This window comes from Camellia sinensis, chromosome 2 (assembly GCF_055761805.1).
Source record: "Camellia sinensis isolate YWXY chromosome 2, ASM5576180v1, whole genome shotgun sequence".
Taxonomy (NCBI): domain Eukaryota; kingdom Viridiplantae; phylum Streptophyta; class Magnoliopsida; order Ericales; family Theaceae; genus Camellia; species Camellia sinensis.
Genome location: NC_138962.1, coordinates 191,823,473 through 191,895,561, shown reverse-complemented (window position 1 = coordinate 191,895,561; position 72,089 = coordinate 191,823,473). Strand labels below are relative to the sequence as shown.

At 35.0% G+C, this 72,089-nt stretch overlaps 3 protein-coding genes, 1 long non-coding RNA gene and 2 pseudogenes across 8 annotated transcripts; 4 read left to right on the top strand and 2 right to left on the bottom strand.

The window, feature by feature from the left end:
* The first annotated feature begins 7,826 nt into the window (after positions 1 to 7,826).
* Positions 7,827 to 8,821, top strand: LOC145819770 (uncharacterized). The gene is made up of 3 exons (XR_014360541.1): positions 7,827 to 7,981; positions 8,061 to 8,267; positions 8,355 to 8,821. It is a non-coding gene; the product is annotated as an uncharacterized LOC145819770 (long non-coding RNA).
* A 14,146-nt stretch (positions 8,822 to 22,967) lies between these two features.
* LOC114310556 (non-specific lipid-transfer protein 1-like) lies at positions 22,968 to 23,974 on the top strand (annotated as a pseudogene).
* A 2,061-nt stretch (positions 23,975 to 26,035) lies between these two features.
* On the bottom strand, positions 26,036 to 26,521 carry LOC114310555 (non-specific lipid-transfer protein 1 pseudogene; annotated as a pseudogene).
* A 6,279-nt stretch (positions 26,522 to 32,800) lies between these two features.
* Positions 32,801 to 33,250, top strand: LOC114311726 (non-specific lipid-transfer protein A-like). The gene is made up of 2 exons (XM_028257894.2): positions 32,801 to 33,138; positions 33,241 to 33,250. Exons 1-2 carry the CDS (start codon positions 32,801 to 32,803, stop codon positions 33,248 to 33,250), a joined length of 348 nt encoding a protein of 115 aa, XP_028113695.2.
* Positions 33,251 to 33,940: 690 nt separating this feature from the next.
* Positions 33,941 to 50,843, bottom strand: FUS5 (Proteasome component (PCI) domain protein). Of its 3 annotated transcripts, none has more exons than XM_082916441.1 (9): positions 50,402 to 50,843; positions 46,129 to 46,204; positions 44,165 to 44,253; positions 43,092 to 43,181; positions 40,352 to 40,396; positions 40,172 to 40,242; positions 38,321 to 38,459; positions 34,650 to 34,738; positions 33,941 to 34,312 (listed from the first exon to the last, which is right to left on the bottom strand). In XM_082916441.1, the coding sequence occupies exons 1-9, from the start codon at positions 50,558 to 50,560 to the stop codon at positions 34,291 to 34,293; spliced, it is 780 nt and encodes a 259-aa protein (XP_082772567.1). In that variant the 5' UTR covers positions 50,561 to 50,843; the 3' UTR covers positions 33,941 to 34,290. The 3 variants fall into 3 exon arrangements, with proteins under 3 accessions (XP_082772567.1, XP_082772568.1, XP_082772569.1); XM_082916442.1 differs by having other exon boundaries at positions 34,650 to 34,758; positions 50,402 to 50,832; XM_082916443.1 differs by having other exon boundaries at positions 34,650 to 34,755; positions 50,402 to 50,832.
* A 4,071-nt stretch (positions 50,844 to 54,914) lies between these two features.
* Positions 54,915 to 68,994, top strand: SBI1 (Leucine carboxyl methyltransferase). 3 transcript variants are annotated; one of them, XM_028236821.2, is made up of 13 exons: positions 54,915 to 55,071; positions 58,523 to 58,611; positions 58,710 to 58,852; positions 59,206 to 59,253; positions 59,546 to 59,627; positions 61,830 to 61,932; positions 62,310 to 62,430; positions 62,604 to 62,651; positions 63,872 to 63,955; positions 64,437 to 64,501; positions 66,985 to 67,036; positions 68,292 to 68,330; positions 68,438 to 68,994. In XM_028236821.2, exons 1-13 carry the CDS (start codon positions 54,992 to 54,994, stop codon positions 68,507 to 68,509), a joined length of 1,026 nt encoding a protein of 341 aa, XP_028092622.2. In that variant the 5' UTR covers positions 54,915 to 54,991; the 3' UTR covers positions 68,510 to 68,994. The 3 variants fall into 3 exon arrangements, with proteins under 3 accessions (XP_028092622.2, XP_028092621.2, XP_082772566.1); XM_028236820.2 differs by lacking the exon at positions 66,985 to 67,036; XM_082916440.1 differs by lacking the exons at positions 66,985 to 67,036; positions 68,292 to 68,330; positions 68,438 to 68,994 and adding an exon at positions 64,726 to 65,166 and having other exon boundaries at positions 64,437 to 64,551.
* The last annotated feature ends 3,095 nt before the right edge of the window (positions 68,995 to 72,089 follow it).

Sequence of the window (72,089 nt, the reverse complement as noted above, 5' to 3'; positions counted from 1 at the left end):
TGAGAATTGAGAATTGAAATTTGGAATGATGAAATTCGTAAATCATCAATTCATATAATTAATAATTGCTAATGTCATATTATGAAATTCATATAATTGAGAATTGAGAATTGAGAATTGAAATTTGGAATGATGAAATTCGTAAATCATCAATTCATATAATTGATAATTGTTAATGTCATATTATGAAATTCATATAATTGAGAATTGAGAATTGAGAATTGAAATGACGAAATGTTTATATTTTAAAATTTGAAATCAGGAATTAGAATTTTGAAATTATGCTTGTGAATCAAAATGTCTATATTTTGAATATTGAATAAACCAACGTACATTTGTTGAATTGGAAATTGTTTTTTTTTTTGCTTGTGAAGAGGAATTAAAAGGAAATTAGGGTTTTAAAAGTAATTTTTTTTAATTAAGAATTGTGATTAAAAAATCCGAAATTCATATAATTGATAATTGTTAATGTCATATTATGAAATTCATGTATTTGAGAATTGTTGATTTGAAATTATGAAATGTGTATATTTTGAAATTTCAAATTTGAAATCAGAAAATGGAATTTTGAAATGATGCTTGTGAGTTTTTTTTTTTTTTTTGCTTGTTAACAGGAATTAAAAGGAAATTAGGGTTTCAAATTATGGTTTTAAAAGTAATTTTGTTTAATTAAGAATAAAAATAGTAAAAATTGTAATTCATATAATTCGTAATTGTTAATGTCATATTACGAAATTCATGTAATTGAGAATTGTTGAATTGGAATTATGAAATGTCTATATTTTGAAATTTGAAATCAGAAATTGAAATTTTGAAATTATGCTTGTGAATCAAAATGTCTACATTTGTTGAATGAAATTATGGTTCAGAAATTGTTAATGTCTAATTTCTACAAAATATAATTATTAAACAAAAAAATATTTAATTTTGAATGTATCATGTATTAAAAAAATATTTAATGTTCTCTCCATGAAAAGATCATGTTCTCTCAAATAAAAGATCATGTTCTCTGAAATATTTAATTTTGACTCTATTTGATTAAAAAGAAATATTTTTATTGGTTTCTCAAAATATTTAATTTTGACTCTATTTTATTAAAAAGAAATATTTTTATTGGTTTATCAAAATATTTAATTTTGACTCTATTTTATTGAAAAGAAATATTTTTATTGGTTTCTCAAAATATTTAAATTTGACTCTATTTGATTTTTAAAAAAAAAATTTGGTTTAATTTCGTTTGGTTTATTTCACTATATTTGGGGTCAGGCAGCCAAAATATGATTAAAACATTTAATGAGCTGAATTTGTAATACATATAATAGTATTCTAGTACAAATTAAAATTTTCTGAGAAAACTGAAGAAAATTTGAAAAAGTTTTTGAAATGGGTATTGAACGAACTGACTTATCGCCTTTTTCACTTTGTGATTGTCCACTACCATTGAAAAGGAAAATCTAAACATTATGTTTTAATAATGTTTATTCATGTTTGTATAATATATGCATGAAAAGAGTAATAAATTATTTTAATTAATAGTCCATAGCAATTTCGTACGTAAGAAGGAAAAAAAAAAAAAATTGGCACTTTGATGGGTAAGCATGTGTTTTGTAATACCAAATAATTGGTACGGATGGCCCGATAGATTCACATGGATAACTATCCAAAATGTAGTCCATACATTTAACCACCAACTTCAATTTAATTATCTCTAATTTTTGGCCATTATAAATTATCTCTGTAATTATTTTTTTGTTTTTGTATGTGTAAGAAAAAAAAGGAGTAAATAAATTTAATTTTTTTCTTACTTTTCAGAACGATCCAAAATGATCCAAAATCAGGTTTTCTTACTTTTCAGAACGATCCAAAATGATCCAACATGGAAACACTTCAAATAATTTTTCAGTTTCTAGCATCAAAGGATTCAATCACATCATCACTTCTTGTTCTCTCCATTTGCTATAGGTAAATAGAGCATTAATAAACATAGGCAAATAGCTCGTTTATAGTTTTCACAATGCTCAATTTCATTTCATGTCTAATTGTTTCAGATATGTCGTATAATTTCATATACACTAGCACATGCTGATGTAATGCCCCTAATTCTTTCTAGGACATCTTGTAGCTTATATGGACTCATGTGTACGGTATAACTCGTGCTCTGATACCACTCTATCACGACCCAAACCCGCTACTATAGGTATGACCGGCCAGTAATCCTAAGATTACCGAAGGCCACTTAAATAGATTTACAAAATTAGGGGTTGGCGGAAGCAAATATCATAATTATTCTGTCCATAAAGGTGTGCAGACATATATGCATGAAAAGAGTAATAAATTATTTTAATTAATAGTCCATAGCAATTTCGTACGTAAGAAGGGAAAAAAAAAAAATTGGCACTTTGATGGGTAAGCATGTGTTTTGTAATACCAAATAATTGGTACGGATGGCCCGATAGATTCACATGGATAACTATCCAAAATGTAGTCCATACATTTAACCACCAACTTCAATTTAATTATCTCTAATTTTTGGCCATTATAAATTATCTCCGTAATTATTTTTTTGTTTTTGTATGTGTAAGAAAAAAAAGGAGTAAATAAATTTATTTTTTTTCTTACTTTTCAGAACAATCCAAAATGATCCAAAATCAGTTTGTTGTTTTAATTTTATAAGAAAGCCTCTATGCCCTCTACAAAATGGACGAGGGTTACTAGTTCACATAGGAAATAACTTTGTCATTAAGGTCCGTAATGGCACAAGTTGGAGCAAATCAAATTAACTTATATTTTCCATAAATCTGAACAATTACATCACCAGGTTAAAAAAATCTCTCTCAATGTTTGCACCCTGTATTTTATATTGTCCAAATCAATCGCGTCACCCTCTACTAAATATCTCTCAACCTATTTTATTTTTCGCCACTAATTCGAAAGAATTAAGACAACAAGTATACTTCTTGTTATGTGTTTTTTAGATTAAGACAATAGAGCAATGACAACAAAGAACATTCACATTGAAAAGATAAGAGTCTTCGCATAGGAAGTAAATGAGACACAATCTATAACTCCACGTATAGATGAAATCTCAGCTGTTCTGTTATACGAATAAAAATAAGTGAAAAAAATGAGAAAATAAACAGTAATAATCAAGTTGAGACACAAATATATAGTCGACAAAATACAAATTGAATTAATGTTTCACCTCTACAGTTCCTTCAACCCTGGAAAATATAAATTGATAAAAAATTAGAGGATTGCTTTTATTTGTGGCTTCTGCAAATTTTAATGTTTATTTTACAAGTACAATTCGATATATGTATATTGTTGATATTTTAATATTTATTGTTTCATTGAAGCAAGTATATGGCAACTGTTCCAATTATCTATTACTGGGGGGGAAACATAATTCGGGATCTCGATGAAGGTGTGTCATATGATGCTGAGCCGAAAGGGATATATATGGTGCAACTTGGCACCACACTTGGCAATTTGGAGGAGATGTTTATGTCCAAGGTCGCAAGTTACGGGGAAACAGTCCGATTGATTTTCAAATGTAGATATCCTTATCGCCAGTGGCAAGCAACCAGCAAATACAAAATATTACCGATAAATGACGATGAGGCGTTGAACACCGTTTTAAGTATCGGTGGAAATTTCGAACCACCAAATTGTTTGGAAGTGTACATTCAGAAAGAGGTTGTACAGAATCTTCCGAATATAACACAGATGGATTTGCATCCGTTCACTACATTGCTGACACATGGGGTTGACACGACAGCATTTCAGTCTCCTATGTATGAATCAAATGAATGTTATGCAGCTGGCTACACACAACAGACATTTCATGGCCATGGTGGAGAATCAAGTTCACATGGTGGATACGAGACTGAATTTCACAATAACACCCAAGATGTGCCCACCTATAGCCATCATACGACTCCAGTTGAAGTTGCTGGTAATATGGCTGAAACGGTTAATTTTGTGCAGTTTGCTGACAGTGACATGTACGGTCCTGATGTCGCCCTAGACAATGATGAGAATGAAATGTATGATGAAGAAAATTTATTGGGCGGATCAGATGATGATGATAATGAAGAAGATGATGCCGACGCTCCCGTTGATATTCAGAATGCCCCCATTCCACCTAGACCTGAAATCCCTTTCTTTGAAAACATTCACATGGGTGGTGATTTTGACATTAGCAACCGCGATGTCGTTCCCCGTAACCGAATCTGGAATGCTGAAAATCCAGAGTTGGACAAAGGGATGGTTTTCGTTGATAAGAAGCAACTCGTACATGCTGTGAAATTGTACCATGCAACAAATAATCGAGAGTACAAAGTCGTAACCTCCAAGCGAGTCGTTTGGGTGTGTGCTTGCAAGCACGACTGTAGATGGTGGTTGCGTGCATCTCTTAGTAAGAGACATGGGCTTTTTGAAATAAAGCAGTATAGGGGTCCTCACCATTGTTTATACCCACGAACGAACAGGGACCACACAAATATTAGCTCCAGTTACATTGCTTCTCATCTTTTGGGACAAGTTGCGGTGAGTATACAAAATAAATGTTTACATTTATATACACATTGTTTATTTAAAGTGTTCACACCAAAATTGTGTCTTTAAAGTGTTCACACCAAAATAATCTGACTCATAGGTATTGTTGTATGCAGAACGAACCTGATATGCCCATTAAGAATGTCATCGAAGACATAAAAAAGTCCATGAACTATACTATACATTACAAGAAGGCGTGGCATGCAAGGGCAAAGGCAATTAGAATGGTATTCGGAGATTGGGATGAATCATATATGATGTTGCCTAAATTCATGTATGCATTACAAGCATCTAATCTTGGCACCATCGTGCAATGGAAGCATAGATATACCGGAAATACAACCATTATGCCCGTCTTCCACTTTGTTTTTTGGTCTTTCAAACCCGTCATCGATGGATTCTGACATTGTAGGCCTGTTATAACCATAGATGGTACATTCTTATACGGGAAATACACTGGTGTGTTGCTTGTAGCAACGATTGTCACCGCCAATGGCAAAGTACTACCGCTTGCATTTGCTGTTGTCGACAAGGAGAGTTTGGAGTCTTGGTCGTTCTTCATTTCAAATATCAAGGAACATATTGTCATGGACCGACAGGGAGTGACTTTGATATCCGATCGAGCTGAGAGTATTTTAGCTGCTGTGAGGCGGCATTGGTTGAATCCCTCGCTCCAATTTGTTGGATATCATCGGCACTGCCTTCGACATGTTTGTAGTAACTTTAACACTACGTTCAGAAATAAGGAGCTGAAACAACTTCTATGGAAAGCAGGAAGTGCTCATCAACGACGAAAGTGTAATGGTTACTTACAACAAATACAGGCTATTGACCAAGAAGCCATCACTTGGGTTTACAAGATGAATCCTGAGGAGTGGGCTCTTTCGTATGACGGTGGACATCGCTGGGGGGTATTGACTAGCAATGATGCAGAGTGCTTCAATAGCGTCTTGAAAGGTGCAAGGAACTTACCTATCTCAGCTATGGTTGAATTTACATTTCGGCGGCTTGTAAAATATTTTGACGAGATGGGAGCCCAAGCTGAACTAGATGTACGAAATGAGTTCCAATACCCTAGACAGATGCAAAAAACTATTGAGGATGGCATCGCAAGGGCAAATACTTTCAAGTTGATATCATATGACAGGTTAGTTTGTAATATAAATTAAATTATTGTTATTATGTTGTCAATTTAACTACACCTAAAAACATGAACTTCATTAGTTTCTATTACGATTTTTTTATAGGCCACGCCGCGTGTTTGAGGTGCAAACATCTTTTCGCCATGGACGAGGTCGCAATACACAAATTGTGCGGATGAATCAACCCACGTGCAATTGTGGGAAATATGAGATACGACACTATCCATGTTCTCATATGCTCGCTGTAATGTCTGAATGCGGTGACAATCCATTCGAGTACGTTGATCTAGTATATAGGCTTCCTGTATACATGAGGGTTTGGGAAACTAAATTCAATCCAATACCGCATCAAGATTATTGGGCTGATCCGCAGTGGACTTTAATGCCTAATGTACTGCGTCTGCGACAAGTGAAACGGGGTCGTGCATCTATGTCTCGTATTCCGAATGAGATGGACATATCAGATAGGCGTTTGACCGCTCGTTGCAGTGAGTGCCAGCAGACAGGTCATGACAGGCGAACATGTCCGGCGCGACTTGGTCGATGAAGACTATGTAATACTTACATATTGTAATAGATCTTTTTGTAATTCTTTATTTGTAATAGATCATTTTCTTTTCTTTTGTAATTCATTATTTGTAAACGGGGTCATACATTTAATAGAACATTTTTTATTTGTAATAGATCATTTCTGTTGTTTAATTCTTTATATATTGTAATTGTTTTATTTGCTTGACAAAATTTACAACTATCATAGTTTTTATTCTCTACTTCATTCAAAATGTTTATTACAGAATTTTATTTAAAATCACATAGTTCTTCTTTCATTTTAAGATTTTAATATTTCGACTGATTCAAGCATTTTGTACATTTAGAATTTATGAATTACATGTACGTAATTTACAAATTTTTTACTTTATTACAAAACAAAAATTACAAAATCAATAATGAAGTTGTCGAATATGCCATAAATGTAACAAATTTTGTCAAATATGTCAAAATCAATAATGAGGTTATGTCAAATATGCCAAAATCAATAATGAAGTTTTGAAAAAAAAATGATCATTCCATTTTGTTTGTAAATATTGACATACAAAAACTATCCACATGTTATTGGTCATTATTAAGCTTATGTAACTGAGATCGTAAAATGACTTTGTAAAAGATTTTTATATTAGTCCGAAGCATAGATAACGATAGGTTATGTTGAATTGCTTATCATATTTAATGGCACATAATATGCAAAATTTTGATTTTAGTTAATTGCTTCCATGTTAATGGCACACAAATTTATACTTTTAAAATAATCGACCACATTTATTTTCCAAGTCGTCATGTACATAATAATTTGAGCTTAATTGATATAGTTAAATTACATGCTCACCAATACAGTTTTTCAAAATATATTTGTTTTTCAACTGTACAGGCTTCATGGCACATCTACCTGATGAGGTCCCCCTTTTGAGTCATCCACATTGGGCTGACAGTATATGGGAGGACCCGGTATGCAATAACGTTTGTTGGACTTTACGCGTACAATGAAAATACACTGCATTTTGTTTTTCATTTCCTTGATAATGCTATAATTTAAAATACTCATTCTGTTATGCAGGACCAGTCACGCACCGTGGTGGCATGCCGACGGGGAGATTCCGGCCTGTGGGATCGTCCATTGGACCATAGAGTCTTGCAGTGTCTACTACGCGCGGGATTCTATGGTGTATATCGTATAGGCCATATCAGACTGGACCACCCACTCATTACTGCTCTCGTCGAGAGATGGCGCACAGAGACTCATACATTTCATTTCCCGACCAGTGAGGCCACCGTCACATTGCAGGACGTATCTGTCCTATACGGTCTACGGATTGATGGGCGAGCAGTTACTGGACTTGACCCATCATTGACGACGGAGCAGTGGATAGCGCTATGTGCTGAGCTATTGGGAGTAGCACCTACACCTGCAGACTTACAGGCAGGTAGGTAGAGTGAGGGTGAGGTGGCTGTCGGAGCATTTTCAGGGCGATTTTCCAGATGATGCTGCAAATGAGTTAGTGCAGCAGCATGCGCGAGCATATATTCTGTGGCTTATTGGGGGGGTACTTCTCCCTGATAAGTCACAGAACCTGTTCAAGCTGATGTATTTGCCACTGTTGAGAGACATTGACGTCATCGGCCAGTACAGCTGGGGCGCCGCGGCTTTGGCATGCTTGTATAGGATGTTATGTTGAGCCACTCAGGTGGGTGTGACTCAGATCGGAGGACCCCTTGTCTTGCTACAGGTTAGTAAGAATTTTATTACATGTCAATTCATATTGTATGGCATATATCAGTATTGTAATTGCGTTCAAACTATTGCAGATTTGGGCGTGGGAGAGATTGATTCGCATTGCCCCGTCTAGGCGGCAACTAGTTGCTCCTGGTGAGGTTCCCATCGGGCAGGGAGACATGCAGATGCCGGCCGGACCTCGAGGTAGCCGGTGGAGGGTTGACATGAGCCACGAGGTCGTATCGACCCACGTAGTGGTCGTGTATAGAGACCAGCTTGACCGGATGATAGACGGCGAGGTATCAAATTTAAATACCTAAATTTTAATTGTCATATGGACTGTATATGTTTATGAGCGATTTTTAATAGACTTGTCGTTATTGTAGTTTATCTGGCAGCCTTATGCTGATGTCCTCCACACGCTCCCAGACTACTGCCGCCTAGGTGAGGATATATGGATGGCGAGAGTACCACTCATTTGTTTTGACGTGGTTGAGTGGCATCTCCCTGATCGTGTCCTCCGACAGTTTGGTCGGGTCCAGGCCGTGCCGGATCGGTGTGACACCGAGTGGCGGTTGCATGCGACGGATAGACGTGGCCGAGCCAGCACTGACTGGAGTCAGCATCATATGCGATACATACAGTTGTGGGATGCCCGTCGCGACACTATTGTACAGGCTGACTGGAGCGATGGGGTCCTCCCCTCTCCCGACCCTTACATGTTGTGGTATCGGCGACATACACACCTACTTGTCGGTAATCCGAGCCACCTGTCCGAGGCCGGATATCAGGGAGTTGGGCCTTCTCTCGAGTCATTGGTGAGTAGCGTACTATATCTCCGATAATTGTTAATATCATAATTGATTATTTTCAGTCAACTATAGCCTAATATATCTTATTTTTTTTACAGGTGGTTCGAGCTGGGAGGTCATATCACTTGGCTGAGGACGCCATTTTCAGACGTGATGGACAGCTTGGTCTGTAGGCCCTTGTAGAGATCAGAGAGTTATTGTACGAGGGGATCCAGCATGCCCATCGGGTAGATCGTCTGCATTTTGGGGACTACGGTGTACACACTGCAGCAGCTGCTCCAGACACATCAGTCTCGTCCACGTCAGTGCCTTCCAGTTCAGCGCCAGCCACAGCAGGTCCTTCGACTTCAGTCACCCCACCACATGATACCCCATACATTTCTCCATATTCCCCACACGTACATTTTACCCAGCATGCTGACCCTGACCCTGATTGGTCACCGCCCCGCTTCATGCATGATGTTATTACCCCACCCACCCAGTTACATCCTACTTTTCTGGAGAGTACTTCGACCGCGCCCCGGTTCATGCATGATGTTGCTACCTCACCCACCCAGTTACCACCTTCTTTTATGGGGACTACTTCGACCGCGCCCAGGAGTACACATGATGCAGTTCTCACTGACATCTCACACATTGATGATGAGGGCCATATTGAGCCCCCCCCCCAGAGCGCGAGGGAGAGGTTATGGTCGTGGGGGATGTCGCGGCCGAGGTCGGGGTGCGGGCAGAGGCAGAGGTCGGGGTCCAGCTGCAGATCGTGATACAGTTGCACCAGACGAGGGAGTGGGAGTTTCACAGCTCACAGCAGTATCTGATCTACAGGCACAGGCAGGATCAGGGGCATCAGATGCAGGAGAGGGGGGGTCACACTCACACTCACAGGCTCCACAGGCAGTCAGTGGAGGGCCGCATGCAGGGGAGAGAGTGCCAGATATTCAGAGAGTCTACCGTAGGAGACCGAGGAGGGAGATCCACGGTCGGGGTTGTGGGACTGGGGGCAGGTTAGGGCATTAGCGGTTACGATATGGACTATATAGGTTTTTTTTTTCTTTTTTTTGTTTGTATGTGTCAAACTTGTACAGCTGATGTAAGTGTCATACTTATTTATTCGCAATTATAATTTCACAATTTTTTATTCTTATTTATATTGATGAATCACACAAATCTGTTTCACATCTCTACCCCTCTGTCATTATCCGTAATTTAGGAGAACATAAATTACAAACGCGTTTGGTTTGAACAAAACGTGTAAAGAAGCTATAAAAAATATGTTTGTTCAAGGCTAAAAATAATTGAAATATCTCGCTTCATTGATAAGTCATGGATAAGCATTACAAATTGCATGCATTACAGAAATGCCCTGGGCGTTCATCCAAACAATTTCATTCATTATCATCATCATCTGACATCTCAATATCAGATTCATACATAACATCCATGCTCCAGGCGTAGTACTGGTGTGCATCATCCATTAACCCATCTTCGGCACGCTCATTTGCGGTCTTCATTAGTCCGGACCTCTGCAAACGTTGGGTCATGCGATTAACCTCGTCGCGGATACGATGCAATGCCCTTTGCAACAACTGTGGAGTGTCAGTTGGCATACGCATGGCTAACCGGCGAGGAAATTTAAGATTAACTTCACGGCATAGCTCAACGAGAACGTTTGCTCGAGTTTTGCGAAATTCCCACTCAGCTCTCATGGTATTGACGGTGGCACGTGAGTAACGCAAATTTGGATTTAATGGGTATTGAAATTCATCTCCATCTGCAACCCAATAGCGACCCATTGCTGAATATAGATCAACCACCGTATATGTCATGATGATATCGGTAGAAATAGCTGTAAAACTTTTGTTGTGGTATGCTACGATATTTATACCATATATACACATGGTAGCTGTATGTATGCAATTTCCTGTTCGATCACATGCATGCCACTGACCTTATCCAGTGCATACGGCTGTCAGGACTCGACTTTGTGCAGTCATGAACGAATCAACGGCCTGTAGCATCGGCTATTGTGCCGCAGATGCAGTGATGCCTGTGACTTTGTGCATAATTGCAATGGGCACAGTACGTAGGAGGTATGTGACTTTGTGCAGCGATGCAGGGACGCATCTGACTTTGTGCAGTGATACAGTGATGCGTGTGACTTTGTGCATCACTACATCACTGCATGTGACTTTGTGCAGTGATGCAATGCTACATGTCACTTTATGCAGTGATGCAGTAATGCATGTAACTTTCTTACTTTGCCATGCTTGTATACGTTGTGACTTTTTTCTTGACATTACGTGATGCATGTGACTTCTGCAGTGCAACTTACATGCTTTGTTTTTTCCGCACATTTCAGAATTCATCTAAGTCACATTATTACGACTGTGAAAAGAAGCAGAAAATGCTATTATGTTGGTAAAAAAATATGATGGACGGTTGTGTAATGACAATAAAAATCGGATGACTGTGAAGTTCATTAACTGAAAATAAGATAAAATATAGGCACCAAAGTTCCAATCGTGTTTACCTAGCAGGTGACCATTTTATTATGTTGGTGAGAAAAACAATGATAGTTTATGAACAATATTACTTTAATACAAAGAAAATTTCATTTTTCGATTTCATTTATAATTTCTCGAAAACACTTATACGTACTGAAATCGTCAATTCCAAGTGAGTACTTATTGTATTACAAAAGTAAGCATGAAAAAATAGTTTCATGTGCCGATGTGACAACTCACTGCATTTTGTTTTATTTGATAGTGCACTGCTCGAATTTGAAGGGATTGCATTGTGATTCTATGGCCTACAATTATTATTTTATCTTACAACCACGTCTGTGACTACATCACAGGTACACAAAGTCACGGGTAATCAAAATTACATGAAATGAATAACATCAAATAATATCACGTGTATCACTTATTCCATAGTGCCCTAGCACCACTATGATGTCTATAAATACCCCAGTATGATGTTTGTTGAAGTCATAACAATAGTAATAGATATACAATTACTATTATTATTATTTTTTTTAATTTTATTAACAATGTCTTCAAGAGGTGCAGGAAGTTCACGCCGGCAAAGAAATCCGAAAGTGTGGCTGCTACCTCCATTTATGTATGACTACAAGAGCGAAAAGTACTCAAGTCCGAAGGATTATTATGCTGGTATCCGAGCAGAATGGGCGTTCAGGGTAACGGAGCAAGAAGGATTGTATAATGATCTACGTAACTTTGGGGCACCGGTACCTCATCGTCGTTCATTGACCATGGCTAGGCGAAATGTGAGTGACTATGAAAAAGCAGTTAGCAAAATTAAGAAGGAGAACAACAGGATGTTGATGCGGAGATGTCGACATTTCATGCTTCAGCTAGCCACTGAAATGGCAGAAGCAAGCAACAGAGATTTGACAATGGTTGAGCGAAATAATGTCTTCAACAATGAAAAATATCTCTCTAACTACTACATGTCAGATGACGAATAAGAAATCAAACACCGTTATCTTTCATATGTTCGTTCCTGGAGTGTAAGACAATGTTGTTGTTGGTGTAACGTACGGATGTATTTCAAGTATTTTTGTTATGAACCTGAAGTTTATGAAATAACTACATTTATAAGTACACATTTATGAGTTTATGACTTTCTTTATTGAATTGCAATTTGTTAATGAATGTTCTGGATTAATGAATGGATTAATGTATGTTCAATTATGTGAATACTTAAAACACATAAAATAGATCAGGCAACTCGGAGAAAAGGTTCCCTTAACTGGGGCTGCTGAAATAGGGATGAAATTACAACGAATTTCAATCTCCATCAAGAAAGAAGAAAGAGTCACCTTCCAATTCTTGAAAGTCAAGTAAAAATTATGACTCCGGTAATGAATGAGGGGTTGACAAAAAACTAAACTCGGTGAATCGAACTACCGCCTTCAACAACACATAAAACATAACAGGTAGGTCGGTGAATAGCTTCCCAAATGACAAGAACAATTCAAATAGTCATACTTTTCAATGAAATACAAATAGCGGGTCGTAAGCTTCATAAGCTTCATTTTTTCACACATTGAGTAGTCAAATCGTGGAGAGACTTGTCAGTATATGCAAATAGATTGTGAAGTCATGTGACCTGGTGCACAGTCTTCGGTTTTATTGATTTGTTTATTACAGTGACAACTCATCTCTTATTTACATATGTGGGATTCTCAACTCAGAAAGTCACATGGCAACAGTGAATTCAGTGATTTACCTTACTGTCAGCATGCCTTTATTTTGTCTGTATATGCAGATGGATTGTGAAGTCATGTGACTTGGTGCAGAGGCTTTGGTTTTCTCGATTTTTTGCTCGATTTTTTTTATTACAGTGACAACTCATCTGTTATTGATATATGTGGGATTCTTAACTTAGAAAGTCGCATGGCAACAGTGAATTCACTGATTTACCTTACAGTCAGCATGCCTTTATTTTGTCCTTATATGCAGATGGATTGTCAAGTCATGTGACTTGGTGCACATGCTTTGGTTTTCTCGATTTTTTGCTCGATTTTTTGTATTACAATGACGACTCATCTGTTATTGATATATGTGGGATTCTCAACTCAGAAAGTCACATGGCAACAGTGAATTCACTGATTTACCTTACAAACAGCATGCCTTTATTTTGTCCTTATATGCAGATGGATGGTCAAGTCATGTGAATTGGTGCACAGGCTTTGGTTTCCTCGATTTGTTGCTCGATTTTTTTATTACAGTGACAACTCATCTGTTATTGATATATGTGGGATTCTCAACTTAGAAAGTCACATGGCAACAGTGAATTCACTGAATTACCTTACAGTCAGCATGCCCTTATTTTGTTCGTATATGCAGATGGATTGTGAAGTCATGTGACTTGGTGCACATGCTTTGGTTTTCTCCATTTTTTGCTCGACTTTTTTGTTACAGTGACAACTCATCTCGTATTGATATATGTGGGATTCTCAATTCAGAAAGTCATATGGCAACAGTGAATCTACTGATTTACCTTACAGTCAGCATGCATTTACCTTACAGTCAGCATGCATATATGTGGGATTCTCATTTATCCGTTCATAATCAACTATATAAACGAGTAAAGGTGAAGACACAACCTTACAACTCATTTCGCCCTACGAAATTATTATTCATTTGTTTTAAAAAATTAGCATGGCTACATGGTTCATAGGAGGGAGTGGGGGTCGCAGAGGTGGTAGGAACTTGCAAAGGGGTGAAAGTTCACGACGAGGAGGGGGAAGGGGAAGTGGCAATGCTGAAGATGAAACACCATTTCCTTTCTTGGATGCCTCTTGTGCTTATCATGATAGGTTTGGAAAGCGACATTTTGTCATGCCCAAGTACTATCGAGATCCATGTGGTTTGGTGGAGGATCCATTAGAAAATCAAACAGGATATGGTTATGCAAAGGCTAGACTTCTTAAGTGGCCCGCACTATTTATAGAGCGAGTGCAAAACGAAAGATTATGTCGGGAAAGAGGACTGAAGGTGCCAAAAGCACGTTCTGTTGAGATCCAAAAGGAAGATCCTGATAATGTTGATCGACTATGTCAAACACTAGAACGTGAGATTTCTCAAATGGGTCGTAGATTGGCCCGCGATATGCAGCTACTCATACTTAAGAAGGATGCCCAGAAGAACAAAACAAAACCAAATGTTGCGGCTATCATGGAGGATCTTGAACTTGTCTCTGACGCTGAGCTTTCGGATTGTTCAGACTCTGAGCCACCTGCCGATTTAAGCGCGAATTAGGTGTTAATGTCTACACTTCGGCAATATAACAACTTGCATTAATATGTAATGTCTGTTTTAGAGTAAGTATAACTGTTATGTTATGTTATGTTTATGTTTAAGTTTATGTTTATGTATTATGTCTGTCAAATGTTACGGCTATTAATATGCAATATTAGGTCATGAATTAGGTGTTTGTCTATCTAACTGTTATGTTTATGTATTGTGTGTTCAGTTAAGAGTGTCCAGGATGTATGTAATGTGTGTTCAGTTCATGGTGTCCATAATGTATTTTTGTGGGAGAATTATGTCTGTACTACCTACGTAACTGAAAACTATTACATTTGCAACTTCAGTTATGTTGTTTCATACCCGTATGAGTATTTTGTAAAGTACTGACTTCGTATATTATGTATTAAGTATTATTACAAAAATGTTGAGAAAATTTATTTTAGGAGCTCTCGCTGTGGCCTTTGTCTTCTTGGCCTACTCCGCGGTGGTCTTTGCGTCTCACCCTTCGTCGTTGCTCGTCGAGTTGCACAGTGTGTGGGTGTGCTTCGAACTGTACAGCATGCATATCACATTCTAACCCATAACAAAGACGATACAAAAAAATAAATTTTATAAATGAAAACGGGTACAAAACGGTTTTACTAAACTGGTTTACTAAACTGATTTTCTGAATTACATTCTCACCTTCTAACCCAAAACAAAAGAATAAATATATATTTATGTTTAAATGAAAACGGCTTTCGTAAAGCCAAAATAATTTTCTAAATAACACCTTCCAACCCAAAACAAAGACAAAAGAAAAAAAAAAAATTACATGAAAACGACTTTAGTAAAGCGAAAAAAAAAAAAAATTAATTACACAAAACAATAAGCAAAAAAAATATTTACATGAAAACAACTTTAGTGAAGACGAAAAAAAAATTTTAATTACATTTTCTAAATCAAAACAAAGAAAAAATGAAAAATGTAACATGACAACGGCTTCAGTAAAGCCAAATACATGAACATGATTGGCTTAATAATATCTACATGAATATGATTTTGAAATTATATATATGAAAAATAGTATGTAAAATTAATATATGAAAAGAGGTTTTTTTTCATATTATGTAAAATTTATGAATTACACATTCTAAACAAAAACAAAAACAAAAGAAAAAAAAAACATATTTTAACATGATAATTGCTTTAGTAAAGCCAAGTACTAAAATATACAGTGTAAATATATTTTTTAAAATATGTTTTATGTTTTTTTCTTTTGTTTTATCTTGAAAATAGCGTTTTATTCCAACAAAGTTTATGTTAAAAACGCTGGGGAAAAAAAAATTCTGTTAAAATCGCTATTAGCAATAGTGTTTTTTTGGCAACAAAATTTGAACTGAAATCGCTATTAGAAATAGCGTTTTTTCTGGAAATTTTTTTTTGTTAAAATCGCTATTAGCAATAGCGTTTTTTTGGCAACAAAATTTTGTGTAAAAAGCGCTGTTTAGAACAGCGTTTTTACTGGGAAAAAAACTAACGCTATAAGCGCTATTCGTAACAGCGACTTCTTAATCAAAGTCGCTATTTGTAATAGCGATTTTCCTGTTCATCTACTTTCGCGCTCCTAACAGTAAAAGCGCGAATAGTAATGGCGCTTTAGCTTAGTTTTGGAATTCCGTCAGAAGTTGGCTTAGTTTTGGAAATACAATGTAAAAAAGGCTTATATTGGGAAAAGACCCGTGTTTGTGTTTTGGGGATGGTAAGCCGATGCTTGATGGGTTCACGGATTCTGAAATAGCCGGTGATGTTGATTCTAAGAAATCTACTTCAGGGTATTTGATGATTTTTGCAGAGGAAGCTGTGGCATGGCAATCTAAATTACAAAAATGTGTTGCTCTCTCAACTACCGAAGCTGAATTTATTGCCATTATAGAAGCTTGCAAAGAAGAGTTATGGTTGAAGAAATTTTTGCAAGAGTTGGGTTTGAAGCAAGAAAAGTATGTATTTTATTGTGATAGTCAAAGTGCTATTCACTTGAGTAAAAATTCTACTTTTCATTTGAGATCGAAACACATTGATGTGAGATACCATTGGATTCGTGATGTGTTAGATTCGAAATTGTTACAATTCGAAAAGGTTCACACAGACAATAATATTTCGGATATGTTGACAAAGACTTTATCGAGGGACAAACATTTGAAGTGTCGAACTTTGGCGGGTATGGTTAATCTCTCCACCTAAGTCGGTAGGGGGAGAATTGTTGGATATCCCTCCTTATTGGAGTATGGGACCTAATTGGTTTATTAAAAGAGTTTAATTTGGTTTGGTTTAGATATAATATATTTTTATATATTATATCTAATTTGTAAAAACCCAATTCAATTTGGATACAACTAAAGTTTTGATTAATAGTGCAAAAATCAACAATATATATAAATATATATTGTCTTTGTTTTTGGTTCGGTGGAACTGTGTGGCTGCCAAGTCATATTTGTTGAGATAGTTCTTGGTGCACTTGTGGGTTTGTTATTCAAGCTTGCCGTGTGAGTCTTAGATCAAATTCAGTGGATCTTCGGTTTCGGCTTCATAGTTGGATGATTTTGGTTAATTATTTTGGGTCTTCTATAATTCTGGTTCTGAAGATTTTGGTTTATCTATTTGGTGAGATCTTTCCTCTTGTTTATTTGTAATTATTTGGAATTCACCTAAGGGTGGTTTTGTGAGACCATTCGTGTCTTGTTTGTAATCGTTTGGAAACTATTTAGTTGATAATAGAATCGGATTTCGATCCCGTGGACGTACTTCACATTGAGGGAACCACGTAAAAATTATTGTGTTGGTTTTGATTTAATTTGTTTACATTAATTTTTTATTCTCATTGATTGATTTACTTGTGAGAAATCATCGATTTTCCCTAACAGAAACTCCACTGGTTTATTTGTGATATGATCCCCTTCACCTTAGTTGATGCTGTCAAAAAAACATAATAAATAAATATCAAGGCCTTTTAAGGTTAAAAAAATAATGTCAATGAAAGAATAATAATACATGTGCATATGCACGTTTCTGTGTTTTTTTCTATGCATGCAGCATTATTGTAAAGAAAAGCATACTCGTCACAATTGATGGTTCGGGAGACTGGGATATCCATTTGAACGCCGCACTCAGTAGTGAGAGATTGGGCTGCATCATTTCAAGTTTGAGTAGCTATTGGCTGCCTGCTTAACGCAGTTACACGCTGCTTGCTTCTCAGCTGTGGTTGAGGCCATGCCTTTGATGTTTTTGACCCAATCACAGCATGCAGGTGCTGGACTTCCACTTCCTCCAATGAGGTAGGGCACGCACGGGGCCAAATAACCATCAACCTGGCCGCAAGAGATGGCCCGGCCTGGCTGCACCATGAGTTGAATCATGGCTAGCACAACCACAGCTATGACTACTCCCTTCATCTTTCCTTGTATATGACACTCGAAAAAAACAAATATTGAGTTGAAAGTTTGGGATTTTGATTGTAAATTTGTATTCTTGTATGTGTTTGATAGAAGAGAAGGTTAGATAGGGGCATATATAGGTCTTGGGTGATCATGTGAAAACAGGTTAGGGGATGAAGGCTGAACTATTATCTGTTACATTGTTTTGGCTTTTTCTCTGCTTTGATATGTCAGCTTTTATTGTTCATAGCAAAAAGGATGAGCATTTCAAACACTTTGGTGTTTCTTCTTTTGACAGTTTTGGCAGTTCATTCAGTTGCTTGGTGTGACATGTCCACCATTCATTTTCTGTTGGTTGGACAACAAATCCTATCTCATCGACTTTGCTTTCAGAAAATTACCACATCTCAAATTCACAACAATTGAGCATAAAAAAGAAGTATGATACCTGTACCGGCATTTTGTTTGACATTCCCTTTCACCTATTGTTGATTAGTACATCATTAATATATGCCATTTAAGCAAGAATTGTATTTAATTTTGTGTGAAAACTTGTATATCACCATAATTGTCCCTGCTTGGTTGCGTTTTCATTTTCTTCATCTTTGTGTTTTTGGAAACAAAAAAACTATAAAAAGTTAAAAAATGGACATCATTTTCATTTTTTGTGTGAGAAGTTTCTGAAAATTCAAAAATAATTTTTCAGTCTGTTTCCTAAAAACTGGGTTGTCTTCAGGAAACAAAAAATTTTGAAAACAATTTTTGGAAACAGTTCGCCAGACATGTTTACCAGAGTTTGTTGCTCACAAGTTAAAGTGATAATAAATTAAATCGTCTAATTAAGATGGGAACAGTATGCACTAAGGATTCATGCAGTCAACACAAACACTTAGTCATGGCATCAAATTTTCTTGACAAATCAACATTAAGAACAATCTGAGCAACTGAAATCGCTAACCGTGACAGTAATTTTGTTCCACCTCCCTCTCTCTCTCACTCACTGTTTTCGATCCTTTTTGGCTCATGAGGTAGGACTAATCTACCTAGTTTGCCAACTGTTTTTATTGACTCTTTTTTTGCATTAATTTATTTATTTTTTAATTTTAATATTTTTAAATTTTTAGGTGATTTTTTATTAAAGCCCCCTAAAATTTACATTAAAAATAAAAAAAATAAAAATAAACAACTTAAACTTGAAAAAAGTTTATCAAGGACAAAAAAAACCGATTTTCAAGGCTTTTTACCCAAAAAAAAAAAAAAAAAAATTGGTTTTTTTTTTTCCCTTGGTCTTCAGGGAACTTTCCTCAGACCATCATATACCTAAATAATATGGCAGATGATAATTTCCACAACGCTTATTTGTTGCTTTTTTTCAATTTAGTACCAAAACTTTTAGGTTAGTACTAGTTAAATCTAGAAAACCATGAGCACTTTCACAAATATCAAATATCACTCATCATGGTTCTGCATCCAGCTAACATTAAGGCTGCATTTGGATCTTCAAATTTGTGGAGGGAAAGGAAAAGAGAGCAGAAAAGTGTCATAAATCTAGCTTCTATTTCATTCTCTTCTCCTTTCCCATTTCCTTTCCCTTCACAAATGCCTACTTAAATTCAAGATCGAAGCACAGCCTTAGGGAATCTAGTTTAGCTCTACTAAAATCATCTAAATACTGGAGATTGTTCTTTCACCATTAGTTCAACTGTAAAGTTAAATCATCATTACTAAATGCATTTTTTTATGCAATTACACTGGCTTGATAGTATGTGCACAGTACAAGTCTATATAAATTATTACCATATCTAGAAGGCTAGGACATAACTGCAGGTGAAAACCACTTCTGTAATTCAGTTTTATGGATAAGCAATCATTTGATTGAGTTAATTGGAAGAAAATGAAAAATAGTGTAAGTTTATGATGCACAAGAAGGGCATCCTGAGAATCATGCTTTAAATGGTAACATGGATTTGTGCAACACTGACTGAGAATCAAATCCATAACCCATTGCCAATTTGTTGCAGTTTTTGTTTGCATTTATTAATTATGCCACTTGTAGTTTTGTGTGAGAGAGAAAAAATGAGCTAGAGAATTAAAAGAGAAAGATGATGATGGGAAACAATCTTCTTATTAGTATGTCCAATATGTAGCTCAAGAAGCTTGGTAAAGCTTTAGTATTACAAAGGTTCTCATTCTCAATAGGATCATTATTTGACAACATTATGTAATTAGGCAGAATTAACTAGCCGTTAATGCTCAAAACTCCCTTGTGTATTTCTGGCTTGATCCCCTCTGCCTTAGTTGATGCTGTCACAAAACAAAAACAAAATTCGATTAAATATGGTTTATACATTAAAAGTCAACAATAATGTTTGAAAAAAAAAAAATACTTACATGTCACGATTGGTGGTTCGGGAGATTGGGATATCCATTTGAACACCACGCTTGGCAGTGAGAGATTGGGCTGCATCATCTTTCAAGTTTGAGTATCGATTGGCCGCCTGCTTCACGCAGTTGCACGCTGCCCTCTTGTCTGCTGTGGTTGAGGCCATCCCTTTGATGTTTTTGACCCCATCACAGCATGTAGGTGCTGGACTTCCACTTCCTCCAATGAGGTAGGGCACGGACGGGGCTAAATAACCATCAACTTAACCACAAGAGATGGCCCGGCTTGGCTCCACCATGAGCTGAATCATGGCTAGCACAACCATCACTATGACTACTCCCTTCATCTTTCCTTGTATAAGGACACTAGAAAAAAATAAAATAAAATAAAATAAAAAATAATAATATTATAGTTTGGCCTGTTAATCGTGTTCTTGTATGTGTTTGCTAGAGAGAGAAGGTTAGATGGGCTATATTTAGGATTTGGGTAATCATGCAGAACCGATAAGGGGATAAAGGCTGAACAATTATCTGTCACATTGTTCTGGCTTTTTCTCTGCTTTCATGTGTCACTGGTTATGGTTCATAGCAAAAGGATGGTTGCTTCTGTAACAGTTTTGGCTAGCTCTTCATTCACTTTCTTAGTGACATGTCCACCATAAATTTTCCATTCATCATTTCTTGGTGGCACAACTAAATCCACTTTGCTTTTTCACATCTCAAATTCAGAACAGTAACTGAAAGTGCAGAAAATAAGTATGATACATCAGCATTCCTCTGTTTGGCATTTCACTTACTATTGATAATTACATCAAATATATGATAATTCAGCAGCAACAATCTTTGTCGACAATGAACACTTAAAATACCATAATCATAATGCAAGAGTTTGCTGTTCACAATGGTTTCCTATAAAGTTTAATAGCTAAATGGACATACAAGATGTTGTTTCCCGAGCTCAACGTATTTTATCTCTCTTGGGAACTCAATGAAACAAGGGCTTAAACTTTATTACTGGGGTTTTAAAAGAAAACAAAGAAAATTGATTTTCACTTGGATGTTCAGAAAAACTCCATAAAGGTTGGATATTGTAGGCAGATCGTTGTATCAAGTAGGTGGATCGTAGTCCCTTAACAATAAAAATGGCTGCAACTGTATAAATCCACCAGTCAACATGTAATGTGTGAACAATGACAGTAGCTAGCTAGATATGGATAAGGGGGCATGGAATACATATGGTGAACTACAACAATTGTTAATTAAAGAACCTCACATAGGTTTTGTTTGATAAAACTGAAAAATGATTTTTGAAAATAGTACTATAAACTAAAATTTTAATATTTTATCAAATGGGTTTAATTTATTTGCACTTAATACATTCAGTTTTAAGTGCAGAATTGTGTCATCAAACACCCGAAAACAATAGCTAGGTTAAGAGATAATTGAGCATACCGTAAGTTTGTAAAATGAACCTTTTGTTGGGGTAGCATGGATCCTGATAAGTATTGGATACTAACCACTCGACCGCAGATCCAACTTGCGACCCAAATTTTGGAGTAATTTTCTGTGTTTATAGTTGATGGGAGGCACATATCTCTTGTAATCTTTGGTAACCTTTCTGATCATAATGAAAACCATAGCAGCCATGGATGTAGCCCTAGTTTTTGGGACCCAAACCTTGTGTTCTTTGTGTATGGGATTGTTTGTTTCTCTGCTTCTCATTTGATCGATCCTGGTTAGGTGTTACAGATTCCTAACACCTTTGTGATATAGTAAAATATGTTTTAGGCCATGACCAGTGGCCTACTCTAGTTGATCCTACACGTGATCTTCCATCCATTGACTTCAATTTTTATATAAATTTATCCATGTAATATAAGCGATAGAACCCAACCTTGATTAACTGAAACAGAGGGTTTCAAGTCAAGATTCATCTGAGACAGTGAGGTGCATTAGATCTCCTTTGTACTAGTTTGCCCAAGAAAACCAGTGTTTTAAATCTTGCATGAAGTTTATCATATCACTGTTTCTGGCTTCACTCTCTAGCTACCCTTTGGTTGTTAAGGCAGTGCTACAAATTTCGAGTACTTGGTCCTCTGATTAGAGCTTACAAGCACCGCATCACTGCTTAAATCTTCATATGATTGATTTCTTGATCTACCAGAATTAATGTGCATGCCTTCATTCGGTTTTATCATCTGTTTGTTATTGCCATGAATTCAAATGTGGTGGTTTTCTGAAACCAAAGAAGATAGGGTTGCATTAAGTTATGCCTCTATGAATTCAAATTACCTTGTTGATGCGTCACCAAGCCGGTAAATGACTATAGCAGTAACCGTCAAGAGAACAGAAGGATATCAAGTGCTCATCCTTTTATCTATATATCAGATAAATAGCTATCTGACATATAAAAGCTAACAAGAAGCCAAAACGTTGTAACAGATGTAGTTATTATGCCTAATCCATTTATCCATTGTATATGACCCCCCAAACTGCTATATATACTTCATCTGATCTTCCCTAATAGCAAACCAGAAGGAAGCTCACAAGATAAAATTGTAGGGCCAAACTCAGACATCAAGAAAAATTTCACATGTCCTATATTAGGAGAAATGAAGGGAGTAGTCATAACCGTGGTCGTGTTAGCCATGATTATGGTGGAGCCAGGACAGGCCATCTCTTGCGGCCAGGTTGATGGTTATTTGGCCCCGTGCGTACCCTACCTCATTGGAGGAAGTGGAAGTCCAGCACCTACATGTTGTGATGGGATCAAAAGCATCAAAGGTGTGTGGGTGATTTTCTGACCACACTGCCCAACTTAGTATTCAGTTGGAGAGCACTGGCAGAATAGACGACACCTGGCTGACCTGCAACAGAAAGAGAAGATTCCGGCGATGGCTCGTCCACCCGGGGCACTCCGACAATCAAGTCAGTACTCAATATCTCTCAAAGATAATCAATAGTGCTAATCTCACTGTTCAGAATATAAATTGCATACCTTAGACCCATGGGGTACCTCTCTTTTATAGTTAACTCAATCCTTGTCCCACTAGAAGCCTAGCTTCAATGGACTCTTGCTCAGTGCTTATCCTGGACTCTCTAAGAGATAAAGATAAACTCTCTAAGAGTGTTATCCTTATCCATGCTAAAGTCCTTCATCATTCTAAGACTCTTGTCCCTTATCCGCTTATCTCGGATTCCGATATCTTCGGAGATAACCTCGGCCTTGCTGAGATAACCTAGGCGTCATGACATAGACACGTGGCACCTCGGCTGACACGTCGGCGTCACCTTAGCCACGTGTTGGTACTTCAGATAATATATCCCCACAAAAGGGATGGCCTCAACCACAACTGACAAGCAAGCAACGTGCAACTGCGTTAAGCAGGCGGCCAATCTCTACTCAAACTTGAAAGATGATGCAGCCTAATCTCCCGCTGCCAAGTGCGGTGTTCAAATGGATATCCCAGTCTCCCGGACCACCAACTGTGACATGTAAGTTTTTTTTCTTACTTACATACATGCCTGTAATGTTTTCCGCCATAATATATCTTTTTTTCACATTTGATGTAAACATCTTAATATAAATTTATTTTCGTCTTCTGACAGTGTCAACTAAGGTGGAGGGGATCATGCTAGAAATAAAGCAAGGGAGTTTCCACCAACAGCTAGCTGATAACGCCTAATTACATGATGTTGTCAAATAAATGTCTGTAATACTAAAGCTTTGTAAAGCTTTGTCAAGCTTCTTATCATGGTTTATTCAAGCTTATTGAGCTAAATTTTTGATATTTCTGATAATAAGATTTTCTTTTAACATCATGTCTTTCTTTTTTATTTCTCCGATTTATTTTTACTCTCAGCATTCTCGGCTCTCAGAACATTGAAGGATCTATGCCAAACTTTCCACATTCGTATAACGATTTCGGCTTCATCAATTTCAAATTTTTTTTCTTTTTTACTTTACATTTGATTTTATACTCTTTCAGCATATAATTACAAAGATTATGGTGTACGAAGATACTTATGCTTTTTCAAGATCAGTATATTTGAAGAGGGAGCTAGTTTAAAATTCATCCAATAACCAAATTTTTGATCAAAATGAAAATGATAAAATCTATATTGATTTCATGGATGTCTTGGTCTGGTGGTACTATATGGCTCCTATTGCCTTCAATCTCACATTAAGAGCCAAAAATAAACATAAAGATATGTGAAACTGTAGGAAAAAATAGAAGAAAATAATTGGAATGAATAAGATAATACACACATACTCATGGGATTATTTGCAACAATAAAATAATGGATTTTGCGACCCATTATTTGCAACGAGATTATGCCATCACAAAATGACATTATTAGAGATCGAAGGAAAAAACCCACTTTTTTGCGACGCTAAATTTGCGATCACAAATACTACGACGCAAAACATGATTTCTCTAGTATTGTGGGTATACTTCCAGCATAAATTTTAAAAGATTTGTAGCATGTATACAATACAAAATTCATAAATTTTAGCATGAATTCACCTTTCAAAAAATATCAAAAAAGAGCATGACAAGAGCATGATTGTAAAAGCTAAAAGTCTAAGGTGAAATTCAATTTGCCATGGCTCCATTTGTATGTGACATCCAATAATTTTCCTCCATTTCTGTTAATTCTGTTTGGGTAGACAATGTTGAGGTTTAAACAGGAATATATAGAAAATTAAGCCAGTTTGGTAGTATTTTTCTTCTCGAAGTTTTCATAAACAAAAACAATGAAAAGTTGGGAAATGCCCATCGTTTGGACTTTCGATGTACTTTTTATTTTATATGAAATTATTTTCGAATTAAAAAAATGGGTTGCTTTTTGAAAATTTTCCACCAAACAAGTCTAGTACTGAAACTCTAGCAAATTGGCAGCAAGAACTACACTAAGGCAACACTTCAAATCTTTTTGGGTAGTGCTGCAAATTTTTATGAATTGACCAGTAATTGGAGTTGGAATTTAGACCTTCTATATTACTTCAAGAGGGTCTACATTTTAAGTGCTCGGGATTTTTTTTAGTTGGATTTTTTTATTTCCCCAAAATTTGCTTCTGAAAGTGAAGACCAGATATATTCTTCAGTTTTGGGGATAATCAATCATTTGATTGAATTGGAAGGAAAACAAAATTTGTGAATTTGTGAAGCAGAAAAAACGGCATGCTAAGAACCATGCTTTAAATGGAAGCATGGATTTGTGCATCACTGATTGCAAACCCATTGTGTTTGTGTTTAAAATTTTTTTTTTTTAAAAAAAGCTATGAATATTTATGGCACTTTTAGTTATGTGAGAGAGAGAGAGAGATGAATAAGAGAGATGCGGTGATGGTAACCAATCTTATTATCAGATATATGAAATATTAAGCCGGAGAAACTTGCATAAACCGTGACAAAAAGCTTGGTAAAGCTTTAGTATTACAAGACTACAAAGATTCTCTTATGCTGTGTTTGGTTGGGGAATTTGGGGAGAGAAATGGAAAAGGTAGGTGAAATGTGAATAAAACATGCCTATATTTTACCTAGTTTCACACATCTTTTCCCTTTCTCTTTCCAAATCCCTCTCCAAATCCCCCAACCAAACACAGCATTAATGAAATCATTATTTGACAACACCAAAATTCCCTTGTTTTGTTTCGGTCTTGATCCACTCCACCTTAGTTGATGCTGCCAAAACACAAAAACAAATTTCTATTAAGAATAGTTTACATTAAAGGTCGAAAATAATGTTGGAAACAAAGAAAAAGTAAAAAAAAAAAAAGAAAAAAACATTTCAGGCATGTATGCAAGTAAGAAAAAACTTACATGTCACAATTGGTGGTCCTGGAGATTGGGATATCCATTTGAACACGGCACTTGGCAGCAAGAGATTGGGTTGCATCATCTTTCAAGTTCGAGTAGCGATTGGCAACCTGCTTTACGTAGTTGCATGCTGCTCGCTTGTCAGTTGTGGTTGAGGCCATCCCTTTGATGTTTTTGACCCCATCACAGCATGTAGGTGCAAGACTTCCACTTCCTCCAATGAGGTAGGGCACGCACGGGGCCAAATAACCATCAACCTGCCCACAAGAGATGGCCCAGCCTGGCTCCACCATGAGCTGAATCATGGCTAGAACAACCATGGCTATGACTACTCCCTTCATTTCTCCTTAAAGAGGACACTTGAAAGATGCCGAGTGTCCACACCTTGTGAAGTAGGCCATGGTAGCCAAATGTAGCAGGCGCAGTTTTTGGGCTAGAGATTTTAGAGACATTCAGCCGAGCTATCCCCTTATAGGGTGGTTATATTGATGGCTAACCATTTATTTTTTGGTGGTTGGTTGTTGGGAGGCAAGCTCTCCCGTTTGTGTATAAATAGGGAGAGATGTGAGCTAAGTTGATAGAAAGATCAAGTGTGAAGAAAAGAGTGAGTTGTGAAAAGTGTATGATCTGTGAGTTGAGTTGAGAGAGTGAGACTCATTCTCTATTTTGTATTTGTTTTTGTTCATAGTGAAGCTTTCTCTCTTTCTCCTGTGGACGTAGGCATTGGGCCGAACCACGTAAATATTTGTGTCTCATTTGTGTGTGTGATTGCTTGTTGATCATTTTCTGGGTGTCTTTAATCTTAACAAAGTGATATCAGAACCTGGTTGTGTGTTTTTTGGAAAAACAGAGTGTGTTTTTTAGAATTGCCCAGATTTCAGTGGTCAAAATCCACTTTTGATCACATCAGGTTGAAGCACTTGACGAGACGAGCACACAAAAAAAAACCGCGTCGAAAAAGGACGTCAGAGGAGCCTCCACGCGCCGTCATGCGCCATTTGACGCTGTGACCATGCGCAGTGACGTGCAACACACGTCTTTTTCGTTTTGCCATTCGCTGATGTCATCCCCTCGCTGGTCGGTGACGTCTTGCCACCGGGTACCGATGTCATCCGACCTGCGCCGATCCGTGTTGACCCACGCTGACCCGTGTTGACCGAGCCAAACCGTGTTGACCGAGCTATGCCGCCAGCCGCTGATGTCATCTTGACACTAGCCGAACCTAAGAAATTATCCGATGCTTCTTAGCCGCTCCAGATTCTATCGATCTGAACCATTAAACTATTTTGGCTAGATCTAAGCCATTTGAAGTATGTTTTTGACGATCCAATTGTGCTTTCCAACTATTTGGAATATTCTGGACACATCTGTACGGTCAGATTTTACAAATTAGATTTCAAAATTTTATAATTTTTTATTTTGGCAACACAAAGTGTTTTTCCAGGTAATTTGACCAATCCGGACTCAACGACGAAGTCTGATTTTTCAGACAAAGATCATTTTCTGTAGAGACAATTATTGATGAAGAAATCAACGTCGACTTTGGGATCCATGATCAAGCTGAATGCTTCCAACTATGCAATTTGGAAGCCCAAAATGGAGGATATCCTGTACTGTGGAGATTTGTTTGACCCCATTAAGCTTAATGGAGTTAAACCAATTGCGGAAAAAGATGAAGACTGGAAGCGAAAGAACCGAAAGACCATTGGTCAGATCAGACAATGGATCGATCATAGTGTCTTATACCATGTCGCCCAAGAGACTGATGCCTATGCTCTTTGGACAAAATTCGAAGGCATGTACCAGTCGAACACTGCTCGGAATAAAGCCCTCCTAATGAGAAGGCTTGGAAATTTGAAGCTAAATGGCAACATCTCTGTTGTAGAACACACTAGTGAGTTCCAAAATATGGTGAAGCAACTAGCAATTGTCAAAATGGAGCTGGATGATGAGATGCAGGCCCTATTACTGCTCAGCTCCTTGCCAGATAGTTGGGAGACGTTGGTGGTGTCCCGCAACAACTCTACACCTTAAGGAAGACTGACCACGAACATAGTCACTGATGCTTTATTTAGTAAAGAGGCAAGAAAGAAAGGCATGGATGGAGATCAGTCCCATGCCCTTATCACAAAAAATAAAGGTAAAGGCAGAGGTAAGGGAAGAAGCAAAAGCAGAGGACGCAGCAGAGGAAGATCTCAAGACAGAAGGAAGTCCAGAGAAGGTACGAGCCGCCCAAGGTTCACGTGTTACCATTGTGGCCAGGAGGGTCACATAAAGAAATATTGCTATGCCTTGAAGGAAGAACAAAAATAAGGCAATAGACAGCCAAAGACCGAAGATGGAAACACTGCAGTTACTGTCTCAAAGAATATTGCATTATTCTCTGTTGGAGAAGAAGAATGTTTCCATACGTCAGACAACAAAACCGAGTGGGTGGTAGATATAGCAGATTCCTACCACGCCACACCCCAAAAGGAGTTTTTCAGTACGTACTAAGCTGGAGATTTTGGTACAGTAAAGATGGGTAACTCCAATTTTTCGAAGATTGTGGGAATCGGTGATGTTTGCATCCAAACCAAAGTTGGGTGCACGATGGTGTTGAAAGATGTCAAGCATGTTCCTGATTTATGCTTAAATCTTATTTCAGGGATAGCCCTAGATCGACAAGGCTATGAGAACCTCCAAATGACAATCAATTTTGTTTGTTTTCTTTTAAACTTTGATTGAGTTCCAAGAAAGAAGAAGGGAAAAAAAATTCAGCTCAGGTTACTACCTCCGGTATGTATATCCATTTAGCTTTGGGACTTCATAAGAAATCATCTCGATTATATGTAAATTTATTATCACCTAACTTGTGAACAACAATCTCTTGCAAGAAACATTATGATTATGGTGTTTTAAGGGTCCACGAAAATTAAATTTTATAGTAGCTGAATTTTCATACATTTGATGTACCAATCAACAGTAAGTAAAATGTCAAATAACCCGCACAAGTAGCCCAATGGTATGGAAGGATTGTCTTGGGATGAACCGTAAACTCGAACATCATGGGTTCCACTCATTTTGGTGTTATGTTTGGTCTTAATTGATATACATGGTTTGTGGGTGACTATGGGTATCTGGGGTTTACTCCTTGAGGAGTTTCCTCATAATAAAAAACAAGAAGTGAAATGTCAAACAGAAGAATGTAGGTATGTATAATACTTTTTGTTTTTTTGCTGATTTAGTTATTGTTCTGAATTTGGGACGTGAAAATCTAAAAGCAAAGTGGATGAGGAGCTAGCCATTACAGATGACACATGAAAGCAGAGAAAAAGCCAAAACAATGTAACAGATAATAGGCCTTCATTCCCTTATCTGTTTTACATGATCACCAAATCCTATATATACCCTATTTAACCTTCCTTTCTATCAAGCACATACAAGAATACAATTAATTGCCCAAACTCTCAACTCAATATTTGTTTTTCCAAAGTACCGTGTACAAGGAAAGATGAAGGGAGTAGTCATGGTAATGGCTGTGCTAGCCGTGATTCAGCTCATGGTGCAGCCAGGCCAGGCCATCTCTTGCGGGCAGGTTGACGGTTATTTGGTTCCATGTGCCCCCTACCTCATTGGAGGAAGTGGAAGTCCAGCACCTACATGCTGTGATGAGGTCAAAAACATCAAAGGGATGGCCTCAACCACAGCCAACAAGAGAGCGCCGTGCAACTGCGTTAAGCAGGCTGCCAATCACTACTCGAACTTGAAAGATGATGCAGCCCAATCTCTCGCTGCCAAGTGCGGTGTTCAAATGGATATTCCAGTCTCCTGGACCACCAATTGTGACATGTCAGTTTTTTCTTACTTGCATAAATGCCGGCAAAATTATTTTTTTTTAAACATTGTTGTTTACTTTTTAATGCTATCCATATTTAATAGAAATTTGTCTTCTTTTCATGACAGCATCAACTTAGGTGGAAGGGATTGAACCAGAAATAAAGCAAAGGAGTTTTGGGCAACAATGGCTGGTCTATTATGCCTAATTTCATGATGTTGTTAAATAATGATTCCATTGAGAGTGATTAAGCTTTACCAGCTTCTTGCCATGGTTTATGTAATCTTCTTGATTTGATATATCTAATAAGAAGACTGATTACCATCATCATCTTTCTCTTCTAATTCTCTGGTTTAACTTTATAGTTGAACTAATGGTGAAAAGAACACTCTCCTCAGGACTACAATATTATTAATATTTCAGTGCACCAGTATTGAGACAATATTGGTAGAGGTGAACTAAATTCCGTTCAAATTTAGATGGATGCAAAACCACTTTAGTGAGAGTGATATTTAAAAAAAAATAAAAAAATAAATTAAGGATTTCAGCAGTGGAGTGCTAATGGTTTCTAGATTTAGGCTATGTTTGGATCTTGAATTTGTACAGGGATTTGTGGAGAGAAAAAAAATGGGAATGAAAAAGTGAGAAAAAAAAAAAAGGTTAGCTTATACGTAATACACTTTTCACTCTACAAATCTATGATCCAAACACAATATTAGACAGATAGTACAAACCTAAAAGCTGTGGAAAAACAGAAAATTGAAAAGACGCAACAAAGTCCCTACCACATTTTACACCCAATCCGCTAGCTAGATTAAATCCTAAAGGTTTTTATTTGTTTTGTAAATGTTTCTTTGTATATGTGTGAGAAAGATAGACAGGTGGAACAAAATTACTCTCCACACTAGTTTATAACAATTCCTGCTTTATTAATTTCATTTTCTCTTTTCTTTCTCTTTTGCAATACAATGGTTAAGTGATAAGAATAGGAGAAACAGAGAAGCAATGTGGTAAAGAAAATTTCATTAGTCTCTTTCTCTTTTTTCTTCCCAATTCTTTCTTTTCATTTGATTTATGTGTCCATCTTAGCTAGCTTTTTATTATAAATAGTATCGTTATCTTAGTAAACCTCCCTTCAAACTTGGACCTTGGGCATGTCAACTAAGGGTAGGTGATGTAGTGGAAACGTGTAATAAAAGAAGCAGGGCAATGATCTTAGAGTCTGTTGATTCATGAGGAAATACCGGAAGGTAGATCTTTCTCTAAACCCGTTAATTCACAGAGAATACCGGGATTAAAGACTTGACAATGGTTAATTCTCAGAAGAATACCCAAGGTTGGAAGAAAGAGTATAAACTCAAATTATATTAATCATCAAAATTGCTTACTCTATGGCTTACAACCAATGTTTATAATGAAAAGCGAACTCAACCTGACTAAGAAACAACCAAAATAGGCAAGTCCTTAAGTAATACGACAAAAATAGCACCCCGAAAATTACCAAAAATGAAAATATTGAAACGGAATAGGGAAACTACTAATTAAACTTCTATGTGAAAAGAAGAATTGATAGAATCGGATTCTAACTTCTATAGAAAGAGTAATCAACAAGACAAATCTTTCGAAAAATGGCAAAATCGTGAAATTGATGCCATAAAAGAAATGAATCAGCCCAAACTCCACCTGGACCCATGGCAAAGTGATGGATCCTGATCTGCGTGACATTTCCCATTACTCCACAAAATTTCACGCAATTCTCAACATGTGCTGCTTGATTCATATTTTCTCGAGTGCCTATCCATATTTGTTATAAGAATTGCATGTCCAAGCACACTGCATCATGAGGCCATACTATTCAAGTGACCACCTCCAACATCCATTATTGGAGATGTACTCAAACAATGTTTCAATGGTCAAGTAATGCTGAAAATTTTCAGTAAGTTTCCAAAAAAACTTAGCTCTTTGGTGGATTATGATCACTTAGCTATATGAGGTGAAAGTTTTGATTTCAGTTTCACAAATTGTTCTCAATATTGATTTATCAAGAAACTCTGATACCTTCCTCCAAACATAGCCTAATACTAATTAGGCATAGACTCCTTTCTAAGAAATAATCAATAAATTCCACTGCCCACTCCTATCTGTTGGTGCACTCTTTATACTGAGAAGTTGTGTTTAAATAAATCAAATAAAGTAAATAATCCCGCAAAATAAATTTGAAGGATTGAGTCTTAAACTTCCAACACCATCCACATATGTTAACAAGATTTTTGATGTACTAATCAACAGTTGGTAATATTATGATTATGGCTGAATTATTATATATTTGATGTACTAATCAACAGTAGCTCATAGAGAGGAATACCAGTATGAATCATACTTTTATTTTCTGCTCTTTTAGTTATTGTTATGAATTTGAGACGCGGTGAATTTCTGAAAGCAAAGTGGATAAGGTAAGATTTAGTTGTGCCACTAAAGCGATGATCAACGAAAAAGGAATGGTGGACATGACACACCAAGCAACTGAATGAACAGCAAAAACTGTCAAAAGAAGAAACACCAAAAAGTGGTTGAAATGCACATCCCTTCTTGCTAAGAACAATAAAAGCGACCATATAAAAGCAGAGAAAAAGCTAAAACAATATAATAGATAATAGTTAAGCCTTCGTCCACTTGTATGTTTTACATGATCACCCAAGTCCTATATATACCCTATCTAACCTTACCTTCTATCAAACAAATACAATTAAAAGCCCAAACTGTGAACTCAGTATTTGTTTTCAAGTGTCCTATACAAGGAAAGATGAAGGGAGTAGTCATAGCGACGGTTGTGCTAGCCATGATCCAGCTCATGGTAGAGCCAAGCCGGGCCATCTCTTGTGGCCAGGTTGACGGTTATTTGGCCCTGTGCGTGCCTTACCTGATTGGAGGAAGTGGAAGTCCAGCACCTACATGCTGTGGTGGGGTCAAAAACATCAAAGGGATGGCCTCAACCACAGCTGACAAGCGAGCAGCGTGCAACTGCATAAAGCAAGCTGCCAATAGCTACTCAAACTTGAAAGATGATGCAGCTCAATCTCTTGCTGCCAAGTGCGGTGTTCAAATGGATATCCCAGTCTCCTGGACCACCAATTGTGACATGTATGTTTTTTCTTACTTGCATATATGGTTGAAGTGTTCTTTATTAACATTATTTGATAGAAATCTGTTTTTATTTTTTTTCTTGGTTTTGTTTTTTGACAGTATCAATTAAGGTGGAGGAGATCATACGCCATTAAGAGTGAGAATCTTTGTAATACTTAAGCTTCTTGTCAAGGTTTATGTAAGCTTCTTGAGCTACAAATTTGATGTATCTAATAAGAAGATTGTTTACCATCACCATCTTTCTCTTTTAATTCTCTTGGCAGATCATAGTTGTTCGTATCATTTAATTTCAGTTGGTCCCATTTCAAATTCCAAGACTTTGTTACTACGCACCATGTCAGTTTGTAAAAAAAAAAGGTTTGGGACAAGTACTCCCCACACAATTAGGGACATTTTCTGACAATTTAGAAACAAAACAAATATCTATACACATCTAATTGGGACAAGTATACAGTCACGCTGGTGTTCCTGACCCCCCAGATAATCTCCACATGTAAAGGATTATAGCCATAATTGTCATGGATATAAGAACTAACTCAACTAACTTTGTCATCCTTCTACTATTTAGAGCAGAAAGTTGAATTTCAAAGCCAAAAAGAAGCCAAAATTGTGTAACAGATACTATGCAAACAGTCACCAAATGCTCCATATATTATCCACTTGAGCACACATTGTATATGACCACCTGTGAGAACCAAACGTAGGATTGCTACCCTTCCATTTTAAGTGAGAAAATATCCAGAACCATGAGAACCGACATTTTTAATGTCATGGCAAGCATCAAGATGAGACACGAGCATTTTGTATCCATTGCAAAAGTTAATTCCACAAATAAATAGAGTAGGATTTTTTAGTGCAACATCATGAAGCACAATAACTGAAATTATCGCTTTGCATATTAGCGATATGACTTTCTAAGCCGCACTATCAAATCCAATATAATCTTTGTTGACTCAAAACGAATAATGATGATATGGTTCCAATACAAACTAACTGTCGAATATTTGAGTTCAAAATTAACAGGAAAGTTCAAATTCGAAAGAGACAGTGTCTCTCCAAAATCTGCAATCAAGTGTTGTTGGAATGCCACGAACAAAAAAACGGCAATAGTTGGCAGACAACCAATTCTATGGATTCAATTCTCTTTCTTCAAGCCATTGGATGTCGCCTCCTGCAATTTTACAAGTTACTCATCAAACGAAATGAAGCGTCTCAAATACATGTGTTTCCATCTTCTTAGTAGAGATTGTCAATTTCCCAATATGTCAATTTAATTTGTAATTAGACTTTCCCCTTCATAAGGTGGTTTTATGCCGATCTATATGATACTATCTATATGGTTAAGTAGGCAGAGAAAAACCCGACAATTCAGACAGTTCTCTAAATAAATGTAGTTTGGACAATAAAGCAACCAAATTGTAGCTGTAACATGCCATATTCCCAATTACATTGAAACTTTACATCACTGAAAATCAATTACATGGGGAGTCTGGATTGTCATGTGTTACCTCTTTGGTCGGCTTCGGTCTTCCTCGTAGTCCATCACTCCACCAGGTTCAGAGTAGATCTCCTCATGCCCTCGGAAGTCAATGTCGGCCTGCTCACAGTGTTTAACTTCTGCCACAACGTAAGTAAGACACATCGACAAACATACCCCAGCAATTCAATTAAGACTAATTTTCACATCTATGTTTTGATAAAACCATAACTACTAGAAATTCACCAAAAAAAAAAAGAAAAAGGGTTCCTGAGATAATAGTTGCTAGCTTCCAGCCAGCCTGACTGCTTTTAATAAAAATCAAAACAATGCAGACTATAGGTCCAAAACGCACTGGCTATCCTCTCTATTCTCCTCCCCTGAACATGGTGGAAACAAGCCAGCTTGGAGTTTGAACATCACGCATTAGCCCACTGAGCTACACACACAGCAGACACTTGACATTTAGATTAGGTGATAGGATATGTTTCTAAAATGTCTAGTTGGACATGCACCTAACAAATATCTTTAAATAGTAGGTATACTGTGAAACTATGTATAAGACTCTCATTCTGCATACAAAACCCCAAAAAAAGGCCTTTATGTTACTACGTAAAAACCATTTTATCCTAAACAAATGCAAGAGGAATTTAAGAAATGTGGAATTTAAGCCATGTCTGGCAACCTTGGAAAAGAGAATTAGATGAATCCGACACTTTCAAACATAACTGTCCATGTAACAAAATGGTTAGGTCCACTAGAGTGGGTCTAAAAGACCATGATGAGAGACAGGCTGTATTTGAGTGCGACAGAGATAAGGCTCTCGGCCCAGATGGTTTTTCAATGGCAGTATTTCAGGATTGTTGAGAAATTGTAAAAAGGGATCTAATGAGGGTATTTACTGAGTTCTTTGAGAGTGGGCGGGTTAATTTGTGCACCAATACATCCTTCATTTGTCTAATTCCCAAAAAGGAAAAGTCGATCAAGATTGGGAATTTTAGACCCATTAGCTTGGTCACATCTCTTTATAAGATTTTAGCTAAAGTGCTTTCTAGGAAAATAAGAGTTGTCCTGGGGGAAACTATTTCTTCGGCACAAGGTGCGTTTGTGCGGGGTCGGCAGATTTTGGATGTAACCTTAGTGGCTAACAAGGTTGTGGAGGAGTATAGGGGACTATGCAAGGAGGATATTGTATTTAAGGTAGATTTTGCGAAGGCATATGACCATGTTGATTGGGACTTTGTGGATTTTGTTTTGAAAAAGAAGGGGTTTAGCGCTAGATGGAGGAAGTGGATTTGGGGGTGCTTGTCGTCATGCAATATGGCAATCATTGTGAATGGCAAGGCGGGGGAATTTTTCCAAGCATCCAGGGGTCTAAGACAGGATGATCCTTTATCACCATTTTTGTTTATTTTAGTTGTTGATGTGTTGGGTAGGATTATTGATTTAGCTAAGGATAAGGGTGTCATTGAGGGGTTTGTGGTGGGAAGGGATAGGATAGGTGTTACTTATTTACAATTTGTGGATAATACTATTTTCTTCTCATCTAAAGAGGAAAGTAAGGTGGGGAGTGTGCTAAAGATTCTGAGAATTTTTGAAATAGTGTCGGGCCTCAAGGTCAATCTTAGCAAAAGTTGTGTTGTGGGTATTAATTTGAACGATAGTCATGTGCATAGGTATGTTGGGATGTCCAATTGATTCCTTTCCTCTCAAATATCTGGGCTTCCGTTGGGAGGAGATCCTAGATTGGTGTATTTTTGGAAACCTGTTCTTGTCAAAATTAAGAAAAGATTGGAGGGATGGAAACGAGCTTTGTTGTCTAAGGAAGGGAGGTATACGTTGGTACAATCCATATTAGGACCTGTTCCTATTTATTTCCTGTCCCTTTTCAAAATTTCGGTTAGCATTGCAAGAAAAATTGAGAAACTGATGAGGGATTTTCTTTGGGAAGGGTGTGAGGAGGGTAAAGGAATTCATTTGGTTAGGTGGGAGACTGTTTCTCTTTCTAGGGAAAAAGGTGGCTTGGCTATAGGAAACATCATTGCTAGGAATATTGCTTTCTTGGGCAAGTGGCTGTGGAGATTTCCTCTTGAAAGTGAGTCGTTATAGTGTTCAATTACTAAAAACAAGTATGGTGTTCAATCCAATGGTAGGAATTCTAATGTAGTTAATAAGGCAATTATCGTTTACCATGAAAATCCATTTCTCGTTTGTATTCTCTTGTGTCTAATTTTTTTTCATTCAGAGTGGGGAATGGGGAAAACGTTCGGTTTTGGAAGGATGTTTAGTTAGGGAATATTTTGTTTTCTAGATCTTATCCCCTTCTTTACAGGTTGGCTCGTTCTCCAAATGTGTCTATAGCGTCAGTGGCTTGCTCGTCTATAACACCCATCTCCTGGAATTTTGATCTCATTAGAAACTTGAATGATAGAGAGGCGAGAGAGTTGGCATCTTTGTTGGTAGTGCTCGAGGGGGTTTCTCTTTCTTCGTCTTCTAATAGTAGGGTGTGAAAGCTTGTCTCTTCAGGGGGTCTTTTCATGCAAATCATTTTTTGATAAGATTATTGATAATCCCTCGGTTCCCTTGTTCCTTTTTCATAAGAAAATTTGGAAAGCAGGTGTCCCCCATAAAGTGAAGTTTTTCATGTGGTCTTTGGCTCAAAAGGGTGTTACAACTAATGATGTTCTCCAGAGGAGAAGGCCTAATCACTCTCTATACCCTTAATGGTGTGTGATGTGCAAGAGAAATTTGGAGGTAGCGGATCATCTTTTTCTTCATTGCCCGGTGGCTTCTGTATTATGGCAACGTCTTTTGAGGTTATGTGATGTGCAGTGGGTTGCTCCACGGGAGTGTATGCATATGATTCTTATTCGGTTTGACGGGTTTAGGAGTACCAAGAAAGCCAAAACAATGTGGATAGGCATTGTTTTTGCTATTTTCTAGGTTATATGGTTGGAGAGAAATCTTCGAATTTTTGAAGGCAAGGAAGTAAGTGTAGAGGCTTCGTGGGATAGGGCGGAATATTTGGCCTCATTTTGGACATTTGTACCTCCTCCTTTTAAAGGATTCCTTTATTTTTTATCTCTAGGGATTGGGCTGCTGTTTGCCATCCTTAGGGTTACGAGTTTTGTGTTTTTGTTTTGCTTTTTCTTCTTCCTTTCTTTGTATGAGGACTTCTTGTCCTCTTTCTCTTTCACATTTTAATAAAATTTTGTTACTCAAAAAAAAAAAAAAAAAAAAAAAGAAAAGACCACGATGAGAATGTAAACGGCGCAGCTAGAAGGGAGTGTTACCATCAACATCCTTCTCTAAATCCATGAAGGTGGTGATCAAACAAAGTCGCCAAATGCATTGGAGTGTTGAAACCATGGGAGTGGTAGTCAAATATGGAAACTGGGCATTGGCACTTGATTTCCATATATATATATATAGAGAGAGAGAGAGAGAAAGAGTTAGGTGACCTGTTCCTTGAAGCCCAAGAGGAAAACAAATTTTAAATCTCTGTTCTGAAAATATGGTTGTTGTGAGAAAGCAAATAGGAGTGCATTTCTGTCATTTACGTTCTTGTACATTTTAGCCTACCCTTGAACCAGGCAACTTATCAAAACACACATGTCAATATATAACTTTATTTCTATTATTCCATTGCCATGGGGCATACCACACAAACACAACATGAAGAGAAAACCAGATTCAACTGACCTTGAGGGAGATTGACTTCTTTACTTCATCAACCCTCTCTTCAACTTCCTTTCTGTGCTTCTTGTCCACCTCACTCATGGAATCCGCCCATTTTATCTTCTCTTGAATTGTGATAAGAAGATTGTCTGATGTAGTCAACCTATGTTTTCAGTCAAAATGAATACTAAATACTGTAATGACATAATCAGGAAGTGCCATAAAAGGCACTCCTTCACAACAATAAGTTCAAATAACGGAGATCACAGAGCAAGATAATAGACACTCTTTCAGAGGTGCTCTTGCATTTGTAATAAGATAACTCCCTATCCATGCATAAAACTGTCATAATTAACATATGAACAGATAATAACTAACTTCCAAACAGGCCAATCTGTCATTGTCGTCCATACCTTTCAGCTCAAAACACAGTAATGATTGAAAACCAATTGACTCGGCATTAACATACGATAAGTTTCTCTGCTTAAAAATGAGACCTCTTTCAAGTAGAATTCAGTTTTAAGTGGTAGCCTATCATGCACTACCAAGTGCACTTAATAAACCATACACTAAGATTTTCAAATTTAAACCCTTCATATAATTATTAAAGAACTCCCAAGTCTCTTCAATATTGATGAATATCATCAATTATACTATTACTAGCAGAATTAACTTCAATTATACTAGCAGAATTAACTCTTTGAACACTAGTGGGGCTGGGACTTACAATGGTTCACATGAGACATTTTCTTTGTAAATCAGCTTTCTATAAATCACCAAATACTCCCAAAATTCAATGGATCTGTCATCCGGGCTTCCAAAAGATTAAATATCAAAAAAAAGAAAAAAGAAAAAAAACCACAACAACGCCCAAATAGTACACATTAAATATCCAATGATGAAAAAAATTCAACACAACAATATTTATGTACTTCGTGTTTATTATTACTGTTGTTTTCTTTTCTAGGATGTTTATTTTCTATATTTTCTAGGTGGCACTAGTCCTTGGGGTATGAGGGGTGCCCACATAATGCCTTGCAATGGTCTTAGGTCTGACACAACATAAATGTAAGGTTGATCTTCAGGGCTATTAAAAGTTGTACCCTCTCTAAGGAATATCATGCTTTGGAGGTGTGCCTTCACTAAAATTGTTGTTCATTACATCAGGATTCTCACTGAAGGGTCTTCAGCTTATAAGGTTATACCCCTTTTCCTGACAAAAAAGCTAATTTCAATCAGTAGAGGGGAAGTTTTTCCATGCGTATAAAGTAAAGGCAGAGCTGCGGCCATTCACTCAATACTACTCACCCATATGAATAGTCCTTGTAATGCAAGTCTAAATTTCGCAACCTTTGTTTTAGTTTTGCCACAAAATATGACAATCACGAACTGCTAATGTGTTGCATTTGCATCTAAGCAATGGACAAAGCATTCCAATCTAATATAAACCTTCTACAACCAACCAAGAGGTTAAGTGAGATGAGACAATGCCTCTAGTGATGCAACTGACCTAGCTATTCTTAATAACATTGTAAAGCAAACTAATAATTGTACAACACCAAATGAAGGGTCATCATCCAAAGCTCGAGACACTTTCAAAAGCTAGATCACCAGTTTTAAATTGTCTGAAGAACCATTCCTCATTACCCATGTTTAAAGACAGGTACACACATAACACAGCATAGTTCGAAATCTAGTATCCAAAAAAAAACTTCAGCATCAAGTTTGCAGTTAAGCCAGTCAGATCTTTGAAAGGATATTCCATCACATAGCAAAAAACCATGTAATATAACAATGACTCATTCGGATACTCAACATACACAATTGTTCAACCAAAATAATTTTATTTCAATCAATTTAAACCAAAAATTTTACCAGTTTGTTAATGTTTGTATCATACTCCCCAATTGCCCGGGTCTCAGATCCCTGCCAGCTGCAAATTGAACCTACAACCACCAGACAATTACGTTAAGAACTAATGGCAAATGATAAAAGGCATGCCAAAATATTAAATAACTAAATATACAACTCAAAATGGACACAATGAATTCAAACCTCAAAGCATCTTCGCAACTGATCTAGCTTCCCTCTAACTATGCCCTATAAAGGACCCAAAGCAAACATCAGCACAAATTTTTTTCAATTTATATTTTTGGTTTCCTTTTTTTATGTAGGAAAGCAATACCTAGATATGAAAAAAGATAACCTTACAACACAAACACCAAAAGTAACTGATTTCAAGTCTCACTGAAAACCCCAAAAATAAATAAAAATGGCACGAATCAAGTGTAATTAAACTAATAAATAGTTTCTGTTCAGCTCACAAGTGAACACCGCCAAAAACATAGATTTAAAGAAGAGAGACAGATAGAGAGAGAGGTAAACCACCACTTCTTCCCTGCCCTGTTGGCAACTAAGCAGATTTTTGGTGGGTGGTAATATATCTCAAAACTAGCATGTTGTCCCTTTACTGTTCTGTTGTATTCCGGACTCAGTTCCGTGATGTTGGTGGTGGTATACCTTGTTGTCATCCTTTAATTCCGCTTGATTGAGTTTTAGGATGTATTGAGCAGAGTTGTTACAGGTTGGTTGGGCTTTGGTTTCAATTCTTTGTTGCCCAATTTTTATGAGGTCCGCTCGAGCGGGTCTTCTTGCGCTCGAGCAGATATTGCACACTCCCAGTATTTTGATGCTCTGCAGAACTTCTGTAAGCATGTTTTTCACGCTCGAGCGGGTTTCTTTACGCTCGAGCGGTGGCGCTCGAGCGGGTTCTCTGGCGCTCGAGCGGGTAGTACTTTTTGGTGTAAGTTCTGGGAGGGGGAAATCTACGCTCGAGCGGACTGGTTTTCGCGCTTGAGCGGATGTACTTTATTCTTGTATCTTGGCGCTCGAGTGGGCCTTATTGCGCTCGAGCGGACCTAGTTTTTTGTTCTTGACGCTCGAGCGCTGTGTTCTCCGCTCGAGCGGGAATGTCGTATATCAGTTGGCAACTGGGCATTTTAAAATCACTTTTTACATTCTCTCTCTCTCTTACTTTCTAAAAAGACATTTTGAGAGTTCCTCTCTCTAGAAACTCTCTTCTCTCTAGGGTTTGATCTAGTTAGAGTGTTTCCTTTTCCTTCGGCCTTTGTAAAAGTTGGGTTGATCGTCGAGGGCTACACTTTGATCCGAGAATATTGAGTTTTGGAATACATTGAGTTTCTTCATCTTCTTCCCTTGAGCTCCAATTTTTGAGGTAGGGATTCCTACTCTTATGGTCTTTGACATAGATTTTTGGTTGTTTTGATAAAGTGTTGAAGTTGGGTAATTTTGGGACTTAAGGTTTCGAAATGTTAAAAGAGGATTTTGTTATTTTGATTCCAAGAATGTGTATTATAAGTTTCAAAATAATGATATTGTTGTTGGTTGTTGATATATAGATCATTGGGTCAATATTGGGAAATGGGGTAGAAAACCTAATTGGTTGTATAAATTAATTGGTATGATTAATTTGGAAAAATTGTGGTTATATGGAATTGAGTTGGAAATAATGAAATTGACTCATTATATAGTAGAATAGTGGAGTTGGATTTGTTAATCGCTCACTTTTGAAAACATTGATATTTTATCTGTTGGAGCTTTTATTATCTGTTTAGAAATAATTGCTTGGACTACCGGTGGAGGGTAGTTTTGATTGTTGTAGACAATGTATGATGATTAGGCAAACTAAAACTAATCAATTGGATATGTCATAGAGTATGACGGTTGATAGAATACATTAACGTTATGCATTGATTGATTGTGTATATGACCTATGTGTATATACGTTGTGTGTATGGGAAGAGATAGGGGATGTACTCCACAGTTTGGGGGAAGATAGAGGATGGACCTCTAAACCGGATGTTGTTTGGGAGGAGATAGGGGATGAACTCCACTAATACAGCTCATATGCTTGTCAGTTAATGTGTTGATACAACTTATATGCTTATCTATGGAAGTGTTGATACAGCTCATATGCTTATCTTTGGAAGTGTTGATATAGCTAATATGCATATCTGTTGAAATGTGGATACAGCTTGTATGCTTATCTGTTGAAATGTTGATACAACTAGTATGTCTGTTTATTGCAAAATGGGAAATGTCTAATATGAGTCACTGTCTCATATAAATGGTTGGCCAGGTTCTGAGCCATTGATGTAAATTATGAAATTGATAAGAAATGGAAACTGAAATGAAACATGAACATAGCGGTCATGAAATGGAAATGGATTATGAATTGATTTATGGAACTTGAACATTTATCAATTGCTAACGTCTTAGTTATTGCTCATACTGTGTTTAGCATATTTCTACTGGGCGTTGGCTCACCCTATATGGGATATCATTTTCAGGTACAGGTAGTATGCCACCTCCAAGGACATAGCTTGGATGATGATGAGAGTTGAAGACTTTTTTTTTGTTTATTTTGTTTGTATTACATGTATATCAAGCCAAGGGCTTATTTTGTATAGAGTTGGTACTCTTCTTTTGTGTAACCAGGTGTTGACTTGGAAAGCTGTAAACCCATAAGACATTTGCTTTTGTTGTTAACATGTAATACTATTGTAAGAACTACTCTAATGAATATAAATGGTTGGTTTCTTTTATATAATTGCATGTCTAGTGATGAGTTTTATGTATTATTTTGAGGGCGTTACAGAGGTAAACCACCACTTCTTCCCTGCCCTGTTGGCAACTAAGCAGATTTTTGTTGGGTGGTAATATATCTCAAAACTAGTATGTTGTCACGATGAGGAAGCAAAGATGGAATACCTACCACATACATGCACTCATTGATAAGAAAATCTTCAAGTTCGCGTACGTTTGTCACATCCAACTCTTGCATCAGTATATCATAGGGCAAAACCTGTGAAAGGACCAAAAATTAGAGCCTGAGAATTTCAATTCTATAAATAATGTTGCCAATTTCATGTTTTCTGTCTACGAAAAATAAGAAATGTGTTTTTTTTAATACATGTTTTGAAAACATGTGTACAAAACATGGTTTTTGTTTTTTGTTTTTTGTTTTTTAGTAAATAAAATAAAATAAAAACAAAAAATTAGAACCTTATAATGTCAAGAAAATTCCAAAAGTAGATATATAGTATAAGAAAAACCTATGGATTGTCTGCCACCGTTTTACGAAATAGTTTGATAACCATAAAACGAACAGCATAAAAAAAATAAAAAATAAAAACAAAAAAAAAAATGCTTTACAAACTATAAAGCAACAGAACTGTAGAGGAAATATGACCACACAACAAGAAAATCAAAACAAAATGATCGCATATATTTGTAGTTTGTATTGGTAGGGCAGTATATAATACATTCTAATAATACAAATTGTATGGAACTCAGCGAAAGAAATGTTGAAACACTTATCTTTTACTTTGTATATGCCATATACAAACTTGACCAATAAATTCTATCAATCAGTTAATGAATTTAACATTTCATTCAACTCCAAAGAGGACTAACAAATTAACATCTCTAAAAAGTCCAACACAGTACTGAGTAACAAAAGCATGAGCATCTTTCTCTAACAATGAGATGAGTCACCCTTGTGAAAATGCATGCTACAGATTTTGATTGGCTATACCAGGCCACAAGCTAATCAAATTGGTTTTGCCAGCAGAGTGATGATTACATTGCAAATAGAAACCCAAGCTCTGAAAAATAAGCACCATGTAGTTCTGAAAACGGCAAATTTTAGTAGTCCTTACCTTCACTCAAACACTGAAGTTACCAAGATCACTCATCAAACAAGTGAATCAATATATTTCAAACAAATAACCATCAATTTAAGTTAACAAACAAGTTAAAAACATTTGAAAGTTTAAAAACAAATACCTTTTCTGTCTCAGCCAGTGTTAGCACAGTAAGTTGCTTTAGCTTGAGGGTTTGATCAGGAACCAACTGCGGAAGACGACCAGCATTACCTAAAAAATATTCCGTACCAAATTTCAGTCACAGTATTTCACGCACCCACTCCATGAAACCACTTTCGAGAGAGAAGAATCTATTAATAAATCAAATTGCTTCTGTTTCGGCTTTTAAGTCTATAGTTTTAACTTTCTAAATGCCTATTCATATACATTATAAAAAAGTGACAAAACCTTTCTTTCCATGGACCTCAGGTTGCATGAACAACCCTTTTGTGCTTCAACTTTGACCACCTTTGGAAACAATAATGGGACAAAGACACACTTAAGTAGATGGAGTTAATTTGAAAACTCTTGAAATTGAAATTGAGATTGATTTTCCCATAGGTTTGTAACATTGATGAAGTAATAGCATGACGGCCTGCCTGACCTTAAAGAGAGTTGCTTAAACTCATCATTGGTTTCTTGAACCTTGAATTAGAGTGTGTTGAACCTTCGATCAGTTTGAGATTGCCTCTCTATAACTTAGGTCTACAACTTAGCAAAATCCTCTTGAAAAAACCATATTCTTCTCTAAAGGACTAACGGATTTACTCACAAAGCCTTCATAGGTTGAATAAAGACAATAGCCAGGTCCACTCTAATAACAAAATTGATGAGGGACAGACCTAGAAATCAGCATCATAATATCCCGAGTATTGATTGACTTGAAAGGAAGGTGATCAGAAAGACAAATCCAAAAAAAAAAAAAAAAAATAGAGAAGCACGAAAGGAAGAGAAATAGTTATTGAAGAAGAAAAATAAATAGATGAGAGATGGAGAAAGACATTCTTACCTACGTACCTCCTAGGACTTGCACCACTACTAACTGTAGCTGAGAACCTGAGAAAGATAAAACTATATTTATTCATAGACAACTTGTTTCTCTCCTTTTATATAGGCCTTACTTTGTATTGTATCGAATGTATAGGCCTTCTTTGGTGTTTTCTTGTGGGTCAAAGTGATTTGTTTTGCTTTAACTTCGTATATGGGATGACGGCCTACCTGACAATTTGTTTTGCTTTAACCTGTGATCTCATAATGAGGTACATGGGTTTGGGCCACTGGGCTAAAACCCCAGTGGTTGGTTGCATTACTTTCATCCTAACAAGCAAGGACACTTCTAAAAAGGTGGAGTGTCCGAGGACACCAACACTGTCAAAACATGTCCAATTTTTTTTTTTAAATTTAGGCACGACACTCCGAAGACACGTGTCCATTGCTTAAACACACTTGTCTATTGATTTGACATACATGAAACTAATTATAAGTTTGAACAAAATACCTTAGGATACAATATACAATAATAAAAGAAACAATGTAAATTTATAAGAATAAATGTTATATTGCAATTTTTTTCATTATTTTTTAATGATATGTTTACATATATGACATACAATAAATATGCAAAATTATATATTTTGTGCGCGTCCCTCACATGTAATGTCTTGTATTTTTTGAAAATTAGCGTGTCACAATGTGCGTGTCCATGCTTCTTTGGTTTCATCCCCTTTTGATGCTCCTCTTAATAAATTTTACTTATTAAAGGATGAATCTCAATGCATTCAATATGATCTCAGGACTCAAAAAATAACAACATAATAAAATATAAAGGAAGGCCGAGTCTAATTAGTAACTTGACCCACAAGACGACTCATGGGCGACACATACAACTCATGTCATGAAATTTTCGAAATTACCCAAATACCCCTAAGATATAAAACTTAATAATTCATATAGAAAACTAAGCAATTTCCATTAGCAAATTCTTATGAATTGCATCAAAAACAGTATTTAGATGCATAAAGGGAAAAAACTATAATATGTCAAATAACAAATTCTAATAGGAATTCAAAATTAATTTTTACAACAATAATTAGATGGGATTCTTACTCTTGTAGTCACTCCATGTGCCATGGGCAAACAAACGAAGCAGATCAAGATATACAGAGTTCTCAGTTCCTTGAAGCTGCATTCAAGTTCATTAAAAAATTCATTAATTAGCTAAAGATTTCAAGCCATGTCTGATGCATAATTTGTTGTAAACAATTATTATCCAACAATGGTTCAAAATAGAAAGCTGCACTTCATTAATACAAAGTCAGCAATGAGCAACAAAGTGAGAGAGCAAACGTAGCATAACAAAAATTGAATGTGACACACAGACACACAGAAAATGAGAGGGAAAATGGCAAGGGGGTGGCACAGAAACATCATTCAACAATAAATCACATATGATAAGTTAAATGCTGTGAATGTGCATGCTTTTTTGACAAGCGGCAAATACCTCATTGGTAATATATAGACTAAAAATAGCCTCTTAAACAAGCATATAAAGCTCACTGACAGTCTGATTCTCTGTAATTTCACTTTTTCCCAGCTCATGTGCCCCTCCTGTTGGCCTCTTCAACCCTTTAATCCCATCTAAAGAAGGACTCTTCGTCTTCTTTTTTTTAAGAAAAAAATTATTTCAAAGTAATTCACAGAAGCACCAAATAGGGACACCCATGTACATAAGGTGCATGCCACCTGTTTGTTTACAACCAAAATAGTTAAAAAACTGTTGCACAAGAAGCACCTCACACATGTTACCTCACACATGCTACCTCACACATGCTACTCAAGCTCCTCCTTAAGACAGCCCCTAAACCACCTTCCCTGTCAACTCTCCAATCAATCTAGACATGACCCAAGCCACCTCAAGGAAAGGGTGGATCCAATCAAAATTTCATTGTATCCAAACCCCAAGAACACCTGCATGATGTGTGTAAAAAATTTCCCTAATTGTAGGCCAATATGTCCAAAAAAATTGCTTGTAAAAAAACAGATTAGGTGTTGCTCGGTCGGTTGCTTTTGAATGTTTGTATGATAGACTTAATAAGTTTAATTTGAATCACAAATATTATCAAGTAACAACTGATGATGAGAGAAAACATAAAAGGGAGACCAAAACATCATTCATGCTTTGACAAAAGCATTCGGGATACATTTTGAAGGATGGAATGGAAAGATTTTTTTTTAATCAGTAATATTAATTAAATGCAATATTCTTCAATGATTTGATTATCCAGATTTTGGAGTTTCGTAAACCATATAAAGGGCAAGGAAATGATAGCTAAGAAAAAATGGGTTACTAGGAGTTCTGATTTGTTGTAGTTGAATCACCAAGCTCCAATACCAATATAGTTAAGCTCGCCCACTATATATCGGCTTGATATAACTGGTGACTAAATTTTCAGAACAAATGTTAGGTTAAGTGGAAAAATAATTTAAAGAACTTTAGATACTTCCATGAAATCAAATACGATCACCTTAATTTCTTCCCATCAGCCACCAACCCCTCCCTATTTAAAATTTTGAAAAATATTACACATACAAGTTATACAACCGATGACCATATAACTAAAATAACTATGAAGACAGCCAACGGAGGTTGGTTAAGTTGGTAAGGATCGGGCACTTCGCCTTCACAGCTTCAGTTCGATTCCCGCTACCAGCAATCCTCCTTTGTGGGGCGATCTATAAGTCTAATGTAAGTCCTCACTGAGGCCTACGGCTTGTGGCTTGCCCTGGCCCTAGACTGGGGTAACCTCCCCTTCACCTAAACCTTTCCTCACCAAAAATAAATAAATAAATAATAAATATGAAGACTGAATTGAACAATATGCCACTACATAAATGCATACATTCACAATTGTGTAATAAACCATAAACCAATTTAGAGTAAGATATCTGAAGCGTCAACTGAATAATGTTCTAAGGTAACGCCAAAAAACTAAATCGTTGCAAAATAAAGGGTCCTACCAAAATACACACTCTCAAAAACCATATGCAAGTTACGACGTTTGTGGTGTCATAACTAAGTACTTTTTAGTCTAATTTTTTAATAATAACCAAAATAATAGGGGAAATTCTATTTACACACCAATAATCATCTCGGCACACACCATTAATAGATTAGATTTATATTCCAATAATATCCTCAAATGAAAATATCATTGAGGACAATACGGAGATGTATTCTACCCATTCAAAAATTTCATATATAAAAACACAAAACACTCTTCACACACCATCATCACTTATAGACATATAAACATCCAAAATAAATTGTTTTGATGATTTAGGGTTTAAAAATATTGAAATCAATTGGTTTTAGGGTTTAAGAACATTGAAATCAATTAGTTTGAAGAATTGCACATCATGGATGAAACTGAGATTGTTGATTTCGAATAATGCAACAATGAAAATGTCAGTTTAATACTTAGCTTTTTGGTATTTTGTTTATCTTGTTTGTATAATCATTGGAAAGATGACATTATTCGTCACGTGTTCGGATAACCATAGTTGAACTTCTACACAATTTCAATTATTTTTATTCGAACAAAACAATTCTGTTCAAATTATTAAGGTTGACCAAACTATAAATATTCATACATAAAAAATTGAACATTTTAATTCCTTAAGAATTTCATTTCTCAAATTTAATTCAATTCAATAATTTAATTTGTTTTTGGTATATTTTCTTTTCTTTTTCACAAAAAGTAGATGTATTTAACGTTTACCACCAAAAAAATAAAAATAAAATAAATAAATAAATAAATAAAACAACAACAAAAAACAAATAACATATAAAATTTAATATATGTTCAACATAGTAAGTCTGAACGAATTAAAATTATTCAGCATATAAAATATGAACGTATTTATTTTATTCAACATAAATATTTTGAGCATATTCAATTTGTTCAATTTTATTTTTTTGTACAATGATATTATGTTCAGACAACCAGAGTTGAGCCAAACTCAAGATAGAAATTGTTATGGAAGTTGAATTGGTAACCAAATCAAAAGAAAATAAGAAAAATATATCAACGTAAGAATCAAATGTGTGAATCACAGGTGAGAATGATAAATCTTCAACATCGACAATGCACCGATAAAACAACAGCAAGATGACGGTGAAGATGGAAATCTGAAACGACAACAATGCATCGGCAAGCTAATGGCAAAACAACAGCAACGATGGAGATCTTCAACGCCGACGATGGAGATCTATGGTGGTCTAAAGATGGAGGTCTCTGGTGTTTTGAAAATGGAGATATTTGAGTGTGGGTTGCGGTGTTATCTTAAGACTAGTAATAGAAAGTTAATGTGTGAACTAATATATTTTCAAACCCTAAAAATTATTATGTGTGTATTAAGGCCTCGTTTGGAAACAAGATTTTTTAGTAACTTTTTGGCTTTTTGGCTAAAATATGATATAAAAAAAAAAAACTAGTATGTTTGGGATGGATTTTTGATTTTTAACAAAAAAATGTGCAAAAAGTAGAGAGAAAATGAAATTTTTGATTTTTTGGTATATGTTATTAGCTTTTTGATTTTTTAGTAATTTTTTAACTTTTTGACTAAAAAAGTCACTTGCCAAATGAGGCCTGAGTAGTAGTATCTATTGAGTGGGTTATTGGTGTATAAATTGAATTACCCAAATAATAATCACTATACGGTATAAACAATGTCACAATAGCTAATAACTAAGGGCATCTCCAATGGCATCAATTTTTGCATCAAATTTGAGTAAAAACTTCCTTTGATATCAAGTACTTCAACGGAAGGTTTTGTAGCTTCATCAAATCACCGATCGACCGGGCAAACGACCAAGCAAACGACCACTCGGTGTAATTTTTTCACAAATTTTTGTTTTGAGATGGTCATCTGGGAAACATCCGGTGGTGAAAATCCAAGGCAATGAATACTAATTTGATAAAAGGCATATTGGTCCTAAGTTTGATGGAAGAAAAGTAAAATGCTGAATTTGATGATGGATTTGATGAGCCGGAGCAAAAAGTAACTTTTTTCATCAAATTTAAATTTGACGATAGATTTGATGAACCATTGGAGATGGGCTAACACCACAATATATGATACCACAATCATCATAATCCAGGCATATGATACGCATCCATTTCCAAAACAAAAGGTACAAACTAATCAAATAAAACAAAAACAAAAAAACCCCACAAAAACTCACACATAATAAGAAACACTCGGAGAAGCCCAAGATCACATATATCCTAGGTTTTCTATCCTATATTACCAAAAAATAAAATAATACAATATATATATACACATATATATGGTGTGCGTTTGAATACAATATTCAGACCTCGAGAACATTGGGAACGGCGAGAATCTCGGAGAAGGCGAATAGAGACGGATGCGAAGTGGCTTCAACGACAACGTTTGAAACGGAAGCGCCCTTGTGGGTCGAGGCTTGCTTGACGAAGTACTCTATGTGCTCTGCTTGTTTTTGTTCGATGTCCATCTTTTGAATTCAATATCCCAAAATAATCGAAGATTTTCAACTGATAGGGTTGGATAACATTGAGAATATGGAAAGAAAACTAGGGTTTTTGAATTCAATTTCTGGAGAGAATAACAATCAGTGGTGTATCGAGACGAGGGTTTATACAAATCGTGAACAAGTGTTTCGACTTTTGAGAGAGAGAGAGAGAGAGATCTGCCCTGTCTGGTTGGTTCACTCTTTCTATCGAACATTCTGTTTTTTTATTTATATGTGGAAATTGTGCTATTTTCGAACTTTGAGCAGGGGGGTTATTGAACTTGTAATGGTTTTGAAGGGGCTAAAATTGAAAAGGGTGAACTGCAGTGGCCTTCCCAACAAATGAACAAATTCCTATTTATTCCTATAAGATTTAAATAATACACAACCTCTCCTAAAATTTAAAAAATAAAAAATAAATTTTATAATTTTGATATAATTATAATTCTTTCTCTTTTAGTAAGATTAAAGAGATAAAAATAATATAAATGATATTGGCCCATTTGGGGACAAATTAAAACAGTTTAAAAAGTTGAAATTATTATAAATTATCATAAAAAAAAATTTTATTTATTTAATTTTTGGGTAAACTACCAATAAGTCTGAATAGTTCGACTTAATTCTCATCAAGTCCTATTAAAAATAAATCTTGGTAAAATTGTTGTTAAAAATAATTTTTTGTGACAATTTTTTATATATGTTGCTAAAAATTGATAATTAATGGCTTTTTTATCATTATTTTATAAAATATTGTTAAAACTTACAATTAGTGACTTTTTTTATGACAAATTTTTCTCATATTACCTATTAGATAATAAGTCCACTTATTAAGATTTACAAGTAAGTGCCCTTTTATTTTTTTATGTATTTTTTCATTAGAAATCAATTAAAATAAGAATAAAGCTTCATAGCTCGAATCTCTCTCCCCCGAATCCCCCGATCGTCCAAAACGACGTTGTTTTGGGCCCTTTTTTTTTTTTTCCTTATGCCTGAAAACAGAGAGAGAGAGCAGAGAAGAGAGAAAGTAAAAGGAGAAGAGAGAAAAAGAAGAGAGGTTCGCCAATCGTCGCCCAGCCCGGTTCGCCGATCGTTGCCGCCTCCGCCTCCGTCGTAGCCTAGACCGGTTTTCTTTTTTTCTGGATCTAAAATGGAGGGAATGTGGTGGATTTGATTTTTGGTTGATAATGAAGCTGTATTGATGATGATGTGTTGGAGTGGGTTTGATTTTTGGTTGTTGATGAAGCTGTGTTGATGATGATGTGTTGGGGTGGGTTTGATTTTTGGTTGATAGTTGATGATAAAGATGATAATCTCCGTTTCTTTCTTTGCTTTGCTCCTTTATTTTCTTCTTCTTTCTTTCTTTTTTCTTCCTCTTCTTCTTCTTTGCCCTCTTTTTCTGCATTGTTGATTTCGGGGGATTCGGGGGCTTCCAATTCGGGAGACATAACACGGTTGTTAAAATAACTAGTTGACAAGCAACCCTTAACGATTTAACAAGTTGTAGCTATGTTGGACTGTGATTAAAAAATAACATATTTTAGTCCGCAAACGTTTTAGCATTAGGGAAACAAATCAATAGAGAAGGACAAAACAAAACAAAAAAAATTTTGATTTTGATCTATAGGCAAGTCACATTAATTGGATTTGATAATTTTTTCTAAATTATGGTTAGATCCAACCTAAAAGCAACTAATTAAAGTGAGAAACAGGTGGTAAGAACTCAATGGTTAAGGGTATTTCAAAATGATTTTATTTTAATTGTAAAAAAATATTTAGTGATAAAAATAAATTATTATTTTAAGTTATTATTATTTTTACCTGCTGCTATAAGATTGCCGTTGAAAAAAATAACAATGTCGAAAAAGTCAAAAAATGGCAAGTGGTGGATGATGGCAATTGATGGTGGCCGATGGTGATGATATAAACAAATAAATATATTAGATAGATAGGAAAATAATATATGAATAAATAAATAATACGTGAACGTATAATTGACATGTAAATAGATAAAAGAACGGAATTGACAAATATTATGATTTTTTTAATTGTTATTATAATTATGACTAAAAAAATTAGAGCCAAAAGCTCTTACTTACAAAATTTTAAAATTGAATTTATGGACCAATGTCAAAAAAACAATAAGTAAATAATATAATAAGATTAAAATGGGATTTTTTTTAAATCCTCATAAATATATATTATTAAAAGTAGTATTTTTCTCATGTTTAAGTGGCACATTATAAGGACTAATTTTTTTTAAGAGAGTTATGTCAGTATGTATTTTCTTAATTACATATAAAATTCTATACAAACCCAAACCTAATTTAAATTATACAAATTTACCTATTCTATATGGACTCTATTTGACAAATATTTATTTTTTATATATTTTTTATGATAAATTGAGATAATCCACAAACTCAATACCAATTTTGCATTTTATGTTTTTCTTCTTAATTCTTTCAAGAGTATTAGAAAAAAAATTTAATGCTAAATTTTTTTCTTCTTATTTTTCGTGCAATATTTTATACCCAATACTAATTTTATATTATTTTATATTACGGATTTGTAATTTAAATTTTATAATGATTCGTTTGGGAAGCCAAATTTGAGCCTTTTTTAGTTAAAATTATATATAAAAAAAACAAAAATAATAAGACAAAATATCACATCAAATTCATAATCATTTAAAATTTTTTTGTCAGAAATATGACATCCAACTACAAAAAAATTCAACATTCTTCCCAAACATAAAAAATTTTAGCATACTAAAATAATCAAAAACTAAAATAGCATACTAAAATAGTCAACTTCCAAAATGAGGCCTATATATGAAATTATACTTCATTTCCTTTATTATTTTATATAATCACAACTCACATGAAGAAAATTCAACACAAAACTTGTTTGGTTTTGGTTTTCAGAAAACATTATTCAAAAAATTTCACTTTTTTATTCTTCGTATTTTTTTTTGTTTTAATGAATTTTTTTAATATTTTATGCAATTTTTTTTAAAAAAAAATTTAAACACACCTAACATAAATACACTTGAAAAATATAATATTTGTGATTTTTTTTTTAAAATTCACTAAATATAAAAAATATAAATAAAAACACGAAAATTCAGTACATTTTTTATATTTTTGTATATTTATTAATTTTTTAAAATATTTTTCATAAACATTTTACTATTTAGATACATTTAAGTAAGATGTATCTAAAAAATTTTAAAAATTACTTAATTTTTTTAAAATATTCACTAAAAAAAAATACGAAAAATAAAAAATTCAATTTCTAGAAAACTAAATTTAGAGAAGTAAAACCAAATACACTGAATGACACTCTTCGAGGAATCTCTAAAGTTTGGATTTATTGTTTGAGTTATTTTTTTAATTGTTAAACAATAAGTTCTTTTATGTTTTGATATCATATTACAGATAATTAATTACTTCACACATCGAGATTCATCTATTATTTGGATATTTTGATTATTTTTCCTTTTTAGGTATAAATGTTATTATGTGATTATTTATTTTTTAGTCGTTATTGAATTTTTTTTATAGTTGATATTTTAATTTAATTAAGAGTGTTTATTTTACAATATTATAATTTAATATATATATCATATGAAATCATTATATGATAATCTAATTACATCATATTTATGTTTAATTTTTTTAATAAATTTTATATAATTTCTATTTCTACATATTTTTATTTTTTAAATAAATATAAAATTAAATTAAATAATTAGAATTACTTTTAATTTTATGTTATTAATTCTTCTTATAATTTAACTATTATTTTCAATATCAAAATAAGTATTTATTTTATTATTTTATTTATATTATATAAAATTGTTATATGACAATTACACTTTTATAATACAATAGAAAAAAAATTCAAAGTACACAAATAATTTAACTAAAATTAATATATATATATATATATAAGTATTCAGGTAACAATTTGATTGAATAATAGCGTCAACATTATCAAAATAAATAATTAAAATTATTTTTTATAACAAGCATTATACCATTAAATACTTTTTTAAAAAAAATAGTATATGAATCGCACGATTAAATTGCTAGTAATATACTTCCTCCGTCTCAAAATATTAATTTCTTATTTAATTTTTCATTATTTTAAAATATTAGTCAATTTTCAAAAATTAAAGAATAAAATAATATAAATTTATTATTTTGTCATTATTTTTAAATTCATTAATAACACAAAATATAATTATAACAATTAATATTAAAAAAAAATACTATCAAAAATAATTTTAAAAAATTAATATTTTAAAATATAATAAATGTACTTTAAAAAAAGGAAACTTTCTCCTTAGGCTAATCCTCATTCGCCAATTGTTTACATCTCATCTCTCTCCATCCATAGAGAGGAAAAAAAATGGCGAGGCCGCTTGCCAATTCGCAGAGCAACAGAGCCGCCGTTCAAGCCACCAACGATGACGCTTCCGCCAGTAAACTGTACGTCCCATTCCAATCTCTCTCTCTCTCTCTCTCTCTCTCATCTTCCTTGTGTTTCATGCTCAATTACATTTATATATGAATATATATATATATATATATATATATATGTGTGTGTGTGAATGGCTTTGAATATGCAACCCTAAATTTCCACAGAAAACCGATCATTATTTTGCTTATTTTCCTGATTCCTTTTTGGTTGCGTAGAAGGTGGGGAAAAAAGAAGAAACGGAAAGGAAATTGTTCAACTCGGATGGAGATTGATGTAGTTTGGCTGGAGGTTCCAACAACTACAATTGAATAACACCTGATCAAGGTCGAAATGTGCTAAATTCAGATTGTGAGACTGATTAATAAAGGCTCGAATTCCACGAGATAAAATCAAGCCCTAAAAAGTAACAAAGTGGGGATAAAAGAAAAATTAAATCAAAATCTGAAATTTCGATTTCTCAAAAAGATCTGCTAAAATAGTGATTACAAGCCTTGTGTAAGTAGCTAAGGAGGTTACTTCCTAATGAAGTCCCTTGGAATAGAAAAAACTACAAATAACAAGACAAAAAATGGAAAATATACCTAAAGAGAGGTTGCCTTAAATTTAAGAAAGCTAACAAATATACCTAATTATAACACTCAATGCTATTTTTGGTTTATGAGAGGAGGACATTGCCGAAAAATTTGAATGTTGCTGGAAAACTTGCCGGAATCTTCGAATTCTGCTGAAAAATTTGAATGTCGTTGGAAACTAGAAGAGAGGCTTAGATTCTTTAACGGTTGCAATTAGAAGCACAATAATAGTAAAGAGATGATGGAGATAAGAGATTGGTTGAAGAAAAAGACGAAGTAGTTAGAGAGAGAATAATGGTAAGGCTTTCTCATGGATCTCCAACTTTTACTTTCAAGGTAGGTAATGGAGAAGGGAGATTAGTTTTTTTCCAAAAATTGTTTCTCCAAAATCAACTCTCTTGTAAAGCTATGGGTGGGTGTTATATAGGCACCTCTTGATGCAAAGCATATGAACGACTTTGTCCGAAGAGGTGACCTCTTCAAGGATGAGAAAAATCTCCAAGAGGAGATTAACTTCCCGGCAAACCTTTTTTTTTAGCCACGCCTAACCAATGATCTTAAAGGGTCAGAGGTAATCTCAGAAGACGCCTTGCCACAAAAGGGTCAGGGGTAGTTCAAGAGAATACCCTACCTCAATTATCACTGAATCTCAGGGACTCCCTAGATCGCGCCACATCGACCCAGGTATAGGATAGTTTAACCGAAGAGTGAATTTATCTAAACTCACCGTCCTCGAGATCGGGTCGTTTGTTCGGACTCCGTCGCGCCCATGGTTTTGGTTCGTCGATCTTGGAAAGCTCCGAGCCCGCAAGTGTTTTGGAACTCACTAACGGAGCAACTTCTAGATTGTGTTTGAATCCGCTTGAAGCCAAATGCATCAGATCTCTAGGTTTGCTTAGAACCCTTTCGAGTTTGAGCTCAATAAGCCTCTGGATTCGTGGATCTGAACCTTTTCGAGAAAAAATAATTACTTCAGAGAATGGATCTCGTTTGAGGGTTTTACCTCTTTCGAGAATGATCTCCCTCTTCAAGAGTGTGTGCCGATTAATTTTCCCGAATGCTTGTATGATCTAGCCCCCCTCAAATGGGCTTGTTGGGTTCTCTTTGAAGATATATGCTTGATGGGTCCTCCTCAGTTCAATTTCTTGACTTTCTTGTGGGCCCTTTTAATAGAATTCGCTTGGGCTCATTTTGCGATAATTTCTCCAGACCCATTAATTTTGGGCTTTCCGATTGGACCTAATTAATTTAATGAGCCCAAGTTAACTCCTCTTACATTTGAGAAGAGACGTTTGTAGCCTTAAAGTCACTATAAGTTGCCACATCACTCTCTCTAATTTTTACATGTCTTTTCATAAAAAAGACAAAAGCCAACTAAAATAATCAATTTCCAAATAGGCTAGAAACTTAGCCCTTTTAAATCCTTTTTTTTCTTTCCTTTTTACAAAGTAGTCTAGTCTAGATCACTTCTCTCAAAAGTAACCTTGGATCTTGATTACATTAAAGATAGAGATAAAAGTATGAATACAACTCATCTAGTTCAACTGGTTATATCAAAATTAGTAAGAGAAGGCTGTTCTTTAATATTTGCGTAAGTTTCATTTTCAACAATTTTCTAAGAAAGTGGAGCAACCGAAACTATAAAGATTATTTTATGGCAATATTTATCCTATTATAACTTATAGGTAAGAACTGAGTTAGCCTGAGGCTATGTTTAGATCATGAATTTGGAAAAGATATGTAAAATGTAGCCATATGTCAATCACATTTCACTCAACTTTTTTGCAGGCTTCACCTGTTGTCAACGGAGTGATCTCAACCATTAATAGAGACGTGATATGAGAGATCATGAAATGTACTCTCAAGTATGGAGTGAATGTGAAGCATGTTGTGTTTTCTTTGGGGATGAGGGCCACATATCAAATTAGCATGCTGGTTCCCTCCCTCTGTGTAAAAGACCAACTAAGTTGCAAGTCTTGCAAATGGGGATGACTATGCTTGGAAAACCCTCAATCATTGGGGTAAACTACCCATAAGTCCTAATAGTTGGGTTTAATTCTCATCAAGTCATATTGAAAATAAGTCCTAATAAAATCGTCGATAAAAATATTTTTTGGTGACGATTTTTTGCATGTCACTAGAAATTGACAATTAATGACTTTTTTTTCCACAATTTTTGTAAATTGTCGCTAAAACTTACCATTAGTAACATTTTTTTATAACAAAATTTTCAAACTGTTGCTGAAACTTAAGAATTAGTGACTTTTTTTTGTGACGATTTTTTTAAACTATCGCCAAAACTTATAATTAGTGACATTTTTTATGACAAAATTTTCAAATTGTCGCTGAAATGATAATTAACAATTAGTGATGTTTTTTAATAGTGTTTAATGAAAAATGCCATTAATTCTCACAAGACCATTTGGACAATAAGTCTACATATTAGGACCTACGCGTAAGTCCCTCCAATCATTGAGTCGTGTGACCTTTATGATCCTGTGAGCGGGTTACAGTTATGGAGACAAGGATATATTGTAGAAAGAACTAGGATACCTCAATATAAGTAATTCACAATTATATGATGTAAATATAATTTTTTGCCATAGAAGAAGAAACTAATGGCCTACAATTTTCTATATATTTGTTGTTTATGTCCTTGCCAGAATTATAATAAACATTTCTATTACCATGAGAAAGTAACAATTAATGATGTCATTGATCTGTTCTACAGGACTGCTTACATTTTATTTCTTTATAATGCTTGTAGTAATAGTGATTCTTCTTTCCATGCTTCTTTCATCTAGCTAGATTGTTGGAAAACACAATTTGGTGGTGCTTTACTTTTCCTTCAATAAAACTAATGCCTTACTTCATTCATTCGTGATAGGTCTTGTGTTAAAAAGGGATACATGAAAGATGACTACATCCATTTGTTTGTAAAAAGGCCTGTGAGAAGAGCTCCAATAATCAATCGTGGTATAGTTAAATTGCTACTAGAGATTGAACTGAAATACCAGGTTTTTGTAGTTTTAATTTAAAATTCCTTATTTAGCATCTGCATATGGTATCTTAAGGTTACTTTGCTCGTTGGGCTGCTCTCCGAAAGCTTCTTTATCAGTTTCTCAATTGTGAGGAAAATATTGTGGAAAAAGGTCACACAAAGAAGCAAATATTGTCGCTGGGAGCTGGTTTTGATACGACATTTTTTCAGTTACAGGTGCCTGCATTTCCTTACTGCATGTCATTAATTTTGCACATGGTTGGTGTAGGTTTAATGCATACTAATTATTTTCACTGCAACGTACATGTTTTGTTTTACCATTAGTCATTCATTCATTCTGGCCTGTCATTTATATGAAAATGCAATGATTCTCTGTCTTATTATTTCTGTAATCAGATAACTAGTAGTTTAATTTTTTACATTTACAGTTGTAGAATATTTTTGCATGGTTCATTTGTTTTTTGGTAGTAAGTACTAAACTACTAAAAATAGGGTTTATTCATGTGCATATTGATAAAAGGCATTAAGCCACCTGGTTTTAATTGTGATGCAATTATTATCTTTGCCAGGAGGAAGGAAAAGCACCATATTTATATGTGGAATTGGATTTTAAGGAGGTACAAATTTGGAACAATCATAACTTTCTTGTTGGTTTCTGGGCAATTCAATGGCTTGGCTTATATATGGTGTAAGGGTACATAGTTTAATGTGTTATTGGGTGGAGTATATCTATGTGAAAGAAGCTGAAGCTTCCTACTACATCTTTCATATCAAGAGTCAAGTTTCTGCTCTGATTTCACCAGAGCTTTAGTGATACTGATATGAGGAGATTTGTTCTCAAATTCATCATTGTTTCACTTACTGTTTCAACTTGTGAGCAAGCTAAGTTTTGAAGTATCATTTTGTTAGGTTACTAGTAAGAAGGTTGCTCTTATTGAAACCTGCAGTCAGTTGAGGGACAAAGTTGGTGAAACAGTGTCAATATCTCGAGGTAATATCTCCAGTGCAGCCAATGCTAGATATACCTAATGTTACTTCAAAAATGTTTTTACTTCTTTTTTTTATTTATTTTTTAATTCTTTCCCTCTCCATTGTATACATAAATACCCTCAGTGAAGTTGTTCCTCGTCTGCATGTATGCAAGCTTTAATTGTTGTATTTGTTGGAATTCATGCTCAAATGGATCAAAATTGACCATTTATGTGCCATAATACCTTATTGCTCAGATTTTTTTCTGTGCATATGAAACTTTGAGGTTTTATTTATTAATTATGATTTGAGAATAGAATTGTATTTTGAGTTTGTGAGTTTTAGAATTATGATTTGAATGTGGAAAATTTGTTTGGTTACGAGTTTTAAATTGAGTTTGAAATTTTTGATGTAACATATGATATTTGACTAAAAAACTTACAATTCATAACCAAACACACAACTCAAAATTCTACTCAAAGCTCATAAAAAAAATTTAAAAAATTCTGAAAATGTTTTTTATTTCAAATATAAAAATAACAAGTGCCAATAAAAAAAAAACAAAAACAAAAACAAAAACACTGTTCCGATCAACCGGCTGGACGTCCGGGAGGATGATTGGATAGACGTGTTTTGAAAAGTGGGTGTGGAATTAATTTTTGAAAACTGTAACCAAACACAGCCTTCAAACCAAAGGGTAGAATTAAGTTTTGAAAACCAAACACAACCAAAATTTTCCCTAAATTGAGTCCACTTCAACAATGGAATTGATTTATGCAAATATACTCCCAAGACATCAATGTAGATGGTCCATGATACTGACTATATTGTCATGCAACAACATTGTCATCTGCCATACTTCAAGCCTTCAATGTACATTGTCCGTGATATTGACTATATTTTTATCTAACAACATTATCGTCTCATCTGCCAACCAACATCAGCTAATATTCCCATGGATACTTAATTGAAATAGACGCGATCAAGAAATCAGGGTTAACTAATAGAGTTCCCCAGTGAAATAACCAATCAACTCTACCAAACGCTACCTTTAGTTTTGTTTTGTGTATGCTTTGGAAGTGCCTTCGGCACTTTGCTTATGGTTGACCATTGTACGCATATCTTAATGAAATCTTGAACATAACCAGCAGTTACGTATTTTTAAATGGATTTGGCATGGTTGCCCTCTAATCTCATGTTGGTTGACATGGGTACTTTGGGTAAATTGAAGAGTTTATGTTACTATTACCATTGTGGCCGTACTGGATCTTAGAATTCAAAGATGAATGTTTGGAAGTAAAATTGATTTGTAGAATATTATGCAATATATTGTAGACTTTTAAGACCATTTGTGTAAATCTCAATATAATCAAAAACTTTATTATTATTATTATAAATCCAATTTAATCTTCTTTTTTTTATCCTAATAAAATTTTAGTTTTACCATCTTTTGTTACTGTATTTGTCTTTGATCTTAAAACACAGAGAGAACTGGCAGATATTTTTTTTTTTGGCTTGCTTTCTTGTCATTCCAATGGAGGAATAAATAAACCATTTTCTAAAGTTTTTCCTTTTCAAATGCTCAAAAATAGTGTCATAGAGATTTGATAGAATCAAGCTAGTTCACACTTTGGTCGTGAAACGTTAAGTTGTAAGAAGTTGATGATTGTCTCTCATCCACTTTATCAATATTTAAATGTGTTAAAAGTTATATAATGGTTTTATTACGAATTTGCAAACTGTCCTTGGAAAGTTGTATACTAATCAAACTCACAACATAAAGTTTGCCAAATTAGATGACATTACGAACAAAAGATCACAATTAGTATAAGTTATATATTTTCAACTTACTTATTTTTCTTTTGGTTTGGGTATATGACATAAGATGGTCGTGTAAATATTCATTTCCATTTAATTCTCTGGTTAAGGAGTGGCTTTTAATTATTATTGATCTCAAATAAGAATTTGATTTTTGATCATTTATGTTTTGTGGTGTCTTCTTGTTTCAGTTGCTATATAATGATATGAACTGCTATTGAATGTCTTGTTTCACTTTGCTATTGTCTTGTTTAGCAAAGCTTCATTGAGGAATTTGCTTCAGTGAATCCCTTTCGACTCTTGAGTTCTTAAAACTAATACCACACACGGTTTTCCTTGTTTGTGTACAATCAATCCCATAATCAAATGTTCTTGCTTCACTAATTAAGGATCAGCAATTCTGCAGAGAAAGGAGAAGTTCTTGGTGATCATTACAAACTACTCCCTGTTGATTTGCGTGATATACAAAAATTAGATGATATCTTAGCTTTGGCTAATATGGATCCCAGGTATGTGCACAGTAGCATAGCACACTTCTGTAGAAGTTTCCTTATTATTGGATTCATTTTTGCTGAAGCATTCACGTTACTTCTTTCTAACCCTTAAAACTGAAAAATTATATGCCTCTCATTCATAATTAGGTAATATTTGTGATTTATCATTTAAAAAAAATTTCTTTTTAGCTTCATTTGTCATCCATTGCTGATTTATAATTGTCTCATTGTATTATATATAGTGTTGATATTGTTGTCATAATAAGATAGTAACCTGCCTATACATCTTTTTGCTTCTTCAACTTAATGGTTTGATAGAATATCGTAATTTCACTGACCTGCTTTCATGCTGAAGAAATGATTAAGCTGCTTCATTCTGATGTTGTTATCAGCTTGCCAACATTTATAATTGCAGAATGCGTTTTGATATACTTAGATCCAGATTCAAGCCGTGCTATAGTTGGTTGGGCTTCCAAAACATTTTCTACAGCAATATTTTTCTTATATGAGCAGGTTGCACAGATTTTGAACTTTTTATTTCTGTTCTTTCTTTCTTTCTTTCTTTCTTTTATCTGCCATTTACTTATTTGTTGGTGTCAGTTCTTGCCATATGTGCTCCTGGCTTATCTGATTTTAGATCTCATAATTCAGTTCTTTGTTTACTTTTTATTTTGGTTCCTCAACAGATTCATCCAGATGATGCTTTTGGGCAGCAAATGATTAGAAATTTGGAGGTAATACAGAATCTGTTTCTGTTGGGTAGGGGTTGTTTTTTTGAATTAGCTGGTAATTGTGTCTTTTCTGCAGTCCTGTCATTTTTATCAGTAAGTTTACTAGCTCCACTGTATTCTTTGGATGCAGATATATATGAATCATTTTATCTTTTTCTTTTATTTTTTGGAATAAATTAAGATGGAGGTAAAGGAATGAAACTGATGCAGCTTCCATCAAATGGTTAGACAAGTATAATAGGTTTTGGATGCCTAAAACTAAACCTATGGCTCTTACAACAATGAAGAAGTCTTTTTGGTCCAAAGATTTTGGGTTGGTTTCCTTCTGAAAGCCCCAAATTAAGGAAAAGCTACAAAAATCCCAACATATTCATTTTCATTTCCCATTACAGCCTCTCTTTTAGTCTGTACTTGACTCTTTAGTAGGTTGATTGATCCCTTAAGTAAGGGGGTGTTTGATAACCCAATTCAGCACTTGAATTGACTGTATTAAGTGAAAATAAATTAAATCTGTTTGATATCACAATTCATATCAGTTCAAAATTCAAGTGCAAGCTTCTTAGTTAAACTACAAATTAACTACCACCACCCACTATTGTTGTTGCCGCCACCACTGCTACCACCACTACTATAACCACTACCACCATCACCACCCTACCATTAACTCTGCCACCTATGCCACAACATCACCTTTGTGTGCTTGTGCTACGCTGCCATTCAAGTACGACCACCACCACCATCACCTCCATCCTTCCACTACTACTGCCATGAATATTTTCTGTGTTCAACCAAAGGAATGACATCGAACTAGTAGTATCTTGTTTTTTATTTTATTATTATTTGCCCCTTATTGTGATATATGTTAGGTCTGTTTCTTTTTTATGGATGTAAGAAAATCAGTCTGTTTCTTTTTTATGGATGTAAGAAAATCAGTTTTATACCTAATACAAACCGTTCTTCTTGGCACTTCAATTTTACTTCTACCAATGTGGTGCAAATATGTAAAAATTTATAGAATTAGAATCGTGAACATCTTTTATACCATTTTGTGGCCATGCCTCACCAAAGGCAGCCTAGTTGCAAGGTGTTGCCTGATAGTCTTGACTATGCTATTTGCTTGTACTAGTTAATTCTTAGATAAAGATGAGCAGTTTCATGCAACTTATTTTAATCCAAGAAGTTCTTTTATGTGGGAGATTCTAATGCCCTTGGTTTTGTTTCAGAGTCGAGGCTGTGATCTCTTGGGTATTAATGCCACACCAACATTACTTGCGAAAGAAAATCTTTTTCTTGACCAGGGATGGCAGGTATCCTCCAAACGGTGGGATTATTAGTTTCCATATTATCTATCATTATCTTGACAATTTGGATAAATACACCATTTAATCTGCAGAGGAGAATTATGCTATGAATTAATAGACTCATCAACTTAGATTGGGAGCCTAGGAGGGCCTGAAAGTAGATATATACTAATAATTGTAGTTGATGTGACACCATTGACGGGTGCCTGATGTTCCATGTTGATATAGTTTTTGGGATGGTGAGGATATCCTCGGAAGATAAATTATAGATTTCTTGTATATATGTGTGTATATTATATTTTGGCTTTGCTTGTAGAAAAATGTCTATATTTTTAGTTTTGAGACACTTCTATGTTAATTTTGAAGCTTTCTTCTAGGCCCCTCTGAACGATTTCCCCCCTTTTTCTGTGTTTATACATTGACACTAGATTATTCTTGTTTTCATAATTTGCTAACACTATTTTGATCCCATTATGTGGAGTTTCAGAGGGCTGCTGCCTGGGACATGCTGAGAATTTATACTAATTTCATTGATGCTAAAGAAAGACGCAGGTAAAGAAAATGTTCCTTAAAATCTTGAGAAAGTCAACTTTTGCTTTTAGGCCAAGTTTGGGAAGACTAAATAAGTGTACTTTTTGACTTTTTATGAAATATGGGTTGGGTTTGAAGTGATGTGTTAGAGAGGTGATGTGACTTAAATAAGATGATGTGATTTAAATAAGATAGTGACTTTTTGACTTTTTGGATTTTTTAAGAGTTGCCAAACTTGACCTTAGTGTTATTAGACACTATGCACCACCAAAACCTGTCAGCTTGAGTGGTATCTCCTCTTTTTTTTTTTTTTTTTTCAAGCATCAGCAAAGAATTTTATTAAAAAACAAGAAGAATGAAGGAGGACAAGAATTCCTCAAACAAAGAAAAGTCAAAAAGTCAAAACAAAAAGCAGATAGCACGAAACTCCTAGCACTAGGGATGGCAAATAGCAGCCCAATCCCTAGAAATCAAGAAAAAAGGAACTCCTTCAAAAGGAGGAGACACAAATGCCCAAACCAAAGCCAAATATCCCGCCCTATCCCACAAAGCTTCTGCATCTGATTCCTTGCCGTCAAAGCATTTCTCTCTAACCAGATAGTCCAAAAGATAGCAAAAACAATACTAGACCACAATGTTTTGGCTCTCTTGTTGCCTCTAAACCCTTCGAACCTAACAAGAAGCATGTGTATGCATTCCCGTTTGAGTGGTATCTCTTGCCACCCTCAAAGGGGAAGGCACTGTGTTTTTGGCTTGATTGTAGGTGTACACTGATGAGAAAACATTGGATGCTAGAAAATAGCTGTATTTATTTCTTGCTATTTAATTTGGATCCCAGCAACAAATCTAATATTTTCCTTAAAACATTTAAACATTTTTTCTTTTTTCTTTTTCCATTTTTTAGTTTCTCTGTTGCATGAATATTTCAAAATCAACATAGTATTTGGATTGATCACAATATGCTTGATAGAGCCATCATTTTGATAAAGGCATAAGGTTATAAACATGGTAACTTAGCTACGCAACCATCTCTGTATTTCAAAGTTTGGGGGCCATATGGTGGCACTCTCAGATACACAACTGCAGCCAACGTGCTTAATCAATTCCATGTAACATAGTTTCTTATGCGTAATTTTAGGCCTTGTTTGGGAATACATTATTTTAGTAACTTTTTGGTTTTTTGACTAAAATATGAGGTAAAAAAAATTAATATGTTTGGGATAACTTTTTGGCTTTTTACGAAAAGTTATGCAAAAAGTAGAAAGAGAAACAAGAATCTTTGACTTTTTGGTGTAGGTTGTTTGTTTTTTGATTTTTTTAGTGACTTTTTGACTTTTAGGCTAAAATATTGAGTTGTCAAACGAGCCCTTATTTTGAATATCTTATGAATTGAAATTTCTCATCTTTCCTTCTGAAGATAAATATAATGTTGGTCCCCCTAAATTATTCTAGATTTGACATGCTAAACGTTCCTTGTGTGTTTATAACAGTTATCTTATTAGCATAACTTGTGTGTGATAACATGCGATCCTTTTTTTAATTGCTTATGCATGCATCACCATCACTAGCCTTTTAATTGATTTGCTGTTTTCCTTTGACGTTTTTTAGTTTTGTTTCGAGTTATTATTCTGTAGTGAAATTTCTAATTTACCATGTGTGATAAAATGTCAGCAACATCACTTATGTTAAGACCAGTTCAACAAATTTGCCATGTAATAATATTTGGTTTTGCATTGAACCTGCTAATTCAGCATAGTTCTCACTCTACTAATAATATGTGATAATTGGGCCGTGTATTAATCGTAGAGTAGTGTACTGAAGGAAAGTCTTCTGCAAAATTGCAGTCCATTAGTTACCTGATTTAAACCTGATCAATGGCTCTGCTGCATTATTGCGCTGACATGATTTCTCATCTTTCTTTACTGACTCATCCCTGTCAAGTTCTCTCTTTTTCTGCCATCTGTGTTACAATTATAAAAAGACCAAGTTTGGCAATGGTGTTAAAAAAATCATCTTCTTATAAGCTGGACAGCTTTTCTATAGTTACATGTGGTTGAGGGCAAACACAAATTAACGGCATCATAGTACACACATCTGCACAGGTAATTTTCACTTTCAAGAACGTGTGTCTCATATATTTTACGAATTATGTAACACCATGCATAGGCATAAATATACATAAGTCTAAATGCATGCATAATAGTCCATCATGGCCTTTGCTGAAAAGGAGAACTCTCTTTAAGATTTTTTACTTCATCAAGATTCTGTGGTTGTGATAAAATGAAACTGTACCTTTTTAGGGTTTTAGAGGTGATTCTTTTTCTAATTTTTGTGTGTACCCTTTTGCTTATTTATTTTTTTAGAGGTGATTCTTTTTCTAATTTTTGTGTGTATCCTTTTGCTTATTTATTTTTTTGTATCTATATAATTTTCATTGGGAAGCTTAACATATTTTCTGAAACATTCCATGTAGGATTCTTATCTGTGATTTTCTTGTTGATTAGGATTGAACGGTTGGAATTGTTCGATGAATTTGAAGAGTGGCACATGATGCAGGCAAGTAGTTCCTCATGTCTGTGCTAAAAGTTAATAAAAAAGGAGTGTTTCGATGGTTCTTGGTTAGATAGGGCATTTAATTAGTACGACACCCAAAAGCTTAACTCAGATGTAGGTTGATTGGTGAATTACTAGACTTCAGGTTGGACCTGTATGATGTTTTTATTAACTGTTTTAGGGTCGTAAAAACCTCTTGGGGAGCTATTTTCTTTATTTGAGTCACTAGACTTGAATTGTCATTGTTCATGTTCATGTTGTCTGTGGAAGCTAGTGGTGGGGGTTAGATCACATGGTCCCCTCCCCTGGTCACATGACAATAGCTATGTCACCAGCAACATGACAGTTCGATTGGTAGTGAAGTGGCTCCGCATAACATGATAAATCAATACGAGGCTCCTTTTGGATGAGTGGATTTCAAATGAAGAGATTTGTTAATATATTTAGTTTTGTTGCTGCTCAAAAACAGGGAAAAAAAAAGAAAAAGAAAAAAATGAAGAGATTTGAGGTTGAATTTTATAAGATTATAGGAGGATTAGTTATTGAAGACAGATGTATGAGATGTGTCTTTAACATCCTTGTACAAGTAGAATCATTTCTGGAAATTGGAAAGATTTCAAATAGTTAATTTCTCCAAGCTATATGAAATCCATCAATATAAGGCTCTCAATCTATTCTTGATATCTAAATGTAAAATATTATATTAAATTGAAAGCTATACAATTATGATGCCAAATCCATGAATCCGAAAGATGATTGCCGATTTTTGTAATTTTCTCAACTGAACTCAGACAGGTAGTGAAAATTGCCAGCTTTTATGGGTTGACCAATTGGAGTTAACTTGCTGGTTTTTCTGAAATGCATTGGTCCTCCTAATTTAGGAAGGTATCTGTGACCTCACAGGAAAGCATGGTATATTCCAAACAAACTTCTATCCTTCTTGTGGCATTCTGTGAAGTTGAATTCCACTTACTTTAGAACGGAAAACAATAATAAAACAAAATTACAAAAAATTGAAAATCTTTTGTTAATGAGGTTAGAGATGATTAGAGACTAGAGGGGGCTGCTGACATTGGAAGCATTTGATTAATATTTTTTATTATTTGGCAAGTACAGTAAGGTCAATACTTCACAAATTTGCTATGTATTATTAGGTTAGTCTAATTTCTTGATCGCATGCTTTAACTGAGTTCATCAGAAATTTTCTTGTGTACTTTGGCGGTGTCATTTATTGTCTGAAAATGCCAACTTTTTGCAGGAGCACTACTGCGTGGCTTACGCAATCAACGACACCATGGTATGTCTCCATATACGTAACCACTAAAGCCCCCCAATGTTGCATATCACAGCATAGACCTAATCTAACCACCATTTTTCACTCTGGTTTTCAATGTATTCATTCAGGGTTTGTTTCGGGATTTTGGTTTCCCTAATGACCAGAGCCCAACCGGGTCCCACTCATCGGCATCCCCGTGAAAGCTTGAGCTCATGTCATACCCTTATATTCTTTTGCCAAAGTTTGCACAGAGAATTTATATTGCAGGAAGTAAATGAATGGCATGTGCTCGGCCAAACAAGAGGGAGTCAGGAACACAAGGGTATCTAAAAACTAGTAGTTATAGTTCTAGCTAAGTTTCTAAATGGATGATGAATATGTGTGTGTGTTGTTTGATGATAGGAAGAGATGTCCTTTCTTTATTTTGCTAGCTGTTTGGCAAAGAAAAACGTGGTGGGGCCAATCCATCCCAATAATTTTTGGTCATTCCATGGGCTTTGTGGGGTCCTCTAATCTTTTTGGGGTAAAAATAATTTTTTTTTCGTGCTTGGTTGGCCTTTTGTCAATTCTACTCTGTTTTCTTATCCTTTTGCACTCAATTTTGATTGAAAGGGCAGCTCAGCTCAATGCAGGAGTCTCATGTCTCCTGTTATTGTGTGATATGAGAAAGGTCAAATTTACATAACTTCACTCCAAATGTTGAGAAGTGTTTCTTTAGCCTAACCCCTCGATTCTGGGGAGTTTTTATTTGCATGCTACTGTTTTTTTTTTTGTTTTGTCAATTCACCCTATATTCTCCGTTCGGATATCAACTACTAAATAAAAATCAATGGTTCGGATTGCAACAACTGACGAAACTTAATGGCTTAGATATCAACTACATGTGAATGGAAAAACAATGTGATCTAAGTCTTCGTTTCGCATCTCAATTTTGAATTAAAATAGTCACAAAATAACAAAATAGATTAAAAAATTAGTAAGACAAAATGTCACATTCAATTCATAATCATTGTATTTTTTTTAAAAAAAATTAAAAAGTCTATTCTAAGCGAGGCATTTTAGCCTAGGTTAAAATAGTTAAAAAGTTAAAAATTCACATTCCAATCTAACCGTGTCATGTGGTATGCAAATAGGAACTCCTTTTGACTCTGGAATAATTCTATTCACATATTGCAAATATTTTCAGTTCACACTATTTTGGTATTTGAATATCAATTGTTTAGATGGGTTTATTTGAACATTTGATTTTTGTTCGAAAGTTAGTATTTAAATCCAAAAAAATAATGGGAATTAAGAAATTTTTTGGTGTGCAAATAAAAGCGCTCCCCTCCTACTCTGTTGCCTTCTATATTTAATTTGACATTGACCCATCATGAGCTACATTACTGTACTATTATGAATCATATTTGTTTGGGAAGAATTTTTTTGGTTAAAATAGTAATAAAAGATAAAATAGATTAAAATAACTAATAAGATAAAATATTACATTAACAAATATTATAATAATATAATTATTTTAATTTATTAAAATAATTAAAAATTAAAATAACCTATTAAAATAGTCGAGATGAATGACCTCATTTAATGAAGACCATTGATTGCATAAGTTAGAAACTTATATGGGCGAGTTTGAAATGCTGTCTTGAGAGCTAGTTGGAAAAATGATATAAAGAGTTTTTGAAAGAATCAAAGTGTTTTCTATATACATATGCAAGGAATCACTGTGCATATGTAAGTGCTATTAAATTTTTGTTGGACCCATTGTTCTTGCTTCCCTATCTTATATACATTGAATCGCCAAGAAAATGCCAAAGTGTACATAGTTAAGGCACAAAAGTACACAGAAAATATAGCGAAAATGTGATGTGGATTATACTTCAAAATAAATCTCAAATCACATAATTTATTTTCTAGGCAATGGCTTGCCTCCAGTCCACCATCTGGATTAGAGAGTCCAGTCTGGTCCATGAGGCTTATTTTTGAGATCTTTTTTAATAATCCGAACTATTCATATTTTAAGATTTGTTGAGCGCATTATTTTTGTAAAAAATCACGTCGATCAGATAACGGATACTATGTATTCGGATCACTTTTTTATGAATCATTAATTTTCTGACTATCCATTTTTTTTCAAACAAAAATTCTCCGAATATATAATATCCGTTATCCAATCGACATGATTTTTTACAGAGATCATGTACTCAAAAAATCTTAAAATGTGAATAGTTTGAATTATCAAAAAGGGGTCCAAAAATGAGCCCAATAAGCCGAACTGGATTGGACTCTCTCATGTCTGAATTGGAGACGGTCCATACCCTATTTTCTATATCATTTTCTATGTTATAAGGAAAATGCGTTGGACCCCCAGCGGGGGTGTTAAGGGTCCTTGCTGATTGGCTGAAAAATATATTTATTTATTTTTTTTTTTTTGAACTTCAGCCACTGACAATGTGCCATGTGACACTGAAGGTGTTGGGGTGCCTAGTCACTAGGGTCTCTAGCATCACTCATGTTATAATTCTATGTATTTAACATTGGTAATTGAAAGCACAATGAGACGAAAAATTATCAAATATCCTCGGAATATCATCTGATATTATCTACTGCATAATATTTTAGCAAATGAGAAACTAGGTGAATTATTTTTTACCTTTTAAAAGTGAGTCGACAATCACGATAAAATTTCCTGTTAAGTAATTACTTTAAAATATTACATAAATGTCCTGGATTATTAAATAATTACTTGGGTCCCCTCAAAAAGTAACTGAACCAGCTATTGGAGGATTTGTATAATCCATTCGTGACAAATGCATACATTTGAAGTGGGCCAGAGGTCAAGATGGTCCCCACTGTGTTTACCTTTTTAGGAGAAAACAGTTCCATTATTTTCTATGGATTGCAGCCCCTAAAGCCATCTCTCTGTTTTCAATTCTTCCTTGCTTGGTTCTGTTTGGATGCTGAGAAAAACCCCAAATCTAGGAGCACATAAATAATTTGTTGCAGCTTTGGGTGACCCTCCATTGCTCTTTGGGTCAGGAGATCTTGGGATGGTTCTGGCCTTCTGCTACTAAACAGTTTTGGAGAATGAGAAATTGATAGATATTTTTGGAGTTAGCGGTCATAATTATATAATTCACTTTGTCCTATTGTTTCTAGGATGGAATATTAAGGCGTTAGAAAGAAAGGGTTTTAGGGATTATTTGGAATGTCTTAAATAAGTGTACTTTTTGTCTTTTTAGATTAAAAAATTGAGGAAAAAAAATATGATTGTTTGGATTAATTTTTTGATTTTTTACGGAAAAAATGTGTATTAAAAATTGTATAAATTAATACATAGGAGAAGGTAGAGAGAGTAGCAGTACGGCCAATCGTCTTGGGCAGAGGCATTTGACATAAGAAATGGCTGCCTCATTTGCGAACATTGCATTGGACTGTGATGTTCGACTTGTGGGGGCCCATCACGGGTTCCTTTTTGCTAATCAAAATCGTTCAATGTATAGAACTCATCGAGTACTATGTCTTTGTAAAAAATCACGTTGGTCAGATATCGATAGCTATCTGATTGAATTAGTTATTTTTCAACTGTTAACTATAACACTAACCATTTTTTTATACAAAATTGATTTGATCATATAGTTAGCGATATTCGATCAACGTGATTTTTTACAAGCATATAGTACTCGACGAGTTCTACACATTAAACGGTTCAGATTATCAAAAAGCGGACCCGTGATGGCCCCCACAGACCGAACAACAGCGTGCTTTCTGTGCACACCACCT

Coding starts and splice junctions, on each gene's coding strand:
- FUS5 (XM_082916441.1), bottom strand. CDS start 50,560: ATGGACATCGAACAAAAACAAGCAGAGCACATAGAGTACTTCGTCAAG. Junction 40,397..43,091: donor TCAATGAGTGCATGTATGTG/GTAGGTATTCCA, acceptor GGTCCTTTATAG/GGCATAGTTAGAGGGAAGCT. Junction 40,243..40,351: donor AGTTGCGAAGATGCTTTGAG/GTTTGAATTCAT, acceptor TGGTGGTTGTAG/GTTCAATTTGCAGCTGGCAG.
- SBI1 (XM_028236820.2), top strand. CDS start 54,992: ATGGCGAGGCCGCTTGCCAATTCGCAGAGCAACAGAGCCGCCGTTCAA. Junction 59,254..59,545: donor TGGAATTGGATTTTAAGGAG/GTACAAATTTGG, acceptor TCATTTTGTTAG/GTTACTAGTAAGAAGGTTGC. Junction 61,933..62,309: donor TTGGCTAATATGGATCCCAG/GTATGTGCACAG, acceptor TGTTGTTATCAG/CTTGCCAACATTTATAATTG.
- LOC114311726 (XM_028257894.2), top strand. CDS start 32,801: ATGAAGGGAGTAGTCATAGCGACGGTTGTGCTAGCCATGATCCAGCTC.